A 55935-nucleotide genomic window follows, 5' to 3' on the forward strand; every position below is an offset into this window, starting at 1 on the left:
GGCCCTGATCTCAGCCACAAATAACAACATCCTAGCTCAGGATCATTGCTAAAGGATTCCCTCTACTTCCAAACCCCAAATGTTTCTGTGTGAGAAGCAAGCAGCTGGCCACCAAACAGAAGATAATGGAAGCTGATGGTATGCATTCTGAAATTTGTGTTCCTTGTAATATAGGGAAATCTTGTCAACAAACTGAGGGCAGGACAGAGATTCTGCTCTAGGGCTTCTACTCATCTTAGAAAACAGCACAGGTCTAATAACTGAAAAAAACCCAACTCTGAGACTCATAAAATTTTATCTCACCTTTTTAATAGATCTGACTTTGGGGTTGTTTTTCAGGAATTTGTTGTCAGTTTCAATTAAAGATACAAAAGACATAGATCTGGGGAAAATGGGAAGATAAAGGCTGGGGGTTTGGAGGAGGATTTTTCTGAGCTTAAGTATGTCAGCTGTATGTTATGTACTGAATAACGTTATGACCCGTCAGAGAAGAACTGCTTCGGTGTCTCACAAATGGTTTGATTTACAAGGGGGCTTCAGCTCAGTACTAGCCAGGCACGAGGGAAGTTTTAATAAGGGAGATGCAGCTTGCCTGAGATTTAATTCACTTGTGCCAATGTTGGGATAATGGGCAGGGAGGGGGCACCTCTATGCCCCCTTCATGTTGTTTTATGGTCAGTCCCCAGGACAGCACATTAGATTTCCATTTACTCAGACTGTTTCCATGAGGAGTCGAGGAAATGAAACTACAGATGTGACCAATATTAATGTGAGAATCAGCTCCTCAGAAGCTGGTGCTTAAAGACCTGAGACAATGAGATGAAGTGAGTGTCAGCAGGATGGTACTAAAATGAATGAATGAATGATGCTGGGATTACTCTACTGACTGTAATGGGTTTACATCAGCAACAAATTGTCCCATTGTGTGTATCAGACATCACACCCATGCACTGGCTCAACAGTCTGCAACAGCTGTTTGGAGAGTATTCATATTTCTGTTGCCCTAGCACCCGTGTTTATCAGCTTCTACAGACAGAGGGTTAGGCATGCAGTTGCATGTGCAAACTGCATGTACAATTTGTGTGTACACCAACCAGCATTGCTCACACCACTTGGGTTACTCCTTGCACAAATAGCCAATTTACCGTGGAATTGCTGGATGTGTGAGTGCCGTCATGGCAGTGGGATGGCACGCACAGGTAGGCATGCAAGTTTGCATTCATTTTACACACAAAACTGCAGGAACACTTTGTGCATGCAGCTGCACAACTATGGAAATCTTGCCAAAAATGCATCCTGATATCCATCCCACACTTGAGCATGACCCACAGGTGGATCAAAATACGCTAGGTTTAGCATTCTCAGCCTTTCCCCTTTGCGTGATGAACTCTCTGAATGACACAAGAAAGGAAAATTTATTCATACCAGTACTCCACAAGCACAGACTGGGACAAAGCGGGGGTGGGACGAGATGACCTCCTGAGGTCCCTTCCAACCCTGATAGTCTATGATTCTATGAAGACATGGAAACATTATTTATACAAACAAATCTTCAAAAACCTCAATAACAAATTTGCATTTTCCAGGAGCCGCAACCCTGAATACTCAAAGGAGTAAAACTTTTCTCTAACAAACATGCTCAGTAACTTCCTCCCCCAGCACTAGACTGAGCCACCAGACTGCTGCGGTATAATTGTGTGCCAGAGGGCCTCTTGGGAAGCCCAGGGTCACCTAGTCTTCATTCCCGCTCCCTTGAGCACGTTCTGAGAAGTTGCAGAGACATTGACCCTCTTTGGACCAAGCTCATCCACAACTCATGATTTAAACATTCTCTATCCTAGATCCCCTCCACCTCCAGATAAAGAGGGTGCATGCTGAGCAGTTACCATGGTGATAGCTGATGTCACCTCCAGAAAGTTTTCCATGTTTCAGAGACCAGCCCTAGCAGCTCCTCCCATTATGCTCCTGTATTACACTGGTCCCTCTGTCCTACAGGGAGGGACAATTATGCGGGGCACCATCTAAAAAGTATTTGTCCTTATGTTTTTCTGCCCCGATCTGTGTTATCATTCTTACCATCAGACAGTAGCCTGTCTCTGTAACACTAACCAGCTGTCTGACCTACTGTACTTTGTGCTTAACCCAGAGAGCAAATGCAGGGCAGAGAGTTCTTCTTTTGCCTGTTTAGGGCTAGATTTTCAGCAGGCCTTCCTAACTGCACCCGGGAATTTGCACGAGTACATCCATTTCACATGTGCACAACGTGCAGTCACGCAAGCAAAATGGAGATCTGCACCCATGGGTCCCCATTGGTTTTTGTGTGTTGTGTGCGTATAAATTAGATGAGCTCAGAAAGGTACAATTAAACTGGCTGAATAATTGGCCATGAAGGTCTCTTTGTCTTGATGTTTAAATCAATCTGGAGGGTACCGAATCTAGACAGCTGTGGGGTTGGGACATGCCCTGTGGCTGGAAAGGATTTTCCGCAGCATAGCAAAAGCAACAGCAGCAGACATACATTTCCAGCAGCAGCAGTGTATTGAGGCACAAACCCCACGAACGTGCATAGCCACACCCAGCTCCAGCCAGTAAACGCAGACACGCATTGTCACACACTCACACATGGAATGTCCCGCTTCACCCTCACACATATACACAGCGAAGCTGACACACTCATGGAATGATCTGCTCCTTCCCTTACACGTACACGTACACACTAGGAGATGCTCACACTCTGGGTGCCCTCTCCCGCAACACGCACACACACACTCTCGAGAGATCTGGGAATTGAATCACTTTAAGGCATTACTTTCAGCTTGTTTGTTTATGGAAAGAAAAGCCGAGCCAGCTACTGAAAACCTGCGTTTTATGGGTAATTTTTCAATTTATTTCACACTGGCATTAAAAAAAAATCCCAACCATTATTACTTTTGCTTTCCAATGGAAAGGGCCGAAGGTTCTTAAATGGTCTCTTTGTCATCTGAATCTTTAACTCTTTGGGAAAGGATTTGTTTGTGTCTGATGAGCGCGGTAGGGCTGGGGCAGAGGGAATGACTGTAAGGGGAGGGCAGTGGTAGGAAGGGGGGAGCAGGGGAGAAATCCAAGAAAAGGAATGAAGACAGGAGCGAGGGAGTTCCTGTCCTCACACACATCCCGTTGATTTCATTGGCAGCTGACTGCATGTATCCTGAGGGTGAAATTTTGCCTAGAGACAGTGGAACAGATGGGAAGAAAGGAAGGAATTAAAGTGGACGGACATCTCAGTCTGCCCGATCGTGCTGGGATTCCTGTTTAATCAGGTTGGTTAGAGCAGTGAGCCCAGTGATGAGCGGGACACTCCTGCCTGCGAAGTAAGAGCTCTCCGAACTCACCAGTCTAAAGGGAGCTTAACCGGACTTTGTGCCAGCGGGACTCACTCTAGTGCATTCAAGAGAGAGGAGCGGCCGTTGTGGCTCGGGCTGGAGCCTGGGCTCTGAAGCCCCCCCTCACCCCAGTGTTCACAGCCCAGACTCCAGCCTGTCTGCACAGCTCTGTGAGCACCCGAGTACAAACCCCACTAACACAAGGCTGGGAAGCCCGGCTGGGAGACTCGTGGCCAGCTGCAGTGTAGACACACCCCAATGCCGGGAGCCATTGCTTGGGGTCACTGAGCCTCAGAACCGATCCCCACTGCGTTTGCAGAGGGGGCCAGGCATGGACTCGGGGCTGTTTCCAAATCGTCCCAGTTCTAGCGTTTCCGACCCTTTACATTTTCATCGCCCAGCGAAGGCAGGCAGGGCTCGCTGTCCAGGCCGCCAACCTGGCACTGCTGGGGAAGGGAGCGAGTTCTATTGCTACGGCACAGGCTGCAGAGAACTGAAGCTAATAACTGCTATTGGCAACAAGCACCTGGCTAAGCCTTTGAAGAGCCTTGTTTTCTGGAGCAACACCCAACCCAGCCTCTTTAACAGGGACTTGGGTGGGGGCACTTCCTTACAGATTCATCGCAACACTGAAAGCTACTTCTTTAAAGCCAGTGGCCCGTCCATAGGTGATGGGTGGGGTAGAATAACCCTTTACCTGGCCAGAGAACCCCAGATTAGTATTTATTATTTGTATTGTTGTAGCACCTAGTAGTGGTAAACACTCACATAGAATGAAGAGATGGGTCCTGTCCTCAGTTGCTTACAGCCTGAGCTAAAGCATGGATTTTGCCAGATACCTGCGTCTAGAGCAATGCACCTCCTGTGTTACAGGCCACACCCAAAAGGGCTTCCCTGGTGCAGGGTTAAGATGCACCCATCTCTCCCCCCTCTCCTCCCCCCGACACAGAGCAGTGCAAAGGAGAGGAGAATCAGGCCTGCAGAGTCACGCCCAGCTGACCTGAGAGTCCATAGGGGCTGCAGGGGCAAGGGGCGGGGTAGGTTTGGTTGGGCACTTGAACCTGGAGTGGGGCATTTGGGAGAGTTTTAACACTTGCGAGCTGGAAGCATTGCCATCATAATTCCAGTTTGAGAGTAAATGCTTGTGCATCAAATAGACCCAGAATACTCTGTGTCCATTCCCGTCTGTTCCAATGAAGAATTAACCCGTTCCAGATGCCCTGTGCTTCCCTTGCAGGATATGAGTAACTTCCATTAAACTCGTTGTACCCATTGAGGGGGTGGACAAGGCCAACATCTCCTTCCATTGACTGGAAGCCAATATAAAGGGCAAAGTGTCTCTGTAGCTAGGTTCCAAGCCAGCAGCCTCCTCCTGAGCACTGGCTGGAAAGGACAATGCTACGTAGAAAAAGAGACGTGGGGTACAGGACGCCAGTCTGTACAGAGACACAGGCCCAGGATCGCTGTTCCTAACGTTCCTAGCGTGGCTTTGGAGACAGCTGTGAGCTGTCGGGGAATGCTGGGTATGGCACACAACCCACTTTGCATCGCAAGTTCACCCATGCGACCACAGCCAGAGCCCAAATTCAGGCTGCTAGTTCTGCATACGCATATGAGGAAAATGAGGTGGCGAAGTGTCCCCAAGGCCCATGCTGTTCACACTCAGCAGACCTCCCACAGCGTGGGCTGGGGCGTTTGCGGCTATGAAACAGCGACTCCTTTACATGTCTGATAACTCTGCCTGTGTGGGACATAGTAGCCATTTTCTTCTCAGAATTGCTGCAGCCTGTTGCAGAGGAGTTGCACACACAGCACTCTCTCCTCTGGAGACTCTGCTATTGTTCTTTCTTGTTTCATTGTTTTCTCTTAATCTTATACAAAAGGAAGTGAGACTGGAGGTTATGCTTTGCTCTTTGTGTATCAGGGACACCCAGGGCAGGATTTGAGATCAGGAGCTTGGGCACTGAGCATGTTAGAGAGCATGTGACCTAAGCCAGCCAAGTTCCAGATGGAATTTGGGGACACAGAACATGGCTGCTCATGCTGGAATTTTGCCAGGACTTGAGGTTAATACACTTACTCTTCTGTAGAGTACCATGGGTTCTTTAGTCCTCACCAGGGTACATCTCCTGCAAAAGAGGCACCTTCAGCCATACAGCGCTGCTAGCAATGCACTGGGTCTGGACTAAAGAATGGTCCCAGTTGAATCACCAGTACCGCTTCCCAACGCATACGTGGTAGATATTCCTCAGTGGTCTCCCATTGAGGTACTAGACAAGCCCAAATCCGCTTAGTTCAAAAGAACTAACAGGATGACAGCGTAAGGTGGCATAACTGTAGATTCTCCATCAGCCACCAGGTTCTGCACTTTGTTCTATCAGGAAGTATCAGAGGATTTTTAGTATATGGGCCAATGAACTTTAAAGTGTAACAGGAGCTAAAACCCTACGTGAATGTGAGCGCAGAATGGAAATGTATTTAAGGACTTATCACAGCTTTTCCCTTTTGAGAGATGGTTGTATTTTCCCCTATGATGGGGGATTCTTGGTCCTTCTCAATCTATTCTGATTTTTCCATACGTCTGGTTTTATAGCGGCAAAGAGTTCTGTGGCCCCTTATAGACTAACAAATGTATTGGAGCATGAGCTTTCGTGTGTGAATACCCACTTCATCGGATGTATTCACCCACGAAAGCTCATGCTCTAATACATCTGTTAGTCTATAAGGTGCCACAGGACTCTTTGCAGCTTTTACAGATCCAGGCTAACACGGCTCCCCTCTGATATTGGTTTTATAGGTTTCACAGAATTGTTGAGGACTGGCCCAAAGAAAAATTAGAGCATCTTGAAACGGGAACCCTCTACAGTAAGAAATGAGAAAGTGGATGGCAAGCTCAGTTCGTTCAGTAAGTCCCTTGACTCACGCACCGCGCTGGATGGGATGGACTTACTCAACGAAGAGAGACGTTTTCCTATTTGTTGAATTTCATTCATGGCTGCAGTTGAGTTTCCTGTGTTTCCACTGTCTCTTTCCCAAGAGCCATGGGGACTACTGCTGTTAACCATCCTGGCTCCAGTTTCAGGCTGGCTTCAACTCCCTTGCTCTGTAACACAACCTTACCCTTTCCTGAGTCACTTTGAAGACTGACCGGAAAATGCCAGACAATTTCAAGAACCAGGCTTCTTTGGGCCACCTGAAGAACAGAGAATGGGGAAGTGCATTAAGCACCAGCCACTGCCCTTGGATTGGGTTCTGTGGTGATAGTTTGGCCAAGAGTGTCCCCCTTCCTGGGAAGTCACATGGCTCTAGCCTTACGAAAGCCTTGCTCGTCATGAATTCCTCCTGAGGGACTTGCTGGCGTGAACTTCTGGAAGGGTCGCAATAAATGTCACATTAACGGCAACCACAAGAAAGAATTGTATGTTGCATTCAAAGTAGCTGTTTCATTATTTTGGGGGAGTTTTACAGGCTGGATCCTGCAACTTTTCACCTATTCCTACATGATTAACTAGTTCCATTGATGTCACTGAATGGACTTCAGGGAGGATGACTCACATGAGCAAGAATTGAAGGCTCAGGCCTTAAATGCCAAGCAAAATAATGTTAAGACAAGAGACTGTTGCAACTGAACTTCCAATAGGTTTGGCTAACATCTTCCTCACTAGTCGCTCTCTTGTGTGTTTTAAAATGGCTTCTCTCTTCTCAGCGTCAGAAAGAGAAGTTGCCGCTTTGTGCCTCAGTTTGCCCAACCTTTGAAATGGGTAAAACGCCCCTTACCTATCTCCTGGGGCGTTGTGCAGCTTTGCAAAATGCTCTGAGATCTTTAGGTACAGGGTGCTAGAGGAGTGCAAAATATTCTCCAGCATGCCCTTCACATTCACCCCATTGTCTGCAGATGGAAAGCTGTAAGAGATGAGCACAAAACAAAGCTCTGGAGCTGAACACCCAAGACATTTGTGGGGCACAGAATCCACATCTGGAACCCAGTTTTGCGCTCAGTCATGGCATATGCTACTGTGTGCAGATCCAGCACCGGCTGGTTTCTTGTAGGGATTATTAACTGTTACCTCCCTTGTATTTCCTTGGTTTGCAAAGTTTGAATGGACACATTCTCTTCCATCTGAAAATCCTATAAACCTTTTAATTTTATAAAAGAAAGAAAGAAAGAAAGAAAGAAAGAAAGAAAGAAAGAAAGAAAGAAAGAAAGAAAGAAAGAAGTGTGTTTGTACTGGATGTAAAGGACATGAGCTTATTAACTCATTTATTCACCAGGCAACCAGCAGGTGTAAGTGCCCTGCGATGAAGCGGAGAAACTGGCCGCCAGCATGGCAGGGGTTAAAGAGAGCTTTTGGGCCCAGCTAGCCCCACCCCATTATACCTGCAGCCAGGCCAGGTTGGGGTAGAAAAGGAGAGAGGGGGCTCAGGGTGGGGCTGACTGGTGAAGAGGCAGGAGCTGCAAGGAAGGGTCGTTAGCTTGCCAGCCAAGCCAGCCACCAGGGAGCATGTTCTGTCTCCCAGTCAAGGGAGACTGCAGAGGAGACCTAGGAGCCACCAGTAATGGGGTGACTGCAGCCCAGAGACATTGTGGGGTTCAGCTGCACCAAACTCATGGCTACCCCACCTGAAGGAGCCTGGGACTGTGGCCAGGTACCACCCACAATCCATGAGAGGGCGCCACAAGAAGCCACCCAGAGAATGGGAGTATAGGAGCCCTACTCCAAACTGAAGGGTCTCTGGAAGGAAGTATCCCAGGGCCGTGGCTTCACACTCCCTGCTCCAAGTGCCCCCTGTTCAGGGTCAACTCACACAGGGCCCTGGGCTGGGACTTGGTAGAGTGGGAGGGCCCAGGTCCCCCTACCCCCTGCCTGAAAGACTGAGGCACCTTGGCCAGGGAAACCACTAAGTCACCTGGCTCTCCAAATACCCTGTTACATGCCCCATCCTACCTTAACCACACCCACTGCCCTGGGCATTCGAAGTGACCAGCGTGCTGGCTTCCATAGCACCCGGTTCGAAGCGTTTAACAGCACCTGTCACCTACCTCCCCCTTCTGTGTTTCTCAGCTCAGCTTGGGGTCCCCCTTTCCACTCAGGCTCAGTTTTCTCCCTTATGGAGGTGGTGATCCCTCGCTGTCCCGTGTCCCTTTGTCTGCCTTTCTGCAGCAGTACTCCTTGGGGGGGGTCTACCCCACAACTCAGTGTTGTCCCCTAGGTCATCACACCAGGGACAACCTACAACTCTGGCTCAGGATCTACCCCATCCCTTGTAGAGCCCACGGGGGTTTCCTCTCCAATCAGCCCCTCACATGCTGGCGGTCTCTGATCCCCTTTAGCAGTCAGGCCTTTGAGTTCATTCCCTCCTCCGGGCCCCCTTACTGGAGTATGGGGGGTTCACCTCCTGCCCTTCCTTTGGGTTGCCCTTGTGTGAGTGACCCCGGCTCCTTCACCCCCTTTTCCAGTTTCTCTTCTGCCCCAGTATTCTCCACCTGGGCCCCACTTTCTTTGGCTTGTTGTTTTCTGTTTAGGGTTTTCTGTAGGGTGACCAGATGTCCCAGTTTTGGGGACTTTTTCTTATATAGGTGCCTTTCCCCCCCTCCCCCGCCACCTGTCCTGTTTTTTCACAGGTGCTATCTGGTAACCCTAGTTTTCTGGTATCTACCCCTGTGGGCTCTGGGTCCCAGGCTTAATCCCAGCTCCTCTTTTTCTCACCCCCCATTGAGGTTCCTTCCCCCTCCCAGGCCTTTCTTCTCCCTAACGGGAATGGGCTCCAATCAGTCCCCAAGACCACAGGATGGGGCAAGGTTTCCACTCCCCTGACCCTCTGGCATTGGAGCCTCCCGCGTACCTCCAACGGGTCTATTGTCACGGGATAATTTTTTTTCTCCCTGTGTACACGCTCCGCACACAGGGCTTCCCCCTCCTGAAATCACTGAAATTCTACCTGTCTGCTCCGCAAGAGCGAACAACCAGCCACCGAATCAATAACCTTCACCTCTGGCCTATATCCCACCCTTCCAGGGATTGTTTTCACAGCCTTCCTAGATGTCTCCATCACCACAATCCAGCTGCAATATTCCCCCAGTCTGCATTCTGGGTAGTCCCGCTTAATGTGGCCTTTCCCTCTACCCTGGTAGCAGGTAATATCCTGGCTGGTCGAAGCGGCCTATTTTGCGTCTTGTCTTGAGAGATCCCATCTTCCCCTCCGTCCCCCGCTTCCCCTGGTGTGTGGGACAAGCTGCTTTCCTGGGAAAACCTGCCTCCAACACACTCCTCACCCAACTTTACCACTGCCTCCACCGTCACTGGTTGACGTCTCCTCACCTGGACTTTTGAGGTGTCTGGGAGGCTCTGCATGAATTGTTCTAATATCATGGCATCCAAGATCTCTTCCATATGCTGCCCACTTGGCCTCAGCCATTGGTTGGCTCAATCCTTCAACTTCTGCACAAATGCTCTGGGCCTGACCCCCTGAGTCTACCTGGCTGCCCTAAATTACTCTCTGTACCTCTCAGCTGACAAGCCTACACGGTCTAATATTGGCCTGCTCGTCACTCAGCGTAAGTGGCTTGTGCTTCTCTCACCAGACAAAGGGCTAGCCATAATCGTATATCCCAGCCCGCACAAGCAGCAATTCTCCCAAAAGTCAGTAGGAATGTGTCAGGACCAGCCCCGGGGCCCATTTTACAGAGTCCTGACTTCCATTCCCCTGGCAGGACTTGCCACATTCTGTATTAACTGCTGCTGCACCTGGGTCTGCTCCTTCACGAATTCCTGAAACACCAGCTGTTGCTCCACCTGCCATCCCAGCAGAACTTGTTGCTTGGCCTGCTGGGTTTGCTGGAATGCCAGAAGTGTCCTCTGCATCTCCTTCTGTTGCTCTACCAGCCGCCACGTCAGCTCCTCGGTCTTTTCCAACTTGGCCTCCCACACGCCGTCTCTCAAGCCTTTCTGGTTCTGGCTAACAAATGGTCCCCAGACAAGCCCCCACTTGTGAATGGGCTCCCACTTCCTCTCCAGGAAAACCCTGGCTTGGAAGCCCTCTTGGTGAATTAAGCAGCCACAGATCCACCAAGGTAACTTCACCACATGTGCTTATTGTTTGTCTCCTTACACTCCGGCTACAATACAAGCCTATAGCAGCAGTTCTGAGGCACTCCCTCCTGCGCCCTGAATTAGCCTTGTACATTGCCTGCTTCCCTTCCTGGGTTCTCCCGGTGGTGAGCTAATTACCTCGTTAACTCACCAGGCTACCCGCAAGTCTAAGTGTTCCCATCTTCCTCCACATCCAGTGCCCTGGGTGTCCTAAGTGACCAGGGTGCTGACTTCTCTAGAGACCAATCTGAGCCTGTTAACAGCACCCTATCACTGTTCCCAGTACAGCAAGGCCATAGTAAAAGCGACCCAGACATCAGTCCTAGTGGTTAGCTCACACGGCCGTCCCACCAGTCAGGCTGTCAGCATTTAAACTGCTATTGCTGTCTAAACAATGCAGCCAAACAGCGTGCAAGGCCCAGAGCGAGCGGGACTGGCTGCGAAAGGGTTACGTGCTGGCAAACTCCAGTTCAGAGACGAGGTTCGACGAGACACATCTCAGGTTCTACAGCTCTCAGAGAAACATTTATTAGCAGCTTGGAAAAGGAGGCGCAGCAGCAGCTCTAAAGAGGATGGGGGGCAGATCCTCTAGGGGTGTAAATTGGCCCGGCTCCGTTGCAGTCAGTGGAGTGATGGAGGTTTACTCCAGCTCTGGCTCTGGCTTTTAGCTATTGTACCCATTTGCCTTTGCCCCCAAGACACAGCAGATCTGTCATATGGAGTGTGGTTTAGTAAATTCAAGTGATTAATTTCCCCTTCCTAGAAGAAAGGCTGGAGAGACCAAAGCTAAGTCTGACTAATTCACACGGGCTGGTCCGCCTTGTGAGGGGAGCACCGGGATTCAGGGAACGAGATGAAACAAAGCTTGCTGGCACAGCCAGGGTTAATTTGCTTGACTCCACCCAGAGTTTCTGAGCAGTGGGCTCCGCATTGAACCTGAATTCTCAGGCCTGGCAGAGGTACAAGTGCCGTGCAGATGCACAGTGGGTCACTTCCCAGCTGAGGTGGAGCCTGGAGCGTTTCTGAGTGGTAAACTTCAGCCAATTTGTTTGCAAGTTGGTTTGTTGTTGTGGGATTTTTTGGAGGGGTGTGAGGGTGGGGGGTTGGGATCTGCATATAAAGGACGAGATCTCTGGACCGGCCATCACTTCTGCGGCACCATGATCCCAGCAGTGGACTGAGCACCGCCCGGGTCTTCGATGCTCCATTCATGCCACCTTCCAGCTTTGCTGCGTGACTGCTTAAGCCACTCGTGGGATGCTGTGAGCTCTGCTTTCGCAAGAGCCACTTTCTCTCCCTGCCGCCCTCGCTCGGTCTGTATCCGACAGGAGGCACACCAGCCGCTTGGATGATCTGATTCCTTTCCTGCCCTAAATTACTCCTGCCCAGATGCAGTGGATACTTTTCATGTTGCTGTTATTCATCAACTCCATGGAAATGCGCATGCAGAACAGAAGGAAGAAACAAGGTACAGTACACACTGCAGTTCGCCTTTCTAGCTTGATAGCAACAGGCAGAGCTGCTCTCGGGGAGGGCAGCCTGGGCTCAGAGAGAGCCCAAGCAACTGGAAGAATTGGCAGGTGGGCAAAAAAAAAATCGTCTGGCAACGTTATCGCCATAGGATGAGGGAGGCATGCGGGGGGCATGTTCGTCATGCCTGGAGCTGAGCCAGATGCTGTTATAGGGGACAGGGCACTGAGCAATGCAAAAGGAGAGGCCAGGGTTAATTTACGACCACAGACACAAACTTTGCCATTTGATCCTCTGGTGTCCCCCTCATCGTTAGCTCGCTCTCGTCTGTACGGGGGCGAATGCTTCCGCGCTGCCTGGCGCTGCGGTGGGGCTAGCTCAGCTGGGGTTTGCAAAAGTGCCAGGAGTGTTCTGTATATTGTCGAGCGGGTCATTTTGGGGAAGGGGGGATGGGTAATTTAGCTGACTGTCACCTGGAGAGCTTGTCCGAGGGAATGGCTTTGAGATAGTGCAGAACTGGCTGGTTTTCATGGTGATTCCAAGTTTTGTGCAATACCTCGTCTCAAGAGTAGGGGAGCAATAGCTACCATGGCGGGTGCCCAGGCGAGTGGCTGTGCCATTGCAGAGCACTGGAATCCCGCGTACAGCAGATTGGCTGCCCAGCCTTTCCAGGGTCGATATTTCTGTTTGGGTGGGGAGGGTGGGAAAGTCAGGGCCAGAGCTCCTCACTAAACAGATTCAAACATTTTGGTCCAAATTCATCCTGGTGTCATCTCTGAGTCAACTGCACCAAGGGTAAGTTTGGCTCTTTGAGGTAAATTCTACTTTGGTGAACTTCCCTCGCCCGTTCCGCTAGCTGGGATTCATTGGGTGAAACAGACGTTTCATCCTGGCTTTGGGGACCACGAATCGATTGCTGTCTGAAGGCTCGGGCTTTGCTCTTCCCAGCTGCTGTTGCAGATAGATCCCCCCATGAAAGAACAGACCTGCTCAGAGAGACCGTTCCTGCTGCAGCCCTCTCTGCACCACCTGGCTGAAGAGTGGCCTCCTTTGGCATCTTCTTTCTGCCTCCGCTGATGTCTAGCACTCACGTATGGTCAGAGCCAATGGCCAACACTGGGTGAAGATCATATTGCATCTGGCTCGAAGCAGGGCAGGAAGTGCCTCTCACCTGCACACAGGTAGCAAACTAGGGCCGTCAGGCAGATCAGTCTGAATTCTGCAGCCATCAGGACTGCCCCTGTTTTTATACCTTGCCCTGTGTCCTGAGCAACTCACTTTTGTAATCAGAGTCTGCTGGAGAAGTGACCAGTGTTAATGGGAAAAGGGCTACTCAGTTGTCTCATGGGAGTCAAATCAATGTTCTCTGTTTTTATTGTGTGCTTTTGTAAAAGGTGTTGAGTTGACGGGCGGGTGTTCATTATGTGTTGTGCAAGACATATCCATTGCAAAGCCCCGTGATCGCACATGGCATGTGCCAACCATGCTGGAGGCATGTGCCAATGTTCTTCATGTTCTGAAGATTCAGTACAAAAGGCCAGGTCCTCAGCTGGTGTAAATCCCTGGGGTTCCATGGAAATCAATGGGGTTGTGCTGATTTACATCAGCTGAGGATCTGGCCCACTGACTCTGTGGTGTAGATAAACAAATGGCGTCAGTTCATCTCGTATTTAAAATATTGCACAACTGACGAACACAACAACATGTCTAAGACAAATGGCCCCAAGGCTGCGTAGCCAAGCAGTTCGCTGCACTGCTCATGGGAGAAACACAGGGAGTCCAGGGCTTTTACTGCAGGGTCCAGTAATTGCCACTGGCTGCTCTCATCCTGTGACGGGGGGAAAGGGATCCTGGAGTCTGGTCCAGTCTCAGTCTCTCCAATTGCCATTTTCTTTCATCCTTCAGCTGGTGTTGCTTGAAGCGCGTTCTGAGAGCCAGACAGTACCTTTGGGATTGTCTCTGGCTGCAGAGACTAACCAGATGCCAAACGTTTCCTCTGAGAGCAGGCAAGCACGCCTCTGGGATCCGGCATGAAGTCTGTTACGGGGGGCTTGTGAGGTAGGGTGACCAGACAGCAAACGTGAAAAATCGGGACGGGGTGGGGGGTAATAGGAGCCTATATAAGAGAGAGACCCAAAAATTGGGACTGTCCCTATAAAATCAGGACATCTGGTCACCCTATTGTGAGGCGCCAGCCTGTAAAGAGAATTTGCTTTAATCAAGAGAGGCAAAATATGGGGCCAGATACTGACCTCGGTTACACTAGTGCAAGTCTGGAGAAACCCCCTTAAATTCTACAGAGAAACTTCAAGCTTATACCAGCATAACTAAGGTTAGAATCTGGCTCATTGTCTGTGCTTGTGGGAGGGGCGGTTTTTGTAATGCTGAAAGGAGCTGGACTCCTGGGTTCTGTTCTGGCTCTGCCACTGACTATCTGCCTACCTGTGGGCAAGTCACCTACCCGCCTCTGGGTCTGATTCAGATTTCACTGACATGGGTGTAAATCAGGAATTACTCTCTGCTTGTGTCACGTATCAGAGGGGTGGCCGTGTTAGTCTGGATCTGTAAAAGCAGCAAAGAGTCCTGTGGCACCTTATAGACTAACAGACGTATTGGAGCATGAGCTTTCGTGGGTGAATACCCACTTGGTCGGATGCATGTCTCTGCTTGTGAATGGAGTTCCGGCAATGCCAAGCCACTTCATGGGAAATCAGAGCCGTGGCTTGACAAACACAGGTGCCTTGGCTCCAGCCAACTTAGAAATAGCAAGACCTGATATAGTGAAACACCAGGGAGTGAAAGAAATATTTAAAAACAATCACTGATGATTCAGACGCCTGCGATTGCTCATGGGCCCAGGGTCCCCCTTATGGTCTCAGGGATTTGACCTTCAAACAGTTCTCAGTTATTGTCCACACTGTAGATTTAAACCTTCACAGAGCCATCAAAGAATGATAGCGTCAGCCAGGAGCTGTACAGTGGTCCAGCAAAGGGAATTTGGGGAACACCCCACAAGGAAATATCCTGGGGGACAAGGCGAGTTCTATACCCATGATGCCCAATTCCTCCTTTGAAGGCACGTTGGCTATTTATAGCTCAACTTTAAGCTACCACATGGCTCAGATATGTTCCCTGTTCAGGTTCTAGTAGCTCATAGGTTGCTTCACAGTGGTTGGTACAAATGGTTTTGGGTGGCATAAATTGAGCAGTGAATAGATTTGAAGAACAGCTGCCCAAGACCGGAGCAGCAGGGCTATCGAGGGTCAGGACGGAAGTCCATTGGCGGAGTAGCAGAGCATGGGCAGCCCTTATGCACCTCTTCCCTTACATGAGGCCAGAGCTCTCGACCTCAAACACTAAGAGCCTGACCCAAAGCCTTTTGTGGCCAGTGAAACGACTCCCATTGAGCTCAGTTGGCTTCAGATCAGGCTTTACCTGCACACCCTGTCTTGTGTCTCCTAGACTCCTAGACTTTCAGGCCAGAGGGACAATCGTGATCATCTAGTCTGACTTCCTGCACATCACAGACAGACTCCTAACCTCTGGCTGAGGTCCTGAAGGCCTCCTATCATGGTTTAAAGACTTCAAGATACAGAGAATCCACAATTTACACTAGTTTAAACGTGCAAGTGACCCGGGCTCCATGCTGCAGAGGAAGGCAAACCCCCCCACCCCCCCACCAGGGTCTCTGCCAATCAGACCTGGGGAAAATTCCTTCCCGACCCAGAATATGGCCGTCAGTTGGACCCTGAGCATGTGGGCAAGACCCAGCTGTCAGACACCTGGGAAAGAATTCTCTGTCGTAACTCAAAGCCCTCCCTACCTGGTGTCCCATCTCTAGTCGCAGTTCAGCTCCATGCCACTGTAGGCAGTCTCATCACACCATCTCCTCCATAAATGAGGTTTTTTGCCCCCTCGGCTCCCCTGAGAAGGCTGTTCCAGAACGTCACTCCTCTGATGGTAGATGGGTCAAGGTTCCTTTCCATCCCTCCCTCTGTGATCTTTACAGGTGAGAAAGTGAGTGATCATCTGGGTGTGGCTCTGGCTCGGTTGTGTCATTGGCTCCCTCTGCTTGACGGAGTCACTGAGATCCTTTCTGCTCTTCTTCCTAGGGGCTCTTTTGCTGGACAGTTCCCCAGTAGCACAGAGCCGAGCAGAGGAGGTGCAGCAGCATGACCCTGGCTCCTGGATGTTAATACCGAGCCTGAAGTGTCTGTGGGAATAGGCCAGCCCCAGCTGATGGGATCTGACTGAGACCTGACCGAGAGAGAAGAGCAAAGACTTTTAGGCTTGTATGAATTGGTGCGTTAGCCACACAAAACTTCTCTTTGCTCTCTCAGCCAGCTCATGTACCAAATTGGGCTCCACCCCAGCAAAGCACCTATGCTCCTGCTTAGCTTTCAGCATGTGAGTAGTCTCACTGAAGCATAGACTGTTCTCAGTGGTACCTGATGACAGAACAAGGAATAATGGTCTCAAGTTGCAGTGGGGGAGGTTTAGGTTGGATATTAGGAAAAACTTTTTCACTCAGAGAGTGGTGAAGCACTGGAATGGGTTACCTAGGGAGGTGGTGGAATCTCCTTCCTTAGGGGGTTTTAAGGTCAGGCTTGACAAAGCTCTGGCTGGGATGATTTAGTTGGGGATTGGTCCTGCTTTGAGCAGGGGATTGAACTAGATACCTCCTGAGGTCCCTTCCAACCCTGACATTCTATGATTCTATGTGCTTAAGTGGTGTGCTGGATGGGAGCCAGAATCCCTGATGTACTCACAGTCTGCGAGTCAATCAGAACAAAGACCTCACGTGCATAAGTGCTACCTTGGGATTCTCGCGTCCCTTTTTCTCCTAGCATCATCAGCATCATCAGCATCAATAAAAGAGCTATGGCCCATCTGCAAAATGTGGATCTGAGGGATTTGGGGCCTGGGGCTGTCATGATGGGACCTGTAAACTCCATGCACAGCTTGGGAGTGCTTGTGTCTGGGGGGTTGGATTGGGACCATCTCTAATGACTCCACATATACACTGCAGGTGAGAAGCGTGCAACATAAAATCAATACTTAAAACAACGTGTCTAATTACAATCGCTCCTTTTGGCATCAGTTATTTCTTTGCTGGCCTCACTCCCGCTCTCCCCTCTTCCACAAAACTAATCCTGTTTCACATACTCTCATGCTGGGGGTTTCTATGTCTAAGAACATATAAGAGTGGCCATATTGGGTCAGACCAAAGGTCCATCCAGCCCAGTATCCTGTCTTCTGTCAGTAACCAATGCCAGGTGCTCCAGAGGGAATGAACAGAACAGGGAATCCTCACGTGATCCATCCCCTGTCGCCCCTTCCCAGCTTCTGGCAAACAGAGGCTAGGGACACTATCCCTGCCCAGCCTGGCTAATAGTCACTGATGGACCTGTCCTCCATGAACTTATCTAGCTCTTTCTTGAATTTTTTTTAAGGCTTCCTCCCATCGTTATACACGTGGTTCCCATTCATGTTGTCAGGGCTGGTGCATACCTCCCCCTCCCCACCTCGGTGCTGGGAAGGGACAGTGCTTACCAGTGCATCACACTTGTTCTCCTGCTCGCTGTTGAAGTTACCAGTCTGGGCCTTGAGTTTGCTGCTCCATTCCCTTCCCTCTCCCCAAAATGTACACTCCCCTCTCCTCAGCTCTGGAGGTTTGGGTGAAATGGAACCTGACTCCCAAGCACCCTTGGTGCAAGGGACGACGGTGTGAACCCCACACCTTCCCGAATGGGCCCAGCCCTGCAGCCCTGGCGTAGGCAAAGCTCCCTCTGCAGTCGCCGAGCCAGGGCTGCCTGACCAACGCACTCCAAAACATTCCCCACAGCTACAGAGTCTCACCAGTTTAGAGCCTGCACGAATCAGGTGTCCGGTGTAAATCAGGAGGAATTCCACTGAAGCCAGCAGAGCTACGCTGGTGTGAATGAGCCCAGGATCAGCACCAACACTCATGTTTTCTCGCCCTTCACGTGACTTTAAGGGACATGGCCAAACTCACCAAGCAGAGTGGGCCGGTGCCCAAAAGGCCGAGGGCTCGCAAACAGCCTGTGTGGGCTGCATGGGGGGATGCGTTACTCTAAGCTGCTTCTCTTACACTTTGAGCACAGCTAGACCTCGGCAAAGGAAACCGTTTTGTTTGTGATTTCTCCATGGCTAGGTCTATACTACAGGGTAGGGGTGTGGTTGGCCCCCCTTGTGTCGCTCTCACGGAACCAGCGTGAGTATAAATAGCCCAGATAGCGGCAGCGGGGGCCTGGCTGAGCTGGGCCAAGCACAAACCCACTGGTTTCAGGCCGGTTTGCATGCGGCACAGCTGGGCCCTGCCGCCACGACACTCCCTGTGCTGCGGCTACACGGCTGTCTATACTCGTGCCAGCCCACTGAGAGCTAGTGCAAGCGTGTGTGCATGCCGGGCATGAGCCCCTGGGACAGGCATGGCCCTGCACTCCTGCCTTTGATCCCCCCAGTCTGTAACACCGCAGAGCACTGTATTTGTGCTTTATCAGCCATCACCCTCCTACAGCCCCGGGCAGCAATTCTACGGTGTTATACAATCATCAGAGAGGGGAGAGATTGCTCCAGGCAGAGATCTACCTGTACCCTGGCATGGCTCGGCTCGGCTCTCCTGGCACTTCCTTCTGGTGCTCCTTTCCCATTCTGGCAGTTAATGGGCTAATTATCCCCTTAGCTCTGCCCCGCTCAGGCCGAACTAGTAATTAGCCACCCCTCCCCTCAATCAGGCCCTCTCCAGGGGAGCTAATTGGATTTACAGTAACCAGTGCTGGCTCAGCTTCTGGTTCTCAGCGCTCTGTCACACGCCCATGGCTCGTGGAGTAGACCTTGTCTGTTTCAGCTGGTGCCCTCCCAAGCTAGGCCAGGAACTACAAACTTCTTTCAGCTGCTCTGCTCCCAGCTCCCAAACAAATTGTCGACAGAGAATGCAAAAAATATCATAAAAACCTAAAAGCGCAATAGACACTCGTAAATCCCTCGGCATTTCAGTGAAGTCCCTCCAGCTACAGCTCGGCACACAAATGTTGCAGGCATTTAGCAAATATGTAATGTTGACCATAACAACTTAATGGGTCCAAGGTGCATTATTAACTGGAGGGGAAAGCCAAGCCATATCGAATCCTCGTGGCCATAAATGAGCCTCCTCCCAGCACAGCGTGGTGCCACTTTGAGTCCTGGGATCTGAAAACGGGGCCGGGGGGAGAAGGCAGCCATGGCAAATGCCTCTGTGTAAAAGAACCAGGTACGGGAGCCAGGAGAGATGCTGCTTTGGGGCAGTCAGCTGGAACGTGGCACCAGGGCCCTTGCCCCAAAGGAAGCTGCCGGGTTCTCCCGGGGGCTGCTTCCCTCGCTGTCAGGCAGCGCACGCTGGTGTTTGTGCTGAAGGCAGCTGCTGAGGGTTCATCTCCCTCCTCCTCTCACTGAGCAACAGGAATTGCTAAATTGTTAACTGTACCTGGGGTTTCTCTATTGTCTTCAGAAGCTTCTCCCAGACCCCCCACTCCCTCCAAATGCAATGGGGCCCGATTCCACCTCAGTTACACTGGTGTAAATCAGGAGTCAATCTACTTCAGTTAGTGGTGCTACCCTAGTGTAAAGGAGAGGAGACTCTTAGGGCTCCTTTCACGGGAGTGTCGCCAGCAGGCATCCAGGAAGCAGTGGCTAGTATTTTTCGGCTCTGTTCGGTGGTCCTCACGTCTCAGTGGGTGCTGGGGATTTGGCATGAAAGGCCTGTGGCCGCTGCCAGCCCTAGCTTCGCACCTACAGAGTCCTTGGCATTTTCAAGGTGCCCCAGAACCACTGACTAATCACCACCTGGCCTGGAAGAGCTGGAACCCTCCTGCTACAGATGGGGGAGCTGAGCTGCAGAGAGGGGCAGTGACTTGCTCAGAGTCGCCCAGCGAGTCAGTGGTTTGAACCCAGCGAGCGAGACTCTCCTGGCCTCGCTAGGCCAGGCTGCTGCAGAGATGCTCCGACGCAAGCCAAGGCTGTGGGGCTGGGACTCAGGGAGTTCTGGATTCTGCCCCCAGCTGAGACCCACACAAGGGACCTTTTGGTAATACCTGCTTTTTGAAACCTGCTCTGCGGGAGGGGGGCCCAGGGCTCAGCTGGCTGCCAAGCCTGGGGATTCCCCCCCACCCTTGCTGTGACGCTCTGTCCTCCAGGCTCCGTGCGCCCTGTCTCCCTGATGGGGAAGTGCCGACACGCCGAGCCCAGGCAGTCACACAGCCGTCAGGGCCTCCACCCATGGGCCACGCAGGAGCTGGAGTTTTCATGATGCCATGGGAAGTGCTCTGACTGGCCCTGACTTCTCTGTATCGGGCCCTCTAGCTTGCCCTGCAGCCCAGGACCGGGGGGCTGGGTGCCTGCAGTGCTGAGACTGCGAGATCAGGGATTCCCCGACCCAGCTGGGAGGGGAAGGGCACCCCCACCCCTCGGCCTCTCTCTTGCTGCCTCCTTTCCCCGAGTGGCCTCATGATGCACAGAGCCAGCATGATGCACAGAGAGTGCAGCCCCCTCTCCCCCGCCTCCCTCATGCGGGGGACTGTGGCCCCTTGCTCCTGTGTGCTGCCTGCGTCCAGGAGCCACAGACTGCAGAGCTGCCCCCTAGGGAGAGATGGGAGGGGCTGTCCCACCGGGTGCGTGCGAGCAATGGCCCCCTCTGCTGCACCTGCCTCCATCTGGGGGGGGTGACCCTGGCCTGAGGAGTGCGAGGCAGAGTGAGCTGAGCATGGGAGCAAGTCTGATCACTGACACTCCAGCTGATGTCAGTGGGAGCTTGCAGGATCGGGGTCACAGACCCCTTCCCCCACCAGGGCCAATCCCACCCCCCTTTATCCCAGCAGGGAGCCCCCCGGTTGCACATCAGTTATCCCAGCTGTGTGGGCAAGGCAGGTTTCAACGTTAAAGGAGCTGCACCTTGCTGGGCCGCAGCATCCGCCCCCATTGACATGGCTGGGACTGAGCCGGCCTCTGATTAACGAGAGGTGCTTTCAGCAGCTGTTGCCCTGTGGGAGCACAGCAACCCCCTTGGTGGCGGTGGCTGGGCTGGCAGGGGGCGTCCTTCAGGTGGCACGAAACAGGAACCGAATCCTGGTCACATTCCATCTCCAGCCGGGACTGGCCCTACGATTTGGCCATCCCCAGTCAAATACAAGGAGAGCCGAAGCGTGGCCCCGCTGCAGGCGGGTGGAACGTGGAAGAACCCAGGCTCGAAGCACTTTCACTCTTTGCTCTCCTCTGGCCGGGAGCTGGAGCGGGAGGGCTGCGTCGAGCCGGAGCAGTGGCCCAGTCAGCAAGAGGGGCTCGGTTTCTCTCTGCTTTTCCTCTCTCCACACTTGCACAGATGCCAGCTGGAATGTGGGACCTGGTTGGGCTCCATTCAGAAGGTGGCGTCCCCCTCTTCAGTCAGGAGAACACAGGGAGCTGGACCGGACAGCCTTCCCCAGCCCCACTCTGACCCTGCTCCTCTGTCTCAGCCCCCACTGCCCTCCCAGTCCTGAGCCCCCCATGCAATGCTGCCGCTGCTCCGAGCATGAAGCCAGCCAGAGAGTGGCGCGCCTTCATTCCAGCCCCACCCTCCCGACCTGCCCTATCCCCCTGCTAATCCGGCCCTGGCTTGCAAAGTGATCTGCTGTAGCAATCCAGAGCTCGCCCACCTCCTGCTCTTCCAGCCCGGAGACACGCCAGAGCTGTACCTGTGTTCCTGGAGTTTAGCACAAACCTCTGTTCTAATCCCGCAGTCCCAGTCCTAACCAGTGCTTATCAGCCCAGCTGTGTAACATGCCCCCTGGGTATTCCAGCCGTGAGCCTGCCAATCATTCCAGCACTGCAGGGCTGTATGGCATCACCTTTTCCTCTTCCAGGCCTCAGCTTGCCCCGTGCAATGGTTGGCAGCAGGGCCATTCATTCAGCATCGTGGGTTGGTTTGAGATTTGTCTCCTTAGACTGACCTCACACTTGGTAAGGCAACTCCCATCTTTTCAGGTATTTATAGCGGCTCCTGGATTTTCCACTCCATGCACCCGATGAAGTGGGTTCTAGCCCACGAAAGCTTATGCCCAAATCAATGTGTTAGTCTCCAAGGTGCCACAAGGACTCCTCTTTGTTCTTGCTGATACAGACTAACACGGCTGCCGCTTTGAAACCTCTCCACAAAGGGTTAAACTGAGAAGGGATCACAAGCCCATGAATGAACTTCCCTGTCCATTCAGTGCTTTTTAATACGCTGTGTTGAACAGGGGGAAAGTATCAGATTCTTACAGGAGACAGGGCCCTCCTGGATCCCCTTGTTTTAACCCATAACCCCACCCTGTCCACTGAGTACACAGCCACCAGCCAAACCCCAGAGCCTGCAGCACCAGGCGCCCCCACCCCGCCCCCATCCTGGGTGTAATTAGACTCTCTCTAAAGCCACTTACAGCAGCTCCTCTGCCCTGGCTGCTGGGAACGTGTCTGAGTGGACATGGCTCCTTGGAGGGGGCAGCAGGGCAGCCAAGCAGCATCCCTCGTTGCCCAAGCCCAGCAGCACTTCTGGCAGCTGTCGCGCCGGGCTCGTCTGCTTGCACTGTAAGCTCTTTGGGCAGGGGCTGGGTTCTCCCTTGCGGGGGTACAGTAGCCAGCTGCAGCGACCATGGTTAATGAAGGACATAACCCCCACCCCCACCCCCACCTGCTGTTGCTTTCCTGATACACTGTCCACCTGGTTAGTGCCCCACTCCTCGCTTTTGGGGCTGCTGGGGGCGGGGGAACCTGCATGATTCCCCTCTGTCGTGATGCCCCTGCCAGGGACGCTCCACTGAGGGCCTGATCCAGTCAGCGGGAGTCACTGATCTCAGTGGGGTTTGGATGCGGCCCCGTGTGAAGACGGACTGGCGACGGGAAGCACGTGGGCTGCAGTATAACTGCTTTGGAGCAGATGCCTGTGCTGTTGTTCCGAACCGGCCACTGCCCAGGAGATGGGACCAGCTCTGGGATGCCAGCTGGCTGCAGGGGGGAAGGGGATGTTGTAATGGACAGTCACACACTGGTGTGTGTGGGGGGGTGAAGCTGGAGACGGAAGCCCCAGGGGTGTGCGGCTATTCGACTAAGTTCTTCGGGGTAGTGACCAGATCACGCTTAATCTTCCTATAGTGCCTGGACACTGGGGCCTGCATCCTGACAGAGGATGCCAGCGGCTATGGAAATCCGGGTAATAGATAATAATGGTGATAGGCTCAAGCTGCCAGCCCCACTCTGAGTGTGCAAACCCCTCTACGAAGTGGTTCTGGAGGAGGATTCCTTTCTCCCTTAACTGGGATGTGCTGTAAGCCGCTGGGAAACCCATATCAAAGTCCACCCTGGGGGGACGCAGCCCCTGTCTTAACGACCACCTCACAGCTTCCCAGGCCCTCCACAATGTTAAACCACGAGAGACTGGTCCCAGGTAGGGCAGCAGCCTCTCCCAGGAGACCTGCTGGGGCACTCTGGACCCCCGCCTTAATGCACAGACAGGACACACCCACCGTTTGAGCACAATACTCTTCCCATTGCACAACGCTAGGTACTGCTTACGTAAAACCCCAGGCAACATGTAGATCATAATAAGCAATCAATTTGCAAACACCTAGAAGATAATAAGGTGATAAACAGTCAGCATGGATTTGTCAAGAACAAATTGTGTTAAACCAACCTGACAGCTTTCTTTGACAGGGTAACAAGCCTTGTGGATGGGGGGAAGCAGTAGACGTGGTATATCTTGACTTTAGTAAAGCTTTTGATACTGTCTCACAAGATCTTCTCATAAATAAACTAGGGAAATGCAACCTAGATGGAGCTACTACAAAGTCGGTGCAAAACTGGTTGGAAAATCGTTCCCAGAGAGTAGTTATCAATGGTTCACAGTCATGCTGGAAGGGCATAATGAGTGGGATCCCGCAGGGATCGGTTCTTGTCTGGTTCTTTCAATATCTTCATCAATTATTTAGATAATGGCATAGAGAGAACACTTATAAAGTTTGCGGACGATACCAAGCTGGGAGGGGTTGCAAGTGCTTTGGAGCATAGGATTAAAATTCAAAATGATCTGGGCAAACTGGAGAAATGGTCTGAAGAAAATAGATGAAATTCAATAAGGACAAATGCAGAGAACTCCACTTAGGAAGGAACAATCAGTTGCACACAATCAGCTGGAGTATGGTGTCCAGTTCTGGGAGCCACATTTCAGGAAAGATGTGGACAAATTGGAGAGAATCCAGAGAAGAGCAACAAAAATGATGAAAGGTCTAGAAAACATGACCTATGAAGGAAGATTGAAAAAACTGGGTTTGTTTAGTCCGGAGAAGAGAAGACTGAGAGGGGACATGAGAACAGTTTTCAAGTACATAAAAGGTTGTTACAAGGAGGAGGGAGAAAAATTGTTCTTAACCTCTGATGCTAGAACAAGAAGCGATGGGCTTAAATTGCAGCAAGAGAGGTTTAGGTTGGGCATTAGGATGTCCAACTTCCTAACTGTCAGAGTGGTTAAGCACTGGAATAAATTGCCTAGGGAGGTTGTGGAGTCTCCATCATTGGAGATTTTTAAGAGCAGGTTAGACAAACACCTGTCAGGGATGGTCTAGATAAAACTTAGTCCTGCCATGAGTGCAGGGGACTGGACTAGACGACCTCTCGAGGTTCCTTCCAGTTCTATGGTTCTATTATTCTAATTGGCGTCATGTTTTGGTCTCACTTATGACTGGGAAAGCTAGCAGGGAGATCAATGTCTTGGCAACATGAAAACTCTGTGTTGATAACACATGTGCCTTTCAAATGCTTTATAGGAAGAAAAGGGCTCACGGGTGTGATGCTGTTCCTGCTTACACTGGTAAATCAGGAGTAGCTCCTCGGAAGTCAGTAGCATCCTGCCGGTGGACAGTGAGATCAGAATCTGGCTGTTTGTATTTTAACTGGTTACGTTTTGGTATCAAGTGTGGCTCCATCTTCTCTGAGATTCCTGTCAAATAACATTCCCTGGCATGTGTAGCAGATCCTCCTTTTCACTGGTTCCTTGGTCCACTTAACATGACTTTCACTGTCTATTTCATTGGCTTTAAACTCTATTTTGCTGAGACACATCAGAGCCTTAGGCTGGGCAACCAGGACAGCTGGAAGCTACATTTTGTTTAAGAACCGATACCATTGTTAAAGTTGCTGATGACCTTTTTATGGTTCTTGACACTACAAAAACCGACATGCACATTCCGTACACTCTGCTGCAGCTGTCTGTATGGTTACTGCACGCAAACACATGCAGCCGCAGGGCGGCTTAAGTGACAGATGCAACAAAAGTGCCCAGAGAATCAAGTGCCTGATCCAAACCTCTCTGAAGGAAAAGGGAAGTCTCCCAATGGGCTTTGGATCAAGCCCCAGAGGTATCAATATAGAGACTCTCTCAGCCCCTGGGATTTTTATTTTGCCCAGTTAGTTTTTATTAAGCTTTAGCTATGTGAAAACCTGGCTTAATGCAATAAGATCCATTACAGATTGAATCAGCACTTGGAGGCACACCAGCGCTTCTGGTGCAGTTACTGCACAACATACGATTTCCTTACAAATATTAGCTGTCGAGCCCTTTATATGAGCAAATGCCCCAAACCCTTCTCAGTGCGACTAACGCAGCCAGAGGCCCGGCTGGCTGGGTGTGCGTGTGCGTGTGCGTGTGCGGTGCCTTTAGATGACGAGGTAGGAGTGCATTTTTGTACCTGGACGAGGGCCTCCCTTTTAGTATGTTTTAACTCTACCATTGCTGGTGGTTTCAGCAGAGCCACCCAGTGAGACTGGGACTGTGGGTGGAGCTTGAGCAGAATTAACTCAGCTTTATCCCCATCCCAGTCTGGGTCCTATAGAAGATACTCATGGGCCTTGGGATCATTTGTGTCCTAAAGAGCTTCAGGGCCACAGGGATTTTAGCCAGGCTGCACGTTTTCACACCCACTTGTGCCCACATTTCGTTGCACCGACAAATATGGACACACGCCCATTTTGCACATGTAAATCAGGCAGCTGCGTGGCCAGATAGCAATTTGTGCGTGCAAGCCGGGGATCCACATGTGGCCAATGGATGCACAGTCCCTTCGGAGGTCCCAGTCGGTTCCATGAGCCAAAGCGGGGCTGCAAAGTCAGAGGCAGGGGCTGCCAGGTGCCTGAGGCAGACAGCCTGAGTTCCTGAATGAGGCCGGTCGGGCGGAGGGGCTGAGAGCTGGCTGAGGCATGATGCGAAGATAAAACCGAGCCCCTTGGATTCTGCTCTGGGGTGAGTGCGAGTCCACGTTCTGCTGGGGGCAGGAAATAAAAGTTTTTGGGGCCGGGTACAAATCAGCCGCGCTCTGCTTGTGGTGGATGCTTAAACTTGGAATCTGTGGAGCCGCAGCAAATTGCACCAGCTGAGGATATGGCCCTTTTGGGTTGTGTGTGTACGCGCACGTGTGTGTGTGTGTGTGTGCACGTGTGTGTGTGTGTGTGTGTGTGTGTGTGTGTGTGTGCGTGTGTGTGTGTGTGTACACACATACAGGAGAACCTCAGAGTTACAGACACCCCGGGAACGGACGTTGTCTGTAACTCTGAAATGTTCCTAATTCTGGCTCCAGCAGTTCACACCCCGGGCCTGGGGCAGGTTCCAGGGGCCGGGAGGCGACTTCCCTGCAGGCAGCTTCTTGGCCAGCAGAGGTGGGAGGTGAGTCCTCCCGGTGGGGGGGTGGGGGTGAAAACAGCGCCCCCCTCCCAGCTGGGGGAGGGGACCAAAAACAGCACCCATGCCTTCCAGGAAAGCTGCAGAGCCCAGTGCTGCTCCCGCGCCGTCTGTCTTGGCTGGCCGTGGGGTCTCCCAGCTTTGCCTGCGAATCTCAGCGTCCCCATCTCTGTCGGTGGCTGCCCAGCATGTGGGGGTGGGGACAGGCAGCCCAGATGCAATGCAGGCACCGAACAGAACTTGTTTGGGGCGGGGATGTGGGGGCTGTTTTGTTTTTTGTCTCCACTGCTGCCGGATTGGTTACTTCCGGTTCCCCGTGGTGTCCGGTCGAGCAGCCAGTCCGTAACTCTGGTGTCTCTACCTTTGAGGTTCCAGTAGTGGTGCAGTGTATATTTACTGGCTCATTTTTCTCTTCAGACCAGCTTTGGCCTCTCTCATGTTCATGCCAGCACCTGGGCTAACGGTGATGGATTCATAGAGGGCAAACATCACCTCTGTGTGGGCCCCTCCCCTTCCATTCCCTTCCCTTTGTGACACCAGCTGCTGCCAGTGTTTCTCCAATGGGAGAAGGTGATGTAATGGTTAGAGCAGAGGAAAAGGATTCAGGACTCCTGGGTTCTTTTCCTGCCTCTGCTTTGTGGCTTGAGATTGGTTATATTGTTCAACATCTCTGTACCGCAGCCAGGGGCGGCTCCAGGCACCAGCACGCCAAGCACGTGCCTGGCGTGGCAAGCCACAGGGGGCGCTCTGCCGGTCACCGCGAGGGCGGCAGGCAGGTTGCCTTTGGCAGCATGCCTGTGGAGGGTCCACTGGTCCCACGGCTTCGGCGGACCTCCCGCAGGCGTGCCGCCGAATCCCCGGGACCGGGGACCTCCCGCAGGCAAGCTGCTGAGGGCAGCCTGCCTGCCGTGCTTGGGGTGGCAAAATACCTAGAGCCGACCCTGACTGCAACTTACTTATCTCCACCATGGATGTAATACCACCTCGCTCCGAGGGTTAGTTAATATCTCTGTGGCGCTTTGAGATCTTTGGATGAATGGTGTTACGGAAAAGCAGATGTTATTGTAATCAGAGCCGTCCCTTGGGTATGGCGAATCGGGGCGACTGCTGCGGGCCGTGCGCATGGGGGGCCCCGGGCTTCGGTGTGCGTGTGCCGTGCGGGAGTGCTAGGCTGACCCAGGGGGGTGGGGTTAGGAGTGCCTGGGGGGCCAGGCCGGCCTGGGGATGGGTTTAGGGGTGCCTGGGGGGGGCAGGCTGGCCTGGGGATGCGGTTAGGGGTGACTGGGGGGCCAGGCCGGCCTGGGGATGGAGTTAGGGGTGCCTGGGGGCCAGGCCGGCCTGGGGATGTGGTTAGGGGTGTCTGGGGCCAGGCCGGCCTGGGGATGGGGTTAGGGGTGCCTGGGGGGCCAGGCCGGCCTGGGGATGGGGTTAGGGGTGCCTGGGAGGCCAGGCCGGCCTGGGGATGGGGTTAGGGGTGCCTGGGGGGCCAGGCCGGCCTGGGGATGCGGTTAGGGGTGTCTGGGGGGCCAGGCCGGCCCAGGGAGTTAGCAGGGGGCCTGGCGCTGGGTCCGCACTCACCGGCAGGAAGCACGCGTTGTATTTCTTTTTCTTGCTCGCCCGCCACCGCCAGCGTCCTAGCGCCACCAGAACACGCCGGAGCCAGGCTGACCCCATCCATTGCCCTTCTGCCCCAGACCCCTCCCTTTTCTGGGACGCCCCCAGCACAGGGGGCCCCCACCCCTAACACACGTGCCATCCTGTGACTCTCCATCATCCCTCGCCCCCCAGCACTGGTGTCCCCTCCCTACACCAGATTTCCCCTATATACAAAATGCTAAAGGGCCCATAGCGGTCCCGGGCCTCGCACCCCCCTAGGGACGGCCCTGATTGTAGTATTGGGCAATAAGATGATAACTGGCCCTACCCTTTTTGTAACGTTTCCTAAACTTTCTTCCTTTCCTTTGACATTTAACAGGCCTTGGCTAATTGTTTCAGGTCAGGGAATATTTGTAACCACTAACTGATCCTTGATTTAACATGCTCTGGGATATGTGCAACCGTTACTTAATTGGCTAAAGATGCCTCCCACATGTACCGCGTTATGGGCACTAATTAGATACGGTTATTCAAGCACAGAGGGACAAATCTAGCAATCTTTGCTAAGCCCACAATTCAGCAAAGCACTGCAGCATGTGCTTAAGTCCCTCCGAAGCCTCAAAGTTAAGCATGGACTTAAATACGTTGCAGAATTAGGGCCTGAGTGTGTACTTTACTCAAAACCAGAATGCACCGAACTCCAGGGGAATTTGGCTGCCTATGGGCTAGGCAAGGACCGCAAGGTCTGGCCTGTGCTGTAAATTTCATTTTGTATTTATCACCCTTCTCTCCATGGAATGTCCTGGAAATCTTCCCGTTAGATTCCTGCCTGGCAAGTTTGCTGGGCCAGAATTTATGAGGCTTTACTCACGCAGCACAGAGGTGGTCAGTAAAGTTCATAGTTAAGTACCTAACTTGTGTGTCTCAGGCCTTTGATTTTACAGAGCAGCTGGTGACTGGTCACACGGAGCCGCAGTTCCAAAGAGTTCTACCAACAGCCCAGGCATGTCTGAAATGTCCCACAGTTGATGCCAGTGGTTTTGTGGGTGTGTTTATTTGTGTGTGACCCTTCAGCCCCGATGTGCATATAAGTGAAGGATGAGACTGAGCTCTTCTCTCAGCCCTTTTTGTAACAGAGGGGGCTCGCGTGAGGTGCTTTGAGATCCTTGGGGGAATGGTGTTCTGGAAAAGCAGATGTTATTGTAGTACTGGCCCATGAAAAACAACCAGGAATGTTCGACACACAAAGGGAGGGCTGAGTGATTCAGAGACATCATTACAAGCAGACAGACGCCAGGAGTGAAGGAGAACGGAGCCCGTCTCTTCTAGGACACTCGTTCAAATACCGATCTGTGGGGTCCAAAAGTCATTCCCCATTTCTCAGCCTGTGTGATACCAAAGGGCGTCCTAATTCCCGCCCGCCCACCCACCAGGACAGCAGAGAGCCTTGGCAGAGCCCTCGACGGAGATGGAGGCTGGGCACCTGTCCTGCTGTGGACGTGGTTCCCCGAGCAGAGGGCTGAGGCGGAGCAGCAGAGCGCTGTGGGGCGGCTGTTTCTGCTGGGGCTGTGCCTGCCTACGGATGGAGGATCACGGCAGGGGGCTGTGGGACTGACACATCCTTTCCCTGGTGTTCTGTCTGCAGCGCTCAGTCTCCAGGGCACCAGCAGAGTGGCACATGCAGGCACATTGTACCCATCGCCCAGGCCCGGGGCTGGGAGAACTTTAGAGGGACAGAGCAGAGGGGAGGAGGCCAGTGCTGGGGAGGTAAAGCTGAGAGCTACCACCTGGCATAGGCGCTCACCTCCGCCTCCTCCCCGAGCGCGCTGCGTGCCCACTTCTCCTCCTCGCTCCCAGCGCTTGCGCCGCAAAACAGCTGTTCTGCGCGGCTGGGAGGGAGGGGGAGGAGGGGGAACGTGGTGAGCTCGGGGAAGAGGCAGGGCCGGGGCGGGGATTTGGGGAAGGGGCCCAAGAGGGGCAGGGAGGGGGCGGATTTGGGGCAGGGACTTTGGGGAAGGGCTTGGAATGGGGCCAGGGCAGGGAAAGGGTGGAGTTGGGGCGGGGCCAGGGGCAGGGGAGCACGAGCACCCACTGGCGCCAGGGAAAGCTGGCGCCGGTGCTGCCTGGTAGGGCTGCCAACTTTCTAATTGCACAAACCTGAACACCCCTGCCCCCGCCTTCCCCGAGGCCCTGCCCCCACTCACTCCATCCCCCCTCCGCCGTCGCTCGCTCTCCCCCACCCTCACTCACTTTCACTGGGCTGGGGCAGGGGGTTGGGGTTGGGGGTGGCGATGGGCTCTGGGCTGGGGGTGCGGGCTCCAGGTGAGGCCAGAAATGAGGGGTTCAGGGTGCAGGAGAAGGCTCAGGGCTGGGGCAGGGGGTTGGGGTGCAGGGGGGTGAGAGCTCCAGCTGGGGGTGTGGGCTCTGGGGTGGGGCCGGGGATGAGAGGTTTGGGGGGCAGGAGCGGGCTCAGGGCTGGGGCAGGAGCGGGCTCAGGGCTGGGGCAGGGCTGCAGGCTCCAGGATGGATGTTGGGTGAGGGAGGGGACTCAGGACTGGGGCAAGGGGTTGGGTTCGGGGTGCAGGATCCCGGTGGCGCTTACCACGGCTCCCAGGAAGTAGCCGCCAGGTCCCTGGGGCTAGTGAGGCTCCGTGCGCTGCCCTCACACCCACAGGCGCTGCCCCCACAGCTCCCATTGGTCACGGTTCCCAGCCAATGGGAGCTGCGGAGTCGGCACTCAGGGTGCAGGCAAAGCGCAGAGCGTCCCTGGCCGCCCATGCGCCTACGGACGGCAAGGACCTGGTGGCCACTTCCGGGAGCCACGCGGAGCTAGGGCAGGCAGGGAGTCTGTCTTAGGCCCGGGCCCCACTGCGCCTCCGACCGGACTTTTAACAGCCTGGTCAGAGGTACCGACCGGAGCCACCAGGGGCCCTTTTCGGCCGGGCGTTCCAGTCAATAAACAGACGCCTGGCAACCCTAGCACCTGGGCGTAGCCTGCGTGGAGCGGCTGAGGAAAGGTTTGGGCTCCTCACTGCCTGCTGCAGGGATTCCTGTCCCTGCCTCTGATGCAGCGGGACAGGCCGTGGCTGGTGACAGGAGACTGCACTGGGCGGGTCTCTGCTCTGACCCAGCCTGGTAACGTCTGCACTTCCAGCCGACACCCACAGGAGCTGCGGTGGGCCTGGAGCCAATGCAGGCAGCGCAGCAGAAACGTAGGTGCGCGATCACAAGCTCGGGGACAGGTGCTCTGCCCTATCGAGGAGAACACGTGGACACGTGAAGGAGCCCGTGGACACGGGGACTGGCATCTGAGTTTCTCTCAGGCTGGGGGCCTCTCTCCGGCCCTTGAAGTGTCCTGATGTTCAGCTCCCGCTGGCAGCAGTCCCGTGGGACCCTCCCACTCCTCCTCCGACCCAGCATGCTCCTGGCTAGCTTCAGGAGGCGTCCCTAGCCCCAGCGTGACACTTGGGGATCACTCAGTACCTGTGTCCAGCTCCAATGGGCTGTGCCCACCCAGAGCTCCACAGCACCCCGCCTGGACTCTGTCTGGGAAGCTCAGCCCTTAACGGCACAGCCCCTAATTCCACCCCTCGCTGGCAGGTGCGATGGGGATGAGCGGCAGTTGAGAGCCCCTCGGTTTCCAGCCAAGGGGGGCGGTGGGGCTGGATGCTGAGTTGGGTGCCTTTTGGTGGAAGCGAGTGAGCAGTTTGCAGGGTTAGCCCAGACACTTCATTCAAACCAGCATCTCATCAGCCCTCCACCTGCCTATTATTTAGCGCCACTCCCTCCTTCCCTGGCTTCTCCCTGGCATTCTCAAGCCTACGTTGCCCATCAGCCGCCCCTGCACGAGCTGGAGCGATGGTCAGCCCAGCCTGGGGAGCTGGGAATTATGTAGGGCAAGAAAGCCTGGGGCAGTTTGTTCAACCCTGTTCCCCCCTCCCCCTGCTCCTGGCTCGTGCCACACACCAGCTGATGGCAACTGCCGCTCTTCTCTGCCTCTTTTCTCTTGCAGCGAGCGCTGGCTTGTTTGAGAACTGCACGGGCTGCGTCATGTGCTCGGAGGATAACGGGTGCATTGCCTGCCAGCAGCGTCTCTTCCTGCTGATCTGGAGGGATGGAATCCGCCAGTACGGGGCGTGCGTCCACGCCTGCCCGCCTGGCTACTTTGGGCTGCGAGGCCAAGAGGTCAACAGATGCACAAGTACGTAGCTCTCCTACCAGCTATTATTAGCGCTCACCTGCTGTCCAGAGGGGGGCGCTCAGCTCCCTCTTGCTCTGCCCTCCCCCGCCATGCCCCACCTTATGCCAAACAACGCGCTGGCCGTTCGGAAAGGGAGAAGTCCGGATTTCGCCTCTTCGTTTCCCAACTAAGAACGCTGCCCCTACAGGCAGCTTTACATTGCATGGGGAGCAGGCTGAGCGCTAGGACTCCTGGGTTCTATTCCTTGCTCCATCACTGCCCTGCTGTGTGACTGGGGTAAGCCGCCTCACCTTTCTGCGTCACTAACATGGGGGTGGGATTTTTCAATGTTGCCAATGGGCTTTGAGATCCCCGGGTGACTAGAGGGGCCCTGCTCTGTTGCCCTGACACTCCTCTTGCCAGCCAAGGGGCGGCTTCACTGACTGGTGCCCCGTGCCTCCCTGCAGAGTGCAGGTCGCCGAGCTGCGAGAGCTGCTTCAGCAAAGATTTCTGCATGAAATGCAAAGAGAAGTTTTATTTGCACAAAGGGAAGTGTTTCAGCACGTGCCCGCCGAACACCACGGCCCAGGCCAGCACCAGGGAGTGCCAGGGTAAGTCTTGCGTAATCTCTGCCCCTTCTCCCTTGGGGACACTCCTCCCTCTGCCCTTTCCCATCTGTGCTGATGCCGGGACAATCCCCCATGGGCCTGGGATCCCCCAGCACCAGATAGAGGATTTCAGTCCAGAGCAACATTTTTGCCAGCCTTGCATATGCTCAGGTTCCAGGCCTGATGCAAAGCCCACTGAAATCAAAGGCCAGGCTCCTATGGGCTTCAGGGAGCTTTGGCTCAGGATTAAAGGGGAAGGGCATGTTTTCCCCCAGCCTCAGGCTGCAGTCTCTACAAGTCCGTCCACAGCGTTTCTTATCCAAGCTCTGGCCCCTCCCTCAAGCTGTGCTCGCACGCATCTGGCTGCCTGGGGTTTTGTGCACATAAATCTGAAATTCTGAGCACGCGAAAACTTGGCCGTGCAAAGTGTGGTTGCAGGAGGCAAAAAGGCCACTGTTGCGTCACTGCTCTTTCCTGCCCCTGCCAGAGATGTGTGAGATGGGACCCTGGAGCGAATGGAGCCCCTGCAGCAATGAGGGGAGAACATGTGGCTGCAAGTGGGGATCGAAGACCAGGGCACGCGAAGTCGTCAGGAGCACCAGAGAGGAGGCGGTGCCCTGCCCGGCCCTGCTGGACTCCAGGAAGTGTAGAATGAGGAAGCATTGCCCTGGAGGTGAGGAATGGGGTGTGGAAGGAGATGATGCCCAAGCGGGCTGGCCAAGGAGACTGGATTTACTCCTTGTATTTAGAGCCATTTGGGGGAAATTCAAACCTTGTTTATGTCCCTAAACAACCAGAGAGAAGGGTGCTGAGTTCATATGATTTCCCCATATCAGCACACCTGTCGTGACCGGGAAGCCTGGATCGCATCTCTGAAATCAGCCCAGGCCCATGTCCATAATCCATCTGGCTAGGAAGAAAATTGTGCTCACACAAGCATCCACATGGGTGAAGCAATTCTGGATCCAGCCCTTTACACTCCCATTTCCGGGGGTTGCTCTGTCAGTCTAGCCAACCGCTATGCTGTGAACACCTGGCTGTGGCTTGAAGGTCAAGCAGAGAAAGCGGGAAGGGCAGAGCCAGGAAGTGTCTATAATCGCTCAGACCTTGCACGGGGAGGCTGGGGTAGAACCAGGAATTGAGTGCAGGTCCCGCTGGGGACGCCGGCACAGCCCGCTGCAGCCGGCCGCGCTAAAAATAGCTGTGCAGCCGTACCCTTTGTCCTCAGGCCTGTGCCAGAGCCACAAGGCCTTCCTCTCCCACAACATGGGAGGAGGCCAAACCATAGGAAGGGAGCAGCCACTTGCTCGGTTTAGCCATTTGCAAAGCTCAGGGGTTGCGTTCAGGGTGTTTTGTTAAACATCAGAATAAAGACAACGGAGTTACAAAGTGCTGAGCACAAGTGTCTCACTTGTGGGCGTGTGGCTTAAGGCACTGATCCAAACGGGCCAAACTGGGCATGCATGACTAGAGGCTGGAGCCTGACAAATAGGCCAGACTCCACTACTACCTCCCGTGACTCTGCTGTCTGCCTCAGTTTCTCCATCTGCCAAATACCTGGCTCAGAGAGGTGGAGTGAGACATAATACATCACTGTTCTGAGGTCCTTGGCTAAAAGGCTCTAGAGATCTGCAAAGGATTATACACCTGCATATTTGCTAAATTCATACTGAGTATTAGAAAGGTGATTTCTGAGCTGTGGCTGCACAATGACCCCTGCCAGCCAGGAGACTTGACCCAAGGAGGTTTTGGCTAAATTGGGTTTTACTGCTCTAATGTTCCCTTGACAGGCCATGAAATCCATCCTGCGCCCTAATTCCAAACTTAGCCAGTCCCATTAGCCAAACTGGGGAGCCTCCAGCTTCAAGGACGGCCTGCTGCTGAACCATAGACCCTTCTATTGCCACCGTCAACCTGTATCCAGCCACCGCCACTTTCGCGTTTCCCAGACAAGTGCAGGGGATTCTCTGCTTAGGAATCAAATCTAAATCCTTGCTGTGGATCTTTGGGCCCAACAGAAACCAGAAGGAGGCTGAGGTCATTCTTGGCTGTGATTGGCCGGGCCGGGAGTGTTCTAAGACGTATTTGGCTTGTAGGGAGTGCTGGTCTGTCGCCCTTGGAATGAGATCCCAGTTCCTGGCCCCAGCGTTTGCGTGATTTACGGCTCTGAGCCGGGGCTTGCTGGGTGACGAGCACATCGCTTCAAGTGAGAAAAGCCAAAGGGGGGAGACAGCAAACGAGCGATCAGTCGATTGCTCGATAGCTCGTAAAAGAGGTGGGGGAAGGGGGAACGAAAGGGAGCTAGGAGTGATCGGGTGGGGAAAGGAGGGGTGAGGGGCTGAAGTAAATAGAGATCTGGAGGCTGAGCAGAGAGACATTCTTCCTCCTCCTCCTTGGCCCTTTCAGCTTGTATTAGGCTAATAAGTCACAAATATTTTCCGCTAATAATGATGCCCAGGAGCCGCGATCTTCCGCTGGCCTCGCAGCACTGGGGCGCATAATGGGAGCCAGGTGGCATGAATTTAGGGGAAATGTTGCTTTTTCCTCTTTCTCCTCCTCACCCAAGCTCTGAAAACTGCTCCTGTACGCACTGCTCCTGAAGCGGGATGTTCCACTGGCGCTGAGCCAGGCTGGTGTGTGTGTTGTGTTGTGTTGTGTGTTGCTTTGGCTGCTCCTCCCTGCCGCGTGCGCAATTGCATGTTTATTAGTCACCGACCTTTCAAAACAATGTGCTGCTCCATAACCACAAACCCTCATCTCCTACTGTGCTGAATAACAGATCCAGGCAGGACAATCCATATGTCAGCTTGGAGGGAGCCCGTCAACAATCTTGACTCGGCCCTGGGCCTCCTTGTCACCATCCTTACAGTGCTGGCACACAAGATCCCGGGGGCTGTGATGCTGAAGAGGATCCTTGATGGGTCAACGTAGCTGTTGCTTCAGAGCCATCACATCAGGCATGTTCCCAAGGCCTCCCCCAGCATCTGGCCTAAAGGGTTAACGTGGACCCAAAAGAAGACAGAATAATTAGGGCCCTTCCCGACTCCAGGGCAAGAGGCAAGGGCTAGTGAAAGGAACGAGATGTTGTGGCAGCATCAGATACCTCGGGTGACTTCTCTCCACTTCATGGGAGGAGCAGCCCTCCCATCCGAGCCACTGATGAGTCAAAAAAAAAACAGGAGTACTTGTGGCACCTTAAAGACTAACAAATTTATTTAAGCATGAGCTTTCGTGAGCTCACGAAAGCTCATGCTTAAATAAATTTGTTAGTCTTTAAGGTGCCACAAGTACTCCTGTTTTTTTTGCGGATACAGACTAACACGGCTGCTACTCTGATGAGTCAAAGTTTCCTTTGATGGCTCAGTGTATCCCCCGTGGATTGCAAAGCATGGAGCTGGAGCAGCCCTTTGAAGCTACCAGAGCAGAGCGGGGGGAGTTTTAAACGTGAGGGCTCCTTTCAAACGGAGACATTGGAATGGGGATTCTGCCTCCCCACGGGGCAGTCGCTGGAGCATCAGATCTTTCCAAGGCCGTCAGTGAATCTGATTTACAGATGCCGTTTGGGGGAAGCTAGGAAAGGCTTTTGCTTTGTTGTCCGCCTGGGCCTTGGCAGCTCAAGGTAACATCATCGGCTGGAGTCCACACTGGGAACTGACATGAAACAAAACAGAGAGTATGGGCCGTGCTCAAAGCTGCCGGGGTAACACAGAGAAGGGGAAAAGAAAACAGACCCCCAGCCAGGGAAGCAGATGTAGGGAGAGGAAAGGCAGAGAGTTGGGAACAATCCTGCGCAGTCCCTGGATCAGAAACCCCCTGGGAACAAACGGCCAAGCAACGGGTCCGTCTTGTCAAAGCTCCAGACGCAGGCACAAGCTTACACCTTGGTTCAGAGAGTGAACTCAGCCTGGACACTGGGCCTTCAGCCCACCAAATCCCAGCTCTGGTGGGTATTTCAGCAGTGCATAGGCCCCTCGCTAGTTTTCTGCCCAGAGGCTTAGGTGAGCCAGACAGAGGACTGGGTCATTCCAGAGGTGGCTCTGTTCTCTCTGAATCAGTGGTCACACTGCAGTTCGGAGATGCTGGGCACCCTTCAGATGAAGCCTAAAGCCTGGCGCCGGACCACTGGTGCCTATAAAGAGTCTGTGGCCCCTTTGCAAGATCAGGGGTGTCAACCCTCGTGTCATGACCAAATTCCCAAGAGGGCATTTCCACTTCACCTCCAGAACCCCTTCCCCCTGCGACTGAATGCAGGGTTCTTCACTTCCTGTCCTAAACTGTCCTGCGGGGTGGCTGTTAAATCCCAGGGGGGCAGGGCTGACAAGAGGGGAGGAAAGGGGGGACAAGGGTACTAGGGTCCCCCCAAAACCTCGGTACCTGGGGTGAAATGGGAGGGGTTGGAGCCCAGCGAACATGACGTGTTGGGGCCCCACATTTCTCTCAGTGGCCCTGCAGAGGTCGCTGCTTCTGTGTGATCAATGAATGGCCCCCAGGGATAGTTTTTATATATAGGCTTGTGGAGTTTACAATGACAGGAGCTACATAGGGGCTTGATCCAAAGCTCATTGAAATCAATGGGAATCTTCCCTGTTCTGCTGGCTCAGGCCCTAGGTGGCCTGTCCTCTCCAGGACTGCGGGGGATTGTTCGGGGTCAACATGCATTTGTGTGTGTGGAAACCTGTATTGTTTGGGGGGCTTTGACAATTTCCCCTTCCCCCGCCCCCCGGTGTGAACGTCCCCTTCGTGGCGCACGCCAGCAGAGACAGGAGCTACTGCTGGGGCGGGCAATCCGGGAGCCAACTCGCTCGGGGCTTGTGGCTGGTACCACAAATGAGAAGAAAAATGCAGAATGAATCTCCTGCTACATGGGAAGCCGCGGCAGCCGGGCTCCTTGCCGCGGAGCGGAGCTGGGAGCAGCCGTGGCGAGGAGGAGCACCGAGCAAACGCTTCTCCTGTGTTCCCAGTCGCCCTGGGGTGCGTCCGACACTGTCACCACCAGTGAAAGTTCCAGGGATGTGAGGGATCTGACAGGGCGCCAGGCTCCTCCTGCCATTTTATGTTTCTCCTCTTTAATATCCCTCCCTCCGGCTTTCCCATGTTCCTCGTTCCAGCCCCCATTGACCCTGGGTCTACACGGCAGGGGTGGGGAAAGGGCTCTTTTCCCTACTACGCTGGGGGCTGTTGCAGAGACCCCCCTCCCCAGGCTGTCTGGGAGGGACACACCCTCCTCTCCAGGCCCAGGACAGAGCCTGGTGTGATCCCCTTCTAAATCCGCCGGAGCAGGGACCACAGCACATTGGCCCGGGGGCTTGCTGGGCAGAGCTGAGAGGAACGTTTGACTCTGATCTGAAGCGGCTGGGCATCTAGCCACCGACTCCAGTGGGCTTTGGGTCAGGGGGGTCTCTCTCCATTAACCACACAGCCCAAGCCTGCTCCCGAGTGCCCAGCCCCCTGCTAGAAAGAGGGTGGGGGTCTCAATTGTGCTGCTCTCCTGCTCCTCTCTACGGCAGAGATGGCTCTGAAGTGAGACCCCCTATTTCCCAGCACAGAACTTGTGAACTTTTGCTTTTTCTTCCCTCTACCCCGGATGCCCGAGAAACAGCCCTGGCATGAGCTGGGGGTTCTGGGGCCACCTCTGGCTCCTTTCTACCTTCCAACCAGTCTGCTCTGCTGGGGGAACCCCTCTGACTTCCCGGGAGCTTTCGGCCCAGAGAGCCTGGGTAGGAACTTTGCCAGCCGATCTGGGGGACCTGGCTGCTGCTTGGGCTGGATGTGGAGCTGCAGCCTGCACACGCCCTGGCTATAAAGTAAGGGAGGGAGGGGAGAGGGGGGCAGCATGGTCAGAACTGCAGCCCAAGGGGTGCAGCCTGTCCCCATTGAACTGAATGGGAACTCAAGGGTTCACCAGGTGGAGGGGGGATCTATCCTCCCATTGTACAGATGGGAACCGAGGCCCAGAGAGATTAAGTGATCTGCCTACGGTCACCCAGAGAGTCTGGGACAGAGCAGGGGTTGAACCTAGGTCTCCTGAGTTCCAGCTCAGGCCAGCCTTTGTGCGCTCAGTATAACACCCCTGGGAGGTCAATAGTATTATCCCCACTTCACAGATCGGGAAACTGAGGTCTAAACAGAGCAATTAAATAATGACCCCAAGAGCACAAAGCAAGTCAGTGTTAGACTTGGGAGGAGAACCCAGGAGTCCTGCTGGGTTGGATGGAGGGGTGGGGCTCCCAGTCTCCTGTTCCAATCACTAGCTTCTCTCCCTGCACAGGGAGTTTCCCTTTCCAAACAAACTCTTTTCACCGCAGTGAGCTGAGAAGTAAAACCAGGTTTCGAAGCGTTCCCGGCTCCCAGCCAACGAGCGATCCTTTCTGTGTTTCAGAGAAGCCCGAGACCATCAAGAAAACAAAAAGGGAAAAGAAACAAAAGAAGCAGAAGGCAGATTCGCTGGCATGCACCTAACCAGCATCCTCACAGGTGGGACTCCGGGAGGTAGCACTGGGGGCGGCCCCATGGGAGCGCCGTGGGGCACAAAGGAGCTCTTCACCCTGAGGTCTCAGCACCATTTCCTTCTCCGCGTTCGTTTTTCCACCTTTTCCAGCCAGAGAATATTGCACAATTCCCTCCACCACACACACAGCCCTACGGGCTTCTTCTGAGGCTGTTTACGGCCTGTGGAACATTTCCTCTTGCAGCCCGACGGAGAAAGCAAAGCTCTGTTTTCTCCCCTACCCTGATGCACCCTCACAGTTCGGCTCCTTCTCTGGTGCAACCAGAGCCAGCTGCCTTAGGGAGCCAGTGACAGCGAGCGAGAAAATGCCGCTGGCTGGGTGGTGGTGGGTTTGCACCCCTGGCTCAGCTACCTGCCCAGCGAGAAGAGTTATGGAACGGCGCCGAGCGGGGCCTGCACCACCGGGGGAAGAGGAGCTTCGAGTCCGGCATGGAACAGCCTCCTCCTTTACAGATGGGGAATGTCTTGAGAGCAAAGGGGCAAGTTATCCCGTGCGGTGCCATCACCCAGCGCGGCAAAAACGGCCAGCAGGACATTTGATGGACACGGGGCCTTCACCAGCTGTTCTGGAGCTGACTGGTGGGAGGTTCCCCTTTCCCCGGCAGGCTAGTCCCCTGCCTGCAGACTGGATTTATGTGGCGGGTTCCCCCACCCACCCAATGGAACCGGAGCAGAATGCCGGCAATGGACCGCGCCCTTTGGCCCATAACCGGAGGTGGGGAGCAGCCTCTCTTGGGGAGCCCCATCATTGCTACATTACAGCACAGCTGGCCATGCCTCCAGCTCCCGCCCAGCACCTTTAGCCCAATTATGTGGCCGCGCAGCGGTCTGAACGGCCCCCGTGCCAAGCCTCCCAGCCTTCTCCCTCCAACTCTTTCCACACCTGCTGCTCCCACAGACCCCTGCTCGGGGGTGAGTGTGGGGAGGAGGCTTACGCATAGTGCTGGCTCTCTCCTGGGGCCAGCTGTCTGTCTCATCTGCATCCATGAGCTTAAAAGCGGGGGAGAGCCGAGTGACTGAAAAAGGGGGCCATTCCCCAGGCTGGAAATCTCAGAATTGCACCAGGTCCTGCCCATGCTCCATCTTCCTCCCCAGGGCTGTGGGCCTGCCAGGTGGCGAGTGCCCTCAGCTGCCCTGGCACTGCAAACCTGGCACGCGGCACAGGACTCCAAATAAGGAGCCCCAGAATCCAATCCCGCAGGCCTTACGCAGGTACCAGTCCCATTCCCTGCGTAAGGGCTGGGGGATTTCCTCCCACGGACAAACTGGGGCAGTAGAAGAATCCTGCTCTCCTGCAACACTCCGAACTGTCCCTCCTTTTTACAGTGGGATTCAAACTTGGTTGAAATACTGGACTGAGAGTCTGGAGAGTTGAAATTCTGTAAGTAAGTCTCCTGTCCTATTGCCATTCGAGACTAGGAGGCAAGCCTGAGTGACCACCAGAGATAGAAGCTTCCCAGCCCACCCACTTCGGAAAGTTTACCCAAGTGCCAGAGAAGGATCTGAGCTTCTGGATCCTTCACTGCCCCAAAGGCAAACTCTGCCCCTTTAGTGGCCAGTCCAGCCCTCGCCCTGTGGGGATCTGGGGACCCTGCCGTGTTGGTGTGCAGAAGGGGTTTGACAGTATCTGCAAATTCCTCAAATATGCGTGTCACTCTCGCAGAGATTTGTGGTGTTACAAAACCCAAGCAAGAAGATAGGCAGCTCAGCAGCTCTCACTTCCCAGTGCCAGACCTCCGCGCACTCTTCGTCAACAGAGAGCTCAGGATGTTTCAAAGCAGACTGTCCTGAGAGTCCCGCCCCTCCGAGTGGTGTAGGTACCAGATTAAGATCTGTTAGGGCAGAGTTCCAGACTCTCTATGGTGGGAAGAGGACATTACATGGGGGACATTATAGCATTTCAGCTAAGAAAGAAAGAATTACAATGCTGCCCTAGCAACAAGCTAGAGCTGGGACCCAACCAAAACTAGATCTAAGACACACACACTCACACTCCAAAAAACTCTGGAAATGGTCAGCCCTGTCTCCAGATGGAGGCTTTGTACCTTAGGTCCTTCCCCATCCAGGGTGACCAGATAGCAAGTGTGAAAAATCGGGATGGGAGTGGGAGGTAATTGGCTCATATATAAGACACAGCCCCGAATATCAAGACTGTCCCTATAAAACTGGGACATCTGGTCACCCTAAGTCCCCACACCCCCACCCTAAACTTCTAGCAGCATCAGATGCCTTCTAGCATTCTAACTCATCTCTGTGATTCTGGCAAATTAGGTTTGATTGTCTATATAAATAAATATATATTATATATATATGAAATATAGAAATTTATTTCTAGAAAACCAATGTATTTAAAATGTCTCTCCCTATATATATATATTTTCTTATGCTAGTTTAAAATAAGAATTTTGGTTTAAATAACAGTATTGTACATAGCAATTTGTGGTTCAGACTTTGATGATGATGGGATTGTAACAGCCATGTGTTTAGGTCACTGGCGACATGTTGCTAGTTTTTTGTCATACAAAAGGTTAGCTAAACAATGCCAACCCTTTCCTATGGGGAGTGCCTCGTGTGTCATTTTACTAGTGACCACGAGGTGTCGCTGTCAAGTAAGGACTGGCTAGTACTATTTCCTGATTACTTATAAATAAATATAGATATTCTTGAGATTTAACACTTACCTTCCCACGAGGAAGCAACATTCAAAGGCATCAAGGATTCTAATAACTTGGGTTTGTGTATCACCCTGCATTGCATCCGAAAGGGCAGCTGGTTGGTTTGTTTACTACTAAATAAATATATTAAACCCTCCGGTGTGTGTGTCGTGTCTTTGCTCACTGACCCGATCAGGACTTGGAGAATCCATTTTTAAACTGCAGGTTGTTTGCTTCACATCATGGGTGCCTGCTCCCCATTCCCTACGGGGGCAGTGAGGCCAAGGGCAGTGGGCTGAGCAGAGATGGGGGTCACTTCTGGCTCTGCCACTAATTTGCTTGGCCAAATTATGCACAGAATCCCAACCCCAAACAAGCAAAAATCATGAGAGTGGCTTCAAAATCACCATTCTTTTAAATATACAATTTGGATCCTTTTCATTTGGCTTCTGGATTTTCAGCCTTAAATCTCAGGCCTTTCTCTGCAGCCACAAAAAGGAAGGAAAAGCAAGCTGAGGGCCTCACATAATCACCGGATTCTAGGAGTTGGGGTTTGAAGAAAAACAACACATACAGTTTTCCAAGGGCTGCGGTGGATTCTCCATCGCCAGCCATTGTTCAGTCTAGCTTGGATGTTTGTCAAAGAGATCTGCTCTGGGCATGTTTTCAGGGCAGGTCCCTGGTCTGTGTTGTAGAGAAGGTCAGACTCGATGATCACAGTGGTCCCCTTTGGCCTTGGAATCGACACATCGATCACGGGACTTGCAATAAGATCACGAGAATTGGCAGCAGGGTGTTTAACTGAGACACAATGGTCCTATGTAAAATCCGATGAGATCTCTGGATGAAAAGGGCAACATGAATGTGTTGTCCTATAAGAACCGTGAGCATTTACATTGAGGTAGAGCCCAGGTTGGGGCCCTAATGTGCTAGGTGCTGTACAAACGTAGTCAGTGCCAGCCCCAAAGCACTTACTATCAACAAGTCAAGACACACAAGGGGCGTGAGACAAGCCACGGGGCAGAGGGCGGGCTGGAATGACTGCTGGCTAACAGAAACAATCGGCTATTGTAACACAGTCCAGCTGTGCGCACAGTTCTTAATTCTGAGTCAATCGATGGCAGGAAGAGTCACTCCTGTCGTTATGATGATGATTGCAGCCCTTGTGAGGGGAAGAGACCAGAGTACCTGAGCGCAGCTCTGAAATGCCACCGTCAGGACTGCCTGCAGAGAGAGGGATAGCCGGACGTGCAAGCTCCCGCCCCAAGCGCTAACCCCAGCAGCCAGTGCGGCTACAGGAACCCCTGGAAGGAAAGAGCCTTGCGTAGCTGTGGGATCCCCCACCCACATTGCTAGCCCCACATTTGAAGAAAGACACTAGACGTCTTTCAGGAGCAGCTGTGAAGCTCTGCCATTCCTGCCACGGTGCCTCCACCGGTTTGTGTGAGAGGATGGACTTAGCAGCTCTGGGTTTCCCCATCTCTCAGTTATTCCCACATTACTCTGCAGAAAACGTGTCCTCCCCCAAGTGACCCAACAGCTCCAAACCAGGAGGCAAAGGAAACCAACCCAGCGTTTATTTCTCTGCAAGCTCTTGACCTTTAAGCCGCTCTCATGACGGGGCAGGGGGCTAACTCAAGATTTTTGAGCACTTGGGGTTGGCAGTCCTGTAGGGTGACCAGATGTCCTGATTTTATAGGGACAGTTCTGATTTTGGGGTATTTTTCTTATTTAGGCTCCTATTACCCCCCACCCCCTGTCCCGATTTTTCACATTTGCTGTCTGGTCACCCTACAGTCCGCAGCGTCCCGTCTTGGCTGCCTCACTGGGAGAGAGACACACCTGAACTAGAACAGCTCCAGAGACGGGCATGGAAACCAGTACTTTGGTGTATGAGAGACACCAGACCAGGGTTGCTAAGCCTGGCAAGGAGAAGAGGTAGAGGGCACTTGGGCTGATATAGCTGAGCTGATGCTGGGCCTAGTGGAGCCTGATCAGACCCTCATTTCTACCTTGCCCCAGAGCACGGGAACGAGTGAGCCCTCGATGAAAGCAATGGCCCGATAAAGGGAATCGTTTTTCACCCAGCGTGCAGTTCACAGCTGCTGGAGGTCAGGGACACAAATACTGTGTCCGGGTGGGTAATTTTATCAGCAATAACAACCTCTGCAGTTAAGGGGCATGAAATCTCATGCGTCAAGGCACCAGCTGATCACTGCGGTCCCCTTGTGATCACTGATCACATCTGCCCCCCCACATAGCGACCTGAGCACGGCTAGTCACATCAGAGGCCATTTCCCTTCCTCTGCAGTATCAGGTGAAAACGGCCAGTTCTAGCGAAGGGCACAGATCAGCCCTTGGAGCCGAACAGCCTCTGAATGCTGGGGAAATTCAGCGCCAGTCTTGCCTGACACATTGCTGCAGCGCGTTGAAGCAACCCCCTTCTCCGCCCCCCACTGCAGACTTTCCGGAAGTTCAGATCTGGAGCAGAAGCATGATGTGGGTGGAGCCTGTCTTTACGCTGGCCAGGGCCCTGGGGATTCCCCCTCCATGCTCGGTGCTGCTGGTTCCTTTGAACTGCAGCCGGTTTGTTGTTTGGGAGACCAGGTGGGGCAGGGACTAGCTTTTATTGGACCAACTGCCGTTGGTGAAACAAGCTTTTGAGCCACAGAGCTCACCCTAGTTTGTCGTGTCATGCTCTGTGCCGGGGTCAGGGCCTGCTCCCTTCCGTTCCCCCTGCAGCCACCCAGAACCCTGTGCAGGCCCCAGGCCCTCAGCCGGCAGCAAAGCTCCAATAAAGCTAGTCAGGGATTTTCTGAAAGGGTCAGTTTCGACCAATCACCTGAATCCAAACCACTTTGGACATTTTTTTTGCCAATTTCTGCAAAGTCCCGTTTTGACCATTTCAAAACGAAAAGTTGAGGTTGTTTTTTTGGCTGGAAATGACTTTTCCTCTCAAAATGTTGGTGTAAAATTCACTCTCTTCCAGTCCTACTGCTCTAGGATCTGCCAAAAGCCATTCAGAGCACCCCCTGCCGGAGGAAAGCTATGCTGGTGGCGAGATTGCCATTCACCTCCCGTTACGATGGCTGCTAAATCAAAAACTCTCCCAGAGGGACTGTGACACTGAGTTTACTAAGGACATTAAAGTGTGATCCTTGGTTGGAAGTGCCACACGTTAACAACCTTAAGTGCTGGTATGTGTGGGAGTTGGACACCCTATTTAGCAGCCTGTGTTTGAAAACGGCTCTGAGGCTAAATGCAGCTCTGGTGTAAGCCTGAGTAACTCCATCTCCGGCAATATAATGGGCATGTTGTCACCCCAGGGCTCTGATCCCGAGGGTCAGGTCGTGAGCTGGGGGGTGTAGATCAGTGTCGCTACATGGTCTGCAGCCGTCTCACCTGTATCGGCCAATATCCTGGGCACCACAATCGGGGGTGGGGGGGAAATGGAAATAAACAGCGATAAAGGCAAGGTGCTTATGTGAGGCTAAAGAAGAGTGGCTGGAACGTCTCCCTCTGCTCCAGTCAGGGGCCCTGGCTTTTGGAAGCGTCACTGATTTAAGACTCTTCTTTATGCCTAAATGTTCCTTTCTGGTCTTTCCTGCCCGAGAAGTTTCCGTAAGGGAACTGGAGACATTCTCGCTCCTTGCTGCAAGGTGTGATCTGTTCCGCAGACTGACTTCAGAGCACAAGGAAGTGCGGGGGAGGGTGCCCAGGTCTGACTAGCTACAGCCAGAGAAGTAGGAAGGTTGCGCCGTCAGCATCCAGGATGAATGGTCCCCAGGGAGCGGTGGGAAAGGCTTATATTTGCTTTGCTTTTATGCTTTGTGCAGCCCTTCCATCTCTCCCGAGCCTGCCTGCTACTCCAGCCTCTGGGGGTGGGAGCAGAGGCCGTGGTCGACCTAGAACAAGGATACACAGAACTGCATTCAGTGGAACCGCTGGAAGGAATCCATGAGCTCTGGGAAAGGAGTCACCCTTCTGGGCTTTCAACTAGACCTGCCGAAAGGAGCAGGGAATTCACACAACGTGGGCCAAAGTTTACACCAGCTAGGAAGTTTCCAGGGCATCAGAAGGGAATGGACACAGAAGGGTCGCTTGGGAGAGCAATGATAACGCTAATCCCCCTTGCCCTTTGTGCTCGCCTCTCACCTCAGAAAGCCTGGCATCCCAGCCAGCGGGGCACTCGGCCTCCACTCAGTCACACGCACGTGTGAGTGTAACCAAGGCCACCGTGCAGCCGGGGGTTGTTTGCTGGGATAGAGAATTCGAGACGTGTTGGGCTGGAAGGGACCTCGAAATGTCACAAGTCCTTCCCCCAGGACCAAGGCAGGACCAAGCAAACCTAGACCATCCCCGACAGGAGTTTGTCCAACCTGTTCTGAAAAACCTCCAATGCCGGGGACTCCACAACCTCCCTTGGAAACCTATTCCAGAGCTTCACCACCCTTGGAGTAAGAGAGATTTTCCTACTATCTCCCCTACCGCTCCCTTGCTGCAGATGACGCTGAATTACTTCATGCTTGTAGAGTAATATGCAAATGAGGCTTTCTCTGCATTGCGCCCTTTGCATTTAATCCCCGGTTCAGGTAGGAAAAGCCCGACAGCCGACAAGCTCGGTGTGTGAGAGCGTGTTTGATGTGCAGCTTCTAAATCATCCTGACTGTCCCTTGTGGGCCTGACCTCAGAGTGCAAATCTTTCCTCCAAATTCCCATCTGCTACTATAACCCCGCAGATTCCTTCAGGCTGTTTTCCATGCGCTTTCCTGGAGAATTTGCTGCAGAAAGCAAGAGTTTTCTCTTCCTACAGCTCCCAACACAGAGCCCAGAGGAGCAGCCAACCCAAATATCCCCCATGGGGCAGATGAATGAAGCTGGTGAGGATGCTCTGCTAGCCAGCTGGACTGTGCAAGGCCGACAGGATGGGGCAGGCAGTGTCTTGTCTTGACACATTTCTGGAAATATTCCTGGTAGCGTTTGAGCCCTGAACAACCCTGCTGCTAACATAGGCCATGTAACGGGAAATCTTTGACTCCAGCATTTTTTCCCTTCTGTTGCAATCTCTGTTGACAGATTAGATGCCGAGGGCCAAATCTGCTCCATTTCCCACACATCCTTGCTGGAGCCCCCGGCTCAGTTCAGGTGCAGTTGGGAGAAGAATTGAAGTCCGGGGGTGGGGTGGGGTGATGATGCAGCATTTGTCCAAACCGTTAAAAGCTCGTCCTGCCCTTGATCTTTCTAAGCGTCAGCTCCCTTTGAAGGCAGAGAATTTCCCCAGGAGCCTCCCCAGCAGGCACTCTCTGCACCCTGCTCCTGACTAACTGCAAGGGCGGAAGGAAGCTCAAGTCAAATTCATCCCTTGGCGACCTGTGACTAGGCACCTCATCCCAGTCATCTCCAGGGCCACAGTCCTGCAAACAGCCATGCACGTGAACCGTCTCACCGAAGTCAAATGTTGTCAGACCCTGCAGACCTGCAGGGCACCATTTTGAGACACATTTGCTCAGAATAGCCCTGATCTTTGCTGTGCCTCCGTCCACGAAATGCACCTGCCTTCACTTTTGTTGTCCCAGTCTGACCCTTGGAACGGTGGCAGCAGCCAGTGCCGGTCCCCATTCTGTTCTTCTCAAAGTCCATGGGAGTTTCGCTGTTGACTGAAATGGGAGCTGGAGGCAGCCCATCAGGGGGTGTGTTTTGGGGTTCAGACCATGTGACAGCCTGGATGTGCTGGGAGCTGTACATTTGGCATGTTTTGGATCACCCCATAGACTGCTTGGCCTCCACATTGTTTAATTTGGGAGTGGATGGTTTCATGCACATGCCAAGTCTCTGCCTATTTTCAGCCAATAAAATCCATTGGTGTCCACAGTTTTGCCGTTGCCCCAGTTCTAATCACACCAAAGGATGCCATTGGTTCTGCTCTTGCTATGCCGTGTCCCCAGCGTTATGCCTATTTCCAGCACAGACCTGAGCCATCATTCCCCAGCAAACGGATCCTCACCTGCTTCCTGTTCCCGAGCAGCATATTTGTACTGCGAATAGCAGATGGCTTCGGTAGTATTTAAAGGATCGTCTCTCTCGCTCTGTAGCCTGGGAAGCACTAAAACTGACTGCTTGGCCTGATTAATAACTGAAGTGAAACTCTGTTGTATAACTCAGGCATAGCTCATAAACTCAGCAGTTTCCAGGATGAATAATCCAGTTTATCGGATGTCACAATTACTGCGCACGTCAACCCAGCAGAGAAGCCAAATGGAGCCAAATTGGATTGTGCCTAAATTCAGCATCTTGAATTAGTAACACTTAGGGTGACCAGATGGCCCCGTTTTATAGGGATAGTCCCAATATTTGGGTCTTTGTCTTACAAAGACACCTCTTAGCCCCCACCCCCATCCCGCTTTTTCACACGTGCTGTCTGGTCACCCTATTAACACTGTATATGGTGTTCCTCCAATTGAAACTAAGTTCTTATAGAGGTTTATTGACGACTTGGGAGCCTGGGGGTCACTTTGGATAATATGCTCCGGTGCTTCCCAGTGGCAGATTGCAGAGACCTGCGTGGTTAACGTGAGAAGCCAAACAACAGCATCATGAGGTGGATGTTATTTTCATGTGACAGGTAGGGAAACTGAGGCACAGCTGGGCATGGCGGAAGGGGCTAGTTTTCACATTGCCCCCAGTTTGGAAGCAGAGTCACTGCTGCTGCCTAGTGCATCCGGAGCTGCCAGTGGATGGATACCGCTCAGACCCTGCGTGGCTGGGGCATCCGGAGCCCTCATGAGCAGCATTGCCCTCACACCTGTGTCTGTCTGCCGGGCTTGGGATGAATCTGGCAATTGTTTGCATTGCTGAACATTTCAGGGGGCTCCGGATTTTATTTACTGGTCCATTCTGGCCCTGGTGCAGCTTGCCCCAGGTTTGCTGGGGGAAGAGAGAGCCCCCTGCTCACACCCCACTCTGGGAGGGGCACAGTGCAACCCCCTGTGAACAGGGGAGCATAGAGACAGCTCCTGCCTTGCACCCTGACAGGGGAGGAAGCACAGCAGAGCTGGCTGTGCCGTCCCATGGGGCACATGCACTCTCCTGATATAGACTGGGGCTGAGCTAAGGGTCTGCTGAGGCCCAGTGCTTTCCAGAGCCCTCCCTAAGCCGCTGGACTCCGCCCTGCCCCAGACATGAGGCAGTGACTGAGGCTGCTTTGAATGATCAGGTGCAACCATCCTGGGTCTCACCAGGGGAATGTTTACTCTCAGGTTCATACCAGTTACTCCACCTTAAACAGCTGCTCCCCCTACTTGGCTAGCTAGACCCTCTCTGAGGATTGCAGGCGGGTGCTGGAGAGCAGTATCATTTTTGCAGGCATCCCCTGGCCTCCATGCCTTTCATTCTCCTGCAGCTCACTTCTGACTCTGGGCCACTTCCCAGCTTTGCTGGGGGGTTGGGGTGTACTAGGCGTCGCTTCTCCCCTGAGCATCTTTGCTGTGGTTAGCGGAGAGTTCCAGGCTGGCTGATCATGGAGAGCAGAATTTGTCCCCGTGCGTCCTCATGCGAGTGGCCATCTCCATCAAGTTGTCTCCATACAAAGCAGAATCACTTGATTCTGCAGGTCTATAACCAATGACCCAGCTGTTCCCTCTGGTTGCGATTTCTCTCACCGATGTGAGTGGCTCCTTCAGCCAGCCTCCCTTAGCTCTGCTTTTCAGCACGTCATTCTGAAAACACAGGCAGGAACGAGGCTTTAAGGCAGGGTGGGCACTCTGCCCGTGGCTGCCCCCTGAAACAAGGTCGTTATAGGTTTATAAGCAGCACAGACTTGCCCAATAAATCAGTGACGTGCTCTGCAGCTGACTCTTGACAGCTTATGAAACGGTCATTAAAAGATCTGGAGCCAGATCCTGACCTCACTTACAGCAGGGTAAACAAGGCCTGACTCCCTGGAGGTGTAAAATGAGTGGATGTAAGGTCAGAACCAGACCTGCTGTCCAGCCCAACCCGAGTCAGTATGGGACTGGAGGAGAACTCCAACCCGCAGCTGCTTTGAGGAACACCCAGGAAACAGAGGATGCTGTTATCCAGCACCACCCTGGGCCGATCCCCTGCCCCTATGTGCCTCATTTGGGTGTGCAATTACCGTGACGACCGCAGGCGCATCCTGGATTTTCATGGCCATGTACACATCTAGTGCATTAGTACATGCGTTGCGTGCCCCATACTGCCGTGTAATTGGGTGCATGAGCTTGTGAGATGTAGACACTAATTTTAGAGAGGTCTGAAAGAATGTCTGAACACACGTAGCTCGGAGGGGCCCAAGGCACCTAGGTTTACAACAGACTATCGGGAGAGAGAAAGGTGTTTAGGGAAGGGGTGCAGAGGTAAGCCAGGCACAACGAGAAAGTCTGGGTGACGAGGACCCAATCCTGCACTCCTTACTCTGGCAAAATTCCCTGGTCCAAATTCATCCCCCGGAAACATCAGTGGGGATTCATTTGGCCCAATGACATCAGTGGGCGTTTTGCCTGAGAAAAGGCAGACTAGGGTCTGAGTGAAATGACAGGAATCCACAGGAATGGCCAAGCACTGAGAACAGAGGCTGGTTTTTAAATCACCAACACCCCTCCCCCGGGTGGTATTGACAGGGTCCCGCGACCAGAGGGAAACCGGGGGCCAGCTGGGTCGCTGTGGGTGCAGATTACCAGCACTGTCCATCTATTGCACCACGCCCTGATATCTGGGCAGAAGGGCAGACTGGGCGTGCAATCCCACAGGTTTCTGCAGGGTGAGCCTCACTGAAAACCTGGCCTGGGGTGTCAGCTGAAAAGACAGAAGGAGATTAATGCCCCTCTCCCTGGCTGGGAGGGCTCAGTCCTTTTGTCTCTGACAGCTTGGTGCTGTAAGGGGCCCTTTCGCCCCCGGGGGACGTGGTTTAAAACTAACCTGGCGCTGACCGCAGCAGGTGTCATTAATCACACGCTGGGCTCCACTGCCAGGCCTGGGGCGAGGCAGGCGCCACGGCTGGGGCTATTTTAACTCCAGGGCCGATCTCAGGCATGTTCGGGGAGCTGGGGCGAGGGCTCGGCTGGTTACAAAGGATGCAGAGGAGCAGGCTTGGGCCCAGCAGGTTCTCGGGGCCCAAGCTAGCACCATGCCTCATGCTGCAGGCGGGTGGCCTGCTCTTAGTGTGGCTGGGTGGGTGACACTCACCCAGCTGGGCTGGCCAGAAATAAAGGGGAAGATTCAGCATAATACACAGAGGAGGGCAGCAAACCCCACAAAACTGCCGGCTGGAAGAAGGAACCGCTGTGCCGAGCATCTCGGAGGGTGCGAGGGCCGGGGTAGGGGGTGGTGAGAACACAGGGTTTCATCTCCCTCTCGGCATGATCTGCTCGTCTGCTCAGTGGAGTAAGGCCGGGACGGGGAGAGCAGCACCCTTTGCCCAGGGATGGTGAGCTCCAAGCCCTTCCTGGGGGGGCTGTGGGTGAGCCCCAGGTCTGAACCAAACCCCAGAGCTGGAAATCCTTCGGCTTGGGAGAAATTCCCACCAGGATGTGAACTCTGTGAGCTGAACCGGACCTCAGCAGCCCAGACTCCCCTGAGTGAACCTCGGGGAGCTGGGATCCGAACGCAGATACACCTGTCACAGCTACGCCCCCCACCCCCAGCTCTGCAATGAGCCAAACCAAACCCGGCTCTGAACCTCCCGGGACTTTGGGGAAATTCACACCTGGATCCAGATCCAAACTTTGCAGCTGGGGCCTGTCTCTAGGCAGCAGAGGGGAGGAAGAGATTGCTCCATATGGGTTAGCGGGCGGGAGGGGGGCAGGGGCCCTGCAGCAGAGGAGAGACACACGCACACACCCCAGCAATGGCAGTGGTGGAGGGTTATGTCCCCGTTGCAGAGCCAGTGAAGGAGGGATGAGTCTAGCTGCTCCCAGCGCAGGGGAAGTCAAGTGTTTGCAATTCCAATATTTGTGTTTGCATTTTTGGTGGGCTTTTCTAGTGCCCCAGGGAGCTAGGGCTGGGGTCTGAGTAACATGAAATCCAGCGTCCCCAGTACAGGGCAGCTGCCGGACAGTGCAATTGCTGCAAGGAGCCCAGCTCCCGCCGTGTGGATCCGTCTGTGGCTCCCGGACCAACAAAGCCAACGGGGAGCCGAAAGCCGAGCCCCGGAGGCCTAGCGGAGTCTGTAGGAGGCAGAGCCCCATTCATAGGCTGGCGGGCAGGCCGCAGCCTCCTGGAATGATCCATTGCACCTTTCAGTGACTGGGTCCTCTGTGGCTGCAGAGCTCTGGGCAGGGCTAGCGAGAGGCTGGGAGTGGGCGGCAGGGGATGGGTCACTTGGTGAGTCCCTGGTCTGTTCATTCCCTCTGGGGCACCTGGCATTGGCCACTGTCAGGAGACAGGAGACTGGGCTGGGTGGACCTGTGGTCTGACCATCATGGGCGGCGCGTGAACCGCGGGCTGGGGGAGGCTAGCCCCCGCCCCGCCCCTTCCACGCTCCCCAGAACCCAGAGTCACCCCACCGCGGCTGCCACCCCCACCCCAGGCTGGCTGGTGCCCACAGCTGCCGCAGCCCCTCTCCCCCTCCCCCCCCAGCCCCTGGGCCCAGCAGCACTGCCTGGGGGTGGGGGTGGAGTGGGGGGGGGCACTCCTGGCTGTTTAGATGGTGCGTGCATGCGCCAAGCTCTCCCCTGGTGTCAATGGGCACAAATCCACTCACGTCGCTGGCGCGGCTTCTTCTCACAGCCTGGCTGGGCCTGGCGCATGGTCTGTGATTGCTGTGACGCACTCCAATGGGGGGGTGTATTTAATACCCAGGCAGAGCCTTGTACCCGCCTGGCCCGGGGTGCAGGAAATACGCCCGTTGTTGTCTGACAAGCAGAGAAGGGATGAACGCAGCGGTGGCGCGGGGCAGGCGGGAGGGAGCAGTGAGCCAAGCAGCAGCGTGTAGCGAGGCACAGAGCCATCTCGGTGCAGCACCGAGGGGATTGTGGCAGATGGCAGCACAGCCGGCTCTTGTCAGGGATCTGGGGTTGTGTCCCCACTCCTCTGGCCTGGTGCTATAGCTAATTACCAGGGAGCATCACCGCCAGCCCCCACCCGCTCCTGCCCATCAGATAGTGCCTGTTAGGTGCCCTGGGTAATTATCCCAGCAGTGATGCAAACAGGGAGCTAAGGAGAGGAATTTGGGCCCCTGCCCTGCCACCCCAAGGAGTGGTTTGAAAAGCCGGCGGGGGAGAAGGGGGACGAGTGGACCTTGGAGAGGAGGGGAGGGGAGGGGGCGGGGGGAGGTCTGATGGATAGCTAGTGGGAAAGGCATGTCAGGGAGCCGGGAACCCGAGAGCGGCGTTCCTCAAGGCAAGCTAGGAGGCTGGCTGTCCATGTGGGCCGAGGTGCAAAGGAGAAGCCCTCGTGACCTGGACCGAGGATGCTCTGCAGGGGGCACGACCAGCCCTGGACAGGGCGTCTCACTCTGGCTCTGTCTACACTGCAGTCAGGAGGTGTGAGTGCAGGTCGGGTAGGCACAAGCTTTGATTGAGTGTGGACCCAGGGTCCCCGCAGGTCTAGCCCCTGTCGCCACCCCCAGCTAGAGCAAAGCCTGAGCTGCAATCACACCTCCTGACTGCAGGGTAGATGGACCCTCTCTCTCTGGCAAGACCGGCCTCCTTCCTCGGGGGTTAAACCCAGGGCCGGCTCTAGGCACCGGTGCTCCAAGCATGTGCTTGGGGCGGCACTTTCCAAGGGGCGGCACTCTGGCTCCTTTTTTCGCTTGGGGCACAAAAAGCCGGGAGCCGGCCCTGCGCGGAGGTGAGCTGCGGCAGTGGGGGGCGCGGGGAGGGCCACAGGAAGTAACCCTGGGAGGGGGGGACAGAGGAACCGCTCCCCCCCAGCTCACCTCCACTCCACTGCCGCCTGCTCCCTCAAGCGCGCCGCCGCTCCGCTTCTCCCCCCTCCCTCCCAGGCTTGCGCTCAGGGGAGCAGGCAGAGCGGAGGTGAGCTGCGGCAGTGGGGGGCGCGGGGAGGGCTGCAGGAAGTAACCCTGGGGGGGCAGAGGAACACCCCCCCAGGTCACCTCCGCCTCCTCCCCCGAGCGCGCCGCTGCTGCACTTCTCCCCCCTCGGGAGGGGTAGGAGGGGAAATGCAGCGCGCCTGGGGCAGGGCTGGGGATTTGGGGAAGGGGTTGGAATGGGGCAGGGAAGGGGCAGAGTTGGGGCACAGGGCAGTGGGCCAGTCCCCACACCACTGCAATGGTTAAGGTCATTCTCTCTGCTGATCATGCAGCGTGCCAGGGTGGGGCTGGATGCTGTACACACCCAGGAGGAGAAACCCCCCTGCCCCAAAGAGCTTACAATCTGCAAAGACGTGACAAAGGAAGGGTTGCTATCCCCATTTCACAGACAGGGAACTGAGGCCCACCAAGCTTGCAGCAGGATTGCCAGGCGTTTAGGGGAGTGAGCTAAGAAAAGGGCTGACATATCCCCTGCAAACGCCCGGTGTCACTACAAATGGATCCTGACTACGGGCAGAGCCAGCTTTAGGGGCGGCAAACAGAGCAATCACCCTTGTTGCCAGCTTCCAGGGATGGCAAATCAAAATGGGGGGATTTCCCAGCTGCCGCTCAGAGGAGAGAGGGGGTCTGCCCTGGGCAGCAAAACCCGAGAATACCTCGGCATGGTGCTGACAATGGATGTTTAGTACAAGACCAAGCACGCAGGCTGGAGTGGTTAGGACAAGAATTCAGCCACATCAGAACGGCCACACGGGGTCAGACCAAGGGTCCATCCAGCCCAGTGTCCTGTCTGCCAACAGTGACCAGTGCCAGGTGCCCCAGAGGGAATGGACAGAACAGGGAATCACCAAGTGATCCATCCCCTGTCGCCCCTTCCCAGCTTCTGGCAAACAGAGGCCAGGGACACCATCCCTGCCCAGCCTGGCTAATAGCCATTGATGGACCTGTCCTCCATGAACTTATCTTGTTTGTTTTGAACCCTGTTATAGTCTTGGCCTTCACAACATCCCCTGCAAGGAGTTCCACAGGTTGACTGTGCGTTGTGTGAAAAAAATACTTCCTTTGTTTGTTTTAAACCTGCTGCCTATTCATTTCATTTGGTGACCCCTAGTTCTTGTGCTTTGAGAAGGAGTAAATAACACTTCCTTATTTACTTTCTCCACACCAGGCAGGATTTTATAGACCTCAATCATATCGCCCCTTAGTCGTCTCTTTTTCAAGCCGAAAAGTCCCAGTCTTATTAATCTCTCCTCATACAGAAGCTGTTCCATACCCCTCATCATTTTTGTTGCTCTTTTCTGAACCTTTTCCCATTCCAATATATCTTTTTTGAGATGGGACGACCACATCTGCACGCAGTATTCAAGATGTGGGCGTATCATGGATTTATATAGGGGCAATATGATATTGTCTGTCTGATTATCTGTCCCTTTCTTAATGATTCCCAACATTCTCTTCACTTTTTTGACTGCCGCAGCACATTGAGTGGATGTTTTCAGAGAAACCTCCTTCCCCAGCCACCAAGCCGGCTCCTCGCTCCCAGCTGAGATAAAGCAGGAATCCTTCTAAACATCCTGGATTACAAAGTGCCCTCAAAGTCCCCAAAGCGAAAGGAGACAAACAATATCAAACAGAGGGATCAAACTGCAGCCCCATGCAAATAAGCAGAGTCATTGCTGGGAAAACAGCTGGCAGAAGAACTGGGTCACTCTAGACATG

General features: G+C 53.9%; 1 protein-coding gene across 1 annotated transcript; it reads left to right on the forward strand.

Moving 5' to 3' along the window:
* Positions 1–11842: 11842 nt before the first annotated feature.
* RSPO4 (R-spondin 4) lies at positions 11843–39503 on the forward strand. Its single transcript, XM_039499151.1, has 5 exons — positions 11843–11921; positions 32269–32457; positions 32904–33047; positions 33532–33717; positions 39424–39503. The coding sequence occupies exons 1-5, from the start codon at positions 11843–11845 to the stop codon at positions 39501–39503; spliced, it is 678 nt and encodes a 225-aa protein (XP_039355085.1).
* Positions 39504–55935: the final 16432 nt, after the last annotated feature.

The sequence above is a fragment of the Mauremys reevesii genome, linkage group 13 (assembly GCF_016161935.1).
Source record: "Mauremys reevesii isolate NIE-2019 linkage group 13, ASM1616193v1, whole genome shotgun sequence".
Classification (NCBI taxonomy): Eukaryota; Metazoa; Chordata; order Testudines; family Geoemydidae; genus Mauremys; species Mauremys reevesii.

Coding starts and splice junctions, on each gene's coding strand:
- RSPO4 (XM_039499151.1), top strand. CDS start 11,843: ATGCAGTGGATACTTTTCATGTTGCTGTTATTCATCAACTCCATGGAA. Junction 11,922..32,268: donor GAACAGAAGGAAGAAACAAG/GTACAGTACACA, acceptor TTTCTCTTGCAG/CGAGCGCTGGCTTGTTTGAG. Junction 33,718..39,423: donor GAGGAAGCATTGCCCTGGAG/GTGAGGAATGGG, acceptor TCTGTGTTTCAG/AGAAGCCCGAGACCATCAAG.